The sequence below is a fragment of the Polypterus senegalus genome, chromosome 6, assembly GCF_016835505.1.
Source record: "Polypterus senegalus isolate Bchr_013 chromosome 6, ASM1683550v1, whole genome shotgun sequence".
Taxonomy (NCBI): Eukaryota; Metazoa; Chordata; class Cladistia; order Polypteriformes; family Polypteridae; genus Polypterus; species Polypterus senegalus.
In genome coordinates, this window is record NC_053159.1 from 18,810,004 (window position 1) to 18,872,484 (window position 62,481).

Consider the following 62,481-nt stretch of genomic DNA (forward strand, 5'->3'; position numbering starts at 1 on the left):
TACATTAATAATTTGGAGCATTGTGTAAATGTTGTATATAAAGCTTATAGTTTTTTTATCATATTATAAAACAACGGTAGTTCACTTTTGCATACAAATGTACCAACATATAGTTTTCCTCACATTTATGCCAGTGCTTCCATTCCAGTCATGTTACTGTTGTTATTTGGCTGACACCTTTTATCCAAGAAGACTTTTCAACTTTTGAGAGTTACAACCATGGGTGTCATATGGGATTGGGTGGTTTGGTTTGAGTATTGATTACCCTGAGCCCACATTTATGTCCACAGCCTGGAATTAAAAGTTTGTTTTTGAGGGGAAGGGACCCCACAGAGACTGCTTATGTACAGTTGTGCTTGAAAGTTGGTGAACCCTTTAGAATCTTCTATATTTCTACATAAATATGACCTAAAACAACATCAGATTTTCACTCAAGTCATAAAAGTACATAAAGAGAAATCACTTAAACAAATGAGACAAAAATATTATACTTGGTCATTTATTTATGGAGGAAAATGATTGAATATTACATATTTGTGAGTGGCAAAAGTATGTGAACCTCTAGGATTAGCAGTTAGTTCGAAGGTGAAATTCGAGTCCGGTGTTTTCAATCAATGGGATGACAATCAGGTGTGAGTGGGCACCCTGTGTTATTTAAAGAACAGGATCTATCAAAGTCTGCTCTTCACAACATGTTTGTGGAAGTGTATCATGGCACGAACAAAGGAGATTTCTGAGGACCTCAAAAAAAGAGTTGTTGATGCTCATCAGGCTGGAAAAGGTTACAAAAGCATCTCTAAAGAGTTTGGACTCCACCAATCCACAGTCAGACAGATTGTGTACAAATGGAGGAAATTCAAGACCATTCTTACCCTCCCCAGGAGTGGTCGACCATCAAAGATCAGTCCAAGAGCAAGGCGTGTAATAGTCGGCAAGGTCACAAAGGACCCCAGGGTAACTTCTAAGCTACTGAAGGCCTCTCTCACATTGGCTAATGTTCATGTTCATGAGTCCACCATCAGGAGAACACTGAACAACAATGGTGTGCATGGCAGGGTTGCAAGGAGAAAGCCACTGCTGTCCACAAAAAACATAGCTGCTCGTCTGCAGTTTGCTAAAGATAACGTGGACAAACCAGAAAGCTATTGGAAGAATGTTTTGTGGATGGATGAGACCAAAATAGAACTTTTTGGTTTAAATGAAATGCGTTATGTTTGGAGAAAGGAAAACGCTGCATCCCAGCATAAGAACCTTATCCCATCTGTGAATCATGTTGGTGGTAGTGTCATCGTTTGGGCCTGTTTTGCTACATCTGGGCCAGGATGGCTTGCCTTCTTTGATGGAACAATGAATTCTGAATTATATCAGAGAATTCTAAAGGAAAATGTCAGGACATCTGTCCATGAACTGAATCTGAAGAGAAGGTGGGTCATGCAGCAAGACAACCACCCTAAGCACACAAGTCGTTCTACCAAAGAATGGTTAAAGAAGAATAAAGTTAATGTTTTGGAATGGCCAAGTCAAAGTCCTGACCTTAATCCAATCGAAATGTTGTGGAAAGACCCGAAGTGAGCATTTAATGTGAGGAAACCCACCAACATCCCAGAGTTGAAGCTGCTCTGTACAGAGGAATGGGCTGAAATACCTCCAAGCTGGTGTGCAGGAATGATCAGAAGTTACCGGAATCTTTTACTTGCAGTTATTACTGTAAAGGGGGGGAGGGGTCACACCAGATACTGGAAGCAAAGGTTCACATACTTTTGCCACTCACAAATATGTAATATTCGGTCATTTTCCTTAATAAATAAATGACCAAGTATAATATTTTTGTCTCATTTGTTTAACTGGTTTCTCTTTATTTACTTTTAGGACTTGAGTGAAAATTTGATGATGTTTCAGGTCATATTTATACAGAAATATAGAAAATTCTAAAGGGTTCACAAACTTTCAAGCACAACTGTATAGGGCCCAGAGTTCTGTGCTACATCCCTGTATACAACGGGTAACATTTCTGTTGTTTTTCCAGTTGGGACACAGGCAGGTGAAGTGACAGGCTCAAGGTCACACAGTGTCAATCAGTTTTAATATGCCAATTCCAAAACACTTAACCTAATGTACTGTATGTAGCAAGGTTTAACAGAAGAAAGTGAAATTTACCTTTGTTTTTCAGTCATTACTTAAGGTCTTTGTAATTCTAGATTTTGAATTATGTTACATTTTAAATACATTATTTTGCACATCTAGTGGATTTTTTTTTCTTTGCACGCCCCATCAGATATGGCCTCGTACCACAGGTTAAAGATGATGGTACAGTAAAGCTGATTGTCTGAGTCAGTTTAGTGCACCATTCTCTTGTGTTGCCCCAGTGCTTTTCATGCCCACAACCTTAAGCCTTTCAGCCCTGACAGCCTATTACTAGTGCATAGATGCAGCCATTTTTGTAAAGCACAGTTACGTTTGCAGCCATTGAATCCAGGCGTTCTATGATTAGCGCAGACTGGAGTGAGGTGGTAGTTGCTTTGGGTGCTGCCTGGTGGCATACAGTCCGAAAACACGAAAGTGAAACTAGACACTTCTGTGCACTACTTAGGAAGTAGCTCCACTTTCAGTTTTATTTCTTCAAGAAGATGGAAGTATTTGGCAGCTATTGTATAATAATAGTGATTTTTTTTTTTCATTTTTGAGCTTCCTAGACACCCCAGAGTGGAGTGGTGGCTCTGAGGCTAGGGATCTGCACTGGCAATCGGAAGGTTGGCGGTCTGAATCCTGTAAATGCCAAAAGGGACTCTGCTCCGTTGGGCCCTTAACCTGCAATCGCTCCATCCTGGGTATGATGTTAATCTGCATCAAGCCCTGCATGTGGGCCCTCCAACCTGCAGAGAAAAACTTGGGGGTTGGTGGCAGAATTGGCACTCCAGCCACCATAAAAACGTCACACTAGTTCCACTCCATCTGAACTAGTGTGGTGCTGAGGTGTCACCCGTTGCATGGATGCACTCGTGTCCTAATTTGGATCCTGAGTTTGTTGTGTGGTGGGTGCAGCAATGCGCCACATCAGTGTGTGCTCCTAACCTCTCTCTCTAGACACCCCAAAGGTAGCATAAAATAATCTCACAAAATAATTTTTCCCATAAGAACAAAAAAATCCAGGGCTGAAAGGGTTAAAACTGGGTTCAGTTTGGGCTGGATGATTTGGCAAAAATATATCTCGATATTTTTAGACATTTTGCTAATATCTCCTGTTAAATAGGCATTATCTCAGAAATGGTTTGTAAACAGTCTTTATTTAATATACCCTGGTGTTCAAAGCCTATATATATATATTTATTTATTTATTTAAAAAAAACACAAATGCAGGTGTGGTTAAAAGTAGGTTTACAATTGGGAGTATGCAAAACACAGTTTATTCTTGTATTATTATTTAATTATTGTATGATTTATTTGTATAATTTGTCTTCCTCTTGTTATTATTTCATAGCCTTACTTAAGATTTACCTTTTACTTAATGATAGCTGGTAATTTAACCAGCGACCAATGAAAATGGGTACTTAAAACAAAACTGGAAGAAAGAGAGAATGACAGAAATTGGCTGAAGAATTTGATACACCTCCTCCACTAAGTAGGCAATTTATAGAATACATGATAAATTTGATGAAACTGTGTCCATCTTAATGCTCCAAAGAGTAGTCAACCAGTATGTGCTACCACCTAGGAAAATGAAATGTTAGTGAGTCAGACAATTACGCAAGAACTCCAGAAAATCAAAATAAAGAGCTTCTGTTGAATTAGCCGTTTCCCAAAGATCTTTGAGTCGTCTAATACTTTTTCAAACCTAAACATTGTATCGGCCAAGATTGCTTCATGGCTTGTTAGAGGAGGATTCGGATTGCCGTTTACAAATCTGTGAAGTGGTTCCGAGTGAAGAAAGTTGAGGCAGTGGCATTATTGACATAATTACATGGTCTGACGAAGCTCAATTTAAGCCTTCAGGTGCTGTACAGGGTGGTCCAGATCTAATTATGCAGATCCAGATCATCTGGATGACTTTGATTTATGCAAGGACGATTCCAGTTCCGCGTGAAGACGATTCTTCATGTCGTCAGTTCACACACTTCTCGATGGTCTGGGATTTTTCTATGTAATAATAAACTTAATGAGTTACAGCGTAATGAAAATTGCATAATTAGATCTGGACCACCCTATAATTCTGCACAATTGTGTGTACTATTCAACAGAAAATCTGCATGTAACAATTCAGCTGGGGTGGGTCTTTTGTGTATAGGAGTACTTGGACCCATTTTTTTTTTTCCATACAACTGTTATACATGACCTGTATCTTAACATGCTGAGACACAGTTTTACCACAGTATCAGCTTGATAATGACGACGTCTTTCAGCAGGACGGAGCTCCTCCAGAACAGGCCGTAGCAGTGCGTGAGTTTCTTGATGAACACTTACCTAACAGGTGGATAAGTCGATGAGGGCCAGTGGAATGGCCAGCACAATCAGCAGACCTCATCCCAATGGACTTCTTTTGGGGTGTTGTCAAAGAGAAAGTCTTTTCACAAAAACCACGTACTGTGGATGATACAATTCGCTACACAACAGAAGCACGTCAAGAAATCGGTGACAATAAAGAACTCTGTGCCAAAGTGTGCTTGAGTGTAGCAAGTAGAATACAAGAATGTGTAAATAATGAAAGCCGGCAATTTGAATACTTAAAAGATTGTATCAGTGCACTGTGCCATTCTTTTGAGTTAGTTATTGTAATAATCATAACCTGCAGGTCTTTTTCCATACAGACAACTGTAGACCTACTTTTGCCCACCCCTTTAATAGGCTAATGGCTCCAGAGCAAAACATGCCATATTTATATTTTTGCAACACCTAGGGTCAGACGCCATCTACATGACCAGTCAAATGTTTGGACATGCCTAGAAATTTGTTTTTGACATAAATTGATACCTTTTTTAAATAAGATACAATTTAATTGATTACAAATAAAACCAAGAAATGGTGCTTCTTGTTGCTATTACTACTTAAAATGACTGATGTTCAATTTATTTATTCACACAGGACTATGTAGCTCATTTTCAACACTCCTTCGATCAGTCCCAATGATCAACTCCATTAGCTTATCTTTAATTAGTCATGAATAAATGGTAATTGGTTATTAGAGAAACTTGTGTAAATTTCATTAGCCTCACTGAAACCTGTTATTCTGATCACTTGAGTTGCAAGGTCCTGGCATTCCAAAAGTTCAGTTTTTGGGTTTAACAAAGACCAAATGAAATGGCTTTTTCAAGGAACATGTCAGTCTATCGATTATTGAATGAAGTTTATTCCCTGTAACAGATGGCCAAGAAACTGAAGATTTCATACAAATGTGTGTCTATTATCATTATCTTGAGAAAAAAGGGAAAACAATCTTAAACAGGATTTAAAAAAAAAAAAAAAAATTAAGAAGATAAGAACATCAGAGACTATAGTTTGAGAAAGGGCCACCTTACAGATTCTCAGTTGGCTTATTCATTAAAAATGTGCCAATTACCAGTGTCCTCTGCAACAGAAAAGATGATTCTGCAGTGCTGACCTTCGATGCAAAACTTCAAAGAAAAACATTTATTTGAACTGGCATACAAAACCAAACTGGTGGCATACAAAACCAAAGGGTTAAAATGGGCAAAACGTAGTCATTGGATGGATAAAGACTGGGAAAGTGTATTATGGTGTTGGTATTTTTGAACTAGGCATATCCAATTTTAAGAATCCTGAGAGCAACTATCAGTCATAGACAAAATGGCAATGCACATCAGGGCATATTTGAAAAGGTCATGTGTTTGATGAACTGTTAAACATAGACAGTTTCACATGGAAGATGCTCTAGTCTCAATCAGATAATAAGTAAGGAATGTATCCTGAATAACGTATGTGCACTTTTATCAGTCTACCAAGGCTCTCAATTGGCTGCATGTGAAAAACAGAGTAACTGAAGAATCGGTCCTTTCATTTTTTTTTTTTTTTAATAAAAAGCTTTTTTTTTATATAATACACAAAATGGATGCAGAAGTCACTCAGTCATAAGGATGACCACAATAAAAAAAAAAAAAAATTTAAAAAACAAAATAAAATCAAGTAACAGCTGGAGAAAAACAGGCTCCATAATGTAACAAACACTTTCTGCCCCCCTGACACAAACTGTTGTATCTTTTTTTCACCAACAGGAAAGTTTTTGTTGGGATAAAATGATTATGGCACTGTGAAATCTGCTGCCGTGTACAATCAAATACTGATCAGAGTCCTAAAAAAAAACAAAAATCATCGAACTGTGTTCAGACATTTGTGATTTTTTTTTCCTTTGGAAGGGAAGCACACTGCCAATGAAATGCTGCCTGTCTTTAAGAGGTAGATAAGAAACCTTCACATTGTATATTCTCACACACATATACTAAGGCTTGAAGACGACAGCAGCAACTACAATCTATTTTGTATTGATCTTAAAACAAATCACCTGCAGTCGAGGAAAGACACAGCTGTAGTGGCAGATATCTCACAGTTAGAGGAACACTGTCCACTTGACAACATTCCACAGGGCGTCATGTGGCAGACTATACTTAGATCACAGTCATTAAAAAAATTCACCCAAGTGTGGTGGTGGTGGTTGGTTTGGGTCCTGCTCACAGGAGTAAATCGGTGTAGGCATATTGTCCATCCAAACACATTTAGATTGGGACAAAGTTGCAAGCTGATTAGTCCACACTCTACTAAAACTGAACGTGCCAGGTTGTTTCTTTCCTCACAATCAGTCAGGCTGGAGCAAGCGGTTTCGGGTCTCCAAGATGAAATCTTTCATTTTCGAGATCCTTTTAACACTAGTCAGGCTGATCTGCAGACGCTCTGAAATATTCATATTGGTGACTCCATTTTCAATCATTTCCAACGCTTGCAGCTTTATTTCCATTGATAATTTTGACCTACGTTTTGGAGCTGGAGGACTGTAGGCATCACTGCAAATAAAACAAAAAAGAGATGTTTAGAAAACAAGTCCATACAAATTACAAGTCCAGCATTGAAATACAACTGATTTGTTCTCTAAAATGCCCAGCATTTAAAATTCTTTCCATCAGAATTAACATTGCAGCAGATGGAGAGCACTGCTTCTACAATATCTTTGACTGAAACATTTTATGGAGAGCCAACAGCGGCATGTAGTACCTCAAGCAAAATTCCTACCAAAAATATAAAAATATATATAAAATAAAGAGTTTTTAGACATCATTGCACCTAAATACCCAAAACACAATGGCTATTAATAATAAAGGAGGTACATATGGCATTGAGTACAACATTCAAGATTATAAAAAGCAAGCATTTAAATAGATGAAAAGGTTTTCTTTCACACTGATACCTACTAAAAACAACTGCACAAAAAAAAATGGAATTACATATCCAAGGGGTTTTGCGATGCACAGCCCTGGAGTCAGTTTTGTTTTGTTTCGTACCCCAAAATGTCAGCCATCACAAGTTTAGAGTTTATAACCCGTAGCATTGTAAAGTTACACTGTTTATTGGAAAGTGTCCCTTTTGGAAATATGGTGTGCCCATTTAGCACAAATAACCTCCTGCATTTAAATAGTATAATCTGAAAAAGTATAGAATGCATAACCCTGGGGATAATTTTGTTTTATGCCAAAACATTTCAGCATTCACTGTAAAAAATGGTTTACTTGGTATAACCATGGCAAGGTGATACTTTTCGGCACAAAGTTTTCAGAAACAATTGTATATACAAGAAAAACAAAAGCAATACACTGCTTTAATGGCAAAAATATAAAAAACACACTAAAAAAACAGCAATTTGGAATAATGTACATATAATCATGTACTCTGTCAAACCTTTTTTTCTTAATATTTAAGGAATCACAAGACACAGAGGAGCACATTTTGCGCAGTATACTGGAGTCTTCAGGCTGCAATAAACACGTCTTTCCTGCCTTCTGCTGCAGTTGCCTTATAAAATGATGGGGTCAGTCAAGCTCAAACAATTCTTTCATCAGTTGCTCATTGAAAGTTGTAGCTACTGTTTGGCCTTTGCTTGCTCTTTGTGCAGTACAAAACTTTTATATATATATATATATATATATATATATATATATATATATATATGTCCAGAAAGTGGAAGGGGGTAAAAAAAAGTCTCAAGCCAAGCTTTACTTTAGCACAGTATGTTGTAATATGCAAATCAGTGCATCTGAAAGACCATCTAGTCTTTGACAGCTGCTGCAAATTGCGATCTGATCATCTTTTATTCTTTGGGAAGCGGGGTCACCAGCATAAGATTTGTGGATTTTAGAACACGTAATAACTTCACAAGTGTCCATCTATTTTATAAGCTGTAGCAGCTTATCCCTGATTAATATGGTGTCTCCATTTCAGTTTTTGGGGGAAGATAATTTTGTTTCGATAGTGAGTTGCACACGAATCTGTTTTGAACTTAAGCTCGACACTGAACAGTAATGGACTTTAGCAGAAGTTGCAGTTCTACATTCTGTAACCAGTTCCCAGTATGAAAAAGTCCAATAGTGACAGACCTCAGTATGTGGGTCTCCGGAAATGCAGGTCTGACATTGTGGTCAGCAGCACAGGAGCACCGCAGGGGACTGTACTTTCTCCGGTCCCGTTCAGCCTATATACATCAGACTTCCAATACAACTCAGAGTTCTGCCACGTGCAAAAGTTTGCAGACGACACGGCTATCGTGGGCTACATCAGAAGTAGGCAGGAGTAGTAGTATAGGAACCTAATCAAGGACTTTGTTAAATGGTATGACTCAAACCACCTACAACTGTACACCAGCAAGACCAAGGAACCGGTGGTGGATTTTAGGAGGCCCAGGCCCCTCATGGACCCCGTGATCATCAGAGGTGACTGTGTGCAGATCTATAAACACCTGAGAGTGCAGCTGGATGATAAATTGGACTGGACTGCCAATACTGATGCTCTGTGTAAGAGAGGACAGAGCCGACTATACTTCCTTAGAAGGCTGGCGTCCTTCAACATCTGCAATAAGATGCTGCAGATGTTGTATCAGACAGTTGCGGCGAGTGCCCTCTTTTATGCAGTGGTGTGCTGGGGAGGCAGCATAAAGAAGGACGACCCCTCACACCTGGACAAACTGGTGAGGAAGGCAGGCTCTATTGTAGGCACGGAGCTGGACAGTTTAACATCCATGGCATAGCGATGGGTGCTGAGCAGGCTCCTGGCAATCATGGAGAATCCACTGAACAGGATCATCTCCAGACAGAGGAGCAGTTTCAGCGACAGTCTGCTGTCACCATCCTGCTCCACTGACAGACTGAGGAGACCCCACACTATGCGACTCTTCAATTCCACCCTGGGGGGGGTAAGCATTAACATTATACAAAGTTATTGCCTGTTATACCTGCATTGTTATTACTCTTTAATTTAATATTGTTTTTGATCAGTATGCTGCTGCTGAAGTGTGTGAATGTCCCCTTGGGATTAATAAAGTATCTATCTATCTATTACTGAATCACAACTCCATCCTCTGCCTGGTGGACGGGCCCGATTACCTTTATAAAACAAAAAAAGGTTCCAATAGCCACAAAAAGCATCTACAATTACAAATCCCCATTTTATGGGTTCATCCTTCATGGACTGCTTTATACCAATGAAGGCCTTTAAGGTAACCTTTCTTTTCATTGACTGAAATCTCTCTTCCTGTTTAGAAGTAGGTTTTGTGTTATGTCTAATGGTGCTGCCAGCAGCAGAACTAAATAACAGCTGGAAAAGCTACAGTGCAGATTGTGACTGGAGGGGTGAAGTTACCTCCATCTCAGGTTGACATTCCCTCATCCAATAACTTGCTATAAGAAAAAAAGTACAGCATCACATTAGGCCAGTAATTTAGACAAGAACAGAATGTTAGTCAACACTGAGGGCATATAAACATTTTGCTGAAGCAGGTGGTCTAGTTTCTTTAAAGAAGCTCAGTGTATTATGGCTTTTATTGTTGTTTATTCTTTGCACTTCACATCTTGAAGAAATTAAACACATCAAACATGCAGTGGCCATCTTGGCAGTCCTGGGTACAAGGCAGGAAAGAGCCTGGCCCTAGTCAACCACTCACAAAGCGTTCAGTCAACACAACCAGCATGTCTTTAGGATGTACCCAGAAAACTAAAATTAGCAGGCAGCACCTGGACGCCATAATCAAACCCATGAGTGGCACATCGCACTGCTTTAAAGTTATACTGCTTTACACAAACTGTCCTTTTTAAAAGTATACAACCCGTGTACATCCAATAATAATAACAAAACATTTACAAGTATAACACCGAGTCCCTTCAGCAAAAGTTGAGTCAAATGCGGGCAACACTTTCAAGATCCCCATATTCAGTATAATTGCTGTTTCGCAACTTTTCACTTCCTTCCTTAACCAGAAGTTTTCTTTTTGTTTAAGACAGTTTTTCCCTAAAATAACCACACTAAAGTCGTCTTCCTCTTTGAATGAATGCCATCAGTCCTCTCGATGCTGTGCTCTCACAAACACTTGGCACATAATGTGTGCTGCTGTGCTTTCACACATGTAAGTTATACACATGGCGAAGACACCCGGACAACCACACATCATCGGAAAGGTCTCAACGTACACACAAAGCCAAAACTATTGGTACCCTAACACTACTTTAAAGAACTTTTCAGTGAAATAAACTGAAAGTAACAAAAGTAATGGGAACCTACCACTCTTTATATTATATTTCAGTTAGCAGACACTTTGTTTTTGATTTAAAACTTAACATATTATTTAAAAAAAAAATAAATAAAACAAATGAAAATGATATGGATATAATTATTGGGACCCCAACCTAATATTTTGATTGAAGTTATTGCCTACGTTTTTTTTTTTACATATCCAAGTTTTATGTTGTTAGTGGAAAGTAATAAATTGCAGCATTTCACATCATGCGTCCCCTTTTCATCTAAAACATTTCCAGAAACCTCTCAAAATAGGTGTCAAGGTTTATAAACTATTATACTTGAAATCCTGAATCATACAAAAACTTCAAACGCACCTGTCCCCCTAATACACTCCCTAACACTACCCATGGATATACCCCCCCACCACCAAACTTGGGTAAAACAATTCATATTGTTTGCTCCTCATACTTCAACTCTTGACTGGAGAAATGTGTCCTTACAGGATGCCCTCATTCTTTTTTGTGCCAGTCCCTGAAACAGTTTTCGTTGGCCACATTACACTTTGCACAAAGAAAATCGGCGTCTTTCCTTGACAATTCACACACTTTCTTCTGGCTTGTGTCACATTTGGTCCATAGTATGCTACCATGCAAGTCAGACGTGGGTTTGCAAGGCTTTTGCGGCTTTCTTGCATCACATAGTTCCTCCATCAGCTGTTCACGAAAATCCTTTTGTGCAAGTGGGTTTTTTTTGCTGTGATTTCAACAGTTCCTTGTGTAAAACGAAAGCATTGTCAATAGCAATGTCTACAAAATGGTGAAAAGGTTTCTTGTACCAATTTTGCATTTTTCAAAGGAAGTTGTAGGAGCTTCTTGGTGCTTCCGAGTGCTCTATTGCACCCATGTGTTTATTAAAGTCCAACACTGCATCTGGAGTGGGTATGTCCTTTCTATACCACACACCTTGGCTGACCTTCACTCTTCTCTTCACTGTATACCCTGAAAAGGCTTTGTGAATGGAGGAACACATGGCTACCTCATGAGTGTCCATCCACTTCACAAACAGCAGCCGGTCTTTCCTCATCCACCGGATGGTTCCTCTTTCTGCACTCTTTGAAAGGTCATTCACTTTTGTTTGTGGAAAACCCTTTGTTTCGGACCTGATTGTGCCACATGCGCCAGTGTGTTTCTGCAACAAAGCCTTGAATAAAGCTAGACTTGTATAAAGATGATTAACATACAAGTAGTAACCCATTCTAAGCAGTTGAAAGTCCATCAGTGACATCACAGCTTGGTAACTCGGAACATTGTCTGACAATATCCTTTTTTCTTCATAAACAAAGAAATTCCATATATAACCCGTGATAGAATCTGAGAGTACCAACCGTTTACAGCCCCATTTCATTGGTTTGCACTTCACAAATTGCTTCAACCCATTATGTGCTTTGGTTGCACCCATTCTTTGGGCAATGGAGAGGTGTCTGTCTGGCTGGTAGAGAGCTTTACATGATGACATAAGGGTATCATACAGAGGTCTTACTTTGAAAAGGTAGGCAGTTTGCTTCTTCATTTGGTTTTTCTCCTCATCATCTGGGTCACAGACATACAGAGACCATGAAACTGCAAGAAATCTGTCTCGGGACATTATTGAAGATGGAACTGAAAAGTTGTAGCCACGCTTTGTGCTCCAGTAATCTGTCAAATATTTTGCTTTCACTAGGCCCATGTAAATGATCAAAGCAAGGTAGCCATAAAATTCCTGTATAGCAAGTGGAGTCCATTTATTTGTTGCAAATTTGTTAGTATTGTCAACAATGGTGTTTATAGTACTGCAGCAAAAAAAAAAAAAACAGCTGAAACAACTGGAGTGGAGAATAGCTCTGTGACATGTCTAACTGTGGCCCCGGAGGATGCTTGGGTACAAAGTTTTCCTCAGGTGGAACGTCACAATCTTCATCTGATATGCAGTGCCACATTTCCTCATCATGGGGTTGACCAGCAATACTTTGCAGCTGTTTTATGGTCTTACTACTTCTGGTTAGATGTGAAGATCTCACAGGTAAGCTGGTCCTTTTTGTTTTTGATATGAAATGTGAAAGCACTTGACATGAGGATGATAGCCCACCCCCCCCATAGTAGACGCAGGAGACGGCGGTTTGTCAATCTTTTTCTGGAGAGGCCCCCAGTCTTCATCAGAAGTTTCTCTGTGGAATTATCAAGATTACAAACAGGTTTATAAAAAGGGTCTATGATCTGCCAATAAAACAATTAAGGTTTTTGGCCATCAGACTAAACACCATTTTTGAACACTTTACATTTTTGAAAACATACCATCCATGCCGTGAAGCAGTGTGACATTTTTGAAGCATGCCCTGGGAAGGCTTGCGTGGGGAAAATGACCACAGCGAAACACTGGGAGGAACACGGATGGCAGTGTACAAATAAAAACTGCACTTCAAGAGATTTGTTCTCCAGCAAGACAGCACCACCAAGCACAAGCCAAAGCGATCAAAGAATGGCTTAAAAAGAATAATGTTAATGGCCTGAAATGGCCAAGTCACAGTCCAGACTTCAATCCAATGGAAAATGTGGGGCTAGGTTTTAAAAATGCTGTTCACTCACAATCAAATGATACCCGACAGAGCTTGAGAATGGAGGACAAAAATGGCAGAGTGCAGATGTACAAAGCTGATAGAGAAATAGGGAGACCTGAGCACACCAATTCAAGGCTCCCATGGCTGACAAAGGTATATCTATACTTATGTAGTGAATTATTTTGTGTTTTACATTTGTAATTTATTTAGACCACTTTACAGAGACCTGTTTTCACTTTGACAGTAATGTCAAATGAGGACCAACGGCTAAATTTCCCACACCTCCCCCCGGATGATGCTCCGCAGTGTGGATCGCAAAGACATGCAAAAGGCAAAATATGGTCATGAGAAGAGGAAAAAAAAAAAAAAGCGCTTAAGACCCACTTATGTATAACAATAAAATGTGAAAACTTACACAGGGTTGAACACTTTTTATAGTAACTACAGATGACCCCCGAAATTTACAGGGGTTACATTCGTAGAGCACTGACGAATTGTGAAAAACCGTGAATTTTGGATCTGGTCAAAAATATGCTTATTTTTATAGTTTAAACCCTAAATATGCCACCCAAAAAACTTTAAATTTCATTTCAAACTCAGCTTAATACATTATCCAAAAAAAAAAAAAAAAAAAATGTAAAGGTAAAACTGTATTACTGTACTGCTATGTCTCCCTCAGTGCTAGAATGTAAAATAAATGTTACCCCAATATGTACTGTGATTTATGCAAGCGCATTTTCTTTGGTATAAAGTAGGGTAAATACAAAATTTAATTTAATAAAAATACAGTAAAATGTATGGGTACTCACCAATAATGAATGATATTGATTGAAGATGATGACGACGATGATGAATTAGCTGTGCAGTAAGATGAAGAAATGCAATGAAGATATTGACTGCACAGCAATGCAGAGGATTTACAGCTCCTTGGGTGGCACTGCTTCTTCAGTCACTTCAGGAAGAGTTGTATCTTCTGACGGGTCTTCTGGTGGGGTTTCGTGCTGGCTTTTCTTGATAGGTTTGAGGAACATTGTGATGCGAAGTTGTGGTCATTGTTTCTTCGTGGTGACAAGGAGGGTTTTTTTATGTGTGAATGGCAGCATCGATGCCATTATTAACTTTGACAGCATGAACCATATAGGGATCCCATGCTTCAATCATCCCTTGCAACTCCTTCGCTGTCCTAATAATCTGGGGCAGACGTTCCAATGGCAGGCCCCGCTCCTCCTCCTCCTCTTGCTCAGAATCTGTTGCTTCCTCCTCCTCTTCACTGGCAGACTTCGTTAACTCCAGCAAATCCTCATCCGTCAGGGGTTCAGAGTGGGCACCGATGAGGTTGTTGATCTCATCTTGAGGGGATGTCGTCAAAACCTTCTCCACCAAGTATCTTTGCCAGTCTCAGGGTCTTGTCGACAGCCTCATGCTGTATTTCTTCAGGTGACAAGCCCTTGTAGTCATGGACACACTGGCCACAGCTTCTTCCTGCATGCGTTGAGGGTTTCCTTTTTCACCTCCTTAAGAGCAGCTTGGATGACTGACAGGCGATCGTAAAGTTATGCCAGTAATCCTTTAAATGTAAAATTCTCATCCGTGTCCAGTACATCCACAAGGTGTTGGTTAGAATTCCGGGTATAAAGAACATTGATGGCACGGATCATGCCTTGGTCCATAGGTTGGATGAGGAAGGTGGTGTTGGCAGGGAGGAACTCAGTCTGAACTCCCTCGTGACCACCAGCAATATCCATAATGAGAAGCACCTTGAAGTCCATACCTAAGTCGTGGAGGTATTCTTTAGCTTGAGGGATGAAGCACTGGTGAAAGCAGTTTGAAGTTAGGATTTTGGTTATCCAGGCCTTAGGGTTGTGCATCAAGTGGACAGGCAGCAGGTTTTTATTTTTGTTTTTGAGGGCCCTAGGTTCGCTGATTTGTAGATGAGGCCTGGTTTCATCATGTAACCAGCAGAATTGCCACACATAATAAACGTCACTCTGTCCTTCTATGCCTTAAACCCTGGAGCTTTGGCTTTGTCCTTCACGATGTAAGTTCTAAATGGCATCTTTCCCTTCGGCTTGTATCTCTTCTCAGATGCTGCCTCTCCGCGTAGAGAAATACTTTTAATATTGAATCGTTTCTGAAAACGATCAAACCATCCCTTACTGGCTAGAAAATCTGTAGGCTCCGGTGCTGTTGATGGTCCTGGTTCCAGTACTTCGGTACCTTCTGCAGTGTCTCCTGTAGCGAACTGCTGGTATAATTTCCGTGCTTTCTCACGGATGATGTTACTGTCCAAGAGGATGTTCTTCTTTCTGCAGTCTGTGATCCACATTGCCAAAACAGATTCCATCCTGACAATATTCTTATTTCTTACAGTCGTTACCTTTTTGGCACTATCACAGAAACTTACTGATACGGCACTCCTGATCGCTGCCTCATTCTTCTTTATGTAGCGTACGGTGCTTTCGTTGATACCATAATGGCGCGCTACTGCAGCATAACGTTTTAGTTCCCGTAGCATATCCAGTAGTTGAACCTTTTCCTGGAGTGTCTTAAAGTTCTTCTTGCGCTTAGGTTCATTGCCAGAACCCTTAGAAGGTGCAGGGCATTTGGGCGGCATCTTAGGGCTTTAAGAAGAACAAAATGAAAAACTCGAGAACACTCAGCCGGAGATGCGACACAGGGCAGCAGCAAGGAGAAATGAATAACGCTCTCGGATTGGCTAATTTCACCATCCCAAGCCGTGCTTTCCTCTACAGTTGCTTTGTGTTCTCTCTACAGTACAATACTGCCACGAAAAAAGCCATACACAAAAAAAAAAAAAAATGCGGAGGATGTTTGCGGTTTCTGCTAACAATTACTAGCTAGGTTCTAGGGAAAAATCCATGAATGACTGAGGTCGCAAACTCTGAACTGTGACTTTGCGGGGGTCTACTGTATATAAAGAGCTGTTACGAGGGACTTTCAAAAAAGTTTCCACACTTTTTTTTTTAACTTATTTATTAGAATTGCAAAAACAAATGACATCACTGGTCTACCTAGTCACCTTCTTTGCGATGCAATTTTCCCAGCATCCTACTAACTTTCTAATGCCATCAACAAAAAATGTTTTTGTTTGTGCACATAGCCACTGATGCACCGCTGCTTTCACATAAGGGTTCTTTCTTCATTCCTTGTGGTCGTGGCTGTAGCTGCACATCCGGAGCGCTATACATCCATCACACTAGTATGGCCATTTTCGAACATTTCAGTCCACTCATAGATGACTCTACGAGAGAGAACTTAATCCCCATACTGAGCATACATGCAGAGATGAATTTGTGCTCCCGGCTCACCACCTGCCCACACAAAGTGTATGAGAGAACGCTGTTCCTCTTTGGTGCCATTTATACGTTTTGCAGCCATCTTCACCACATGGTGACAAACTCTTATACTAAACTGCAAGGGCAGTCGGCTTGCCAGACAGAACTAGTCACATGCCACTCTCAGATACGACCAATGACTACTCCTCCTGCCTTCACCATTCCCAGCGAAAATATAAAAGTGCGGAAACTTTTTGAACGTCCCTCATATCATCATTATCTTCATTAAATAATTCAAAAAGATGATTTGGGGCCTGACTAAGGCAATTCAAAGCACTATATACTCAAAATTATAATTCCAACACTATTTTTCCACTATCCAAAAAAAATATACAGGTAAATAATGTCATAAAAGCCTATTTTAAAAATCACAAAATGAAGTTGAGTGTTTAGTATAAACCATTGCCTCTTTAACACCTCATGAAAAGACCTTTACCTGTGCAATGCCTTGCGCTTGGTGTCCGATATCGCGTAGGGAAGTAACCTTCCGGAATCTTCTGACATGGAATCCTCAAAATAATTTTCCTATGGATAAAATGATAAATACAAAATTTTTACATCAGTGGCTTGGGCGTTACTGTGCCAAGACAGACTGATCTCAATTAGCCTTAACTGTCACAACAGGAGGGCCATTGATTTCCCCAGCCCCACATAACTATTTTAATGAAACTCATATTTTGTACAGTGACAGGAGGGACAGATCCAGGGTTACCAGTGTAAGTAATCAATGGCTGTACTGAACAGCTTACAACAACAGGCAAGAGATCATGGCACTGAAGAGGGGAGCCCTATAGCATGTAGATTAGCAATATACTGCGTACAAATGAAAATAACAATCATCTACATAAGCCTACACAAGTGCAGGTGGTAATAACAAGGGAGAAGTTAGTTAAAGACTATAATTAGGTCAGTCATTGCAATAATGAGTTTGAGCACGTCACTCTGATATTGCCACAACAAATACATCTCACAATCATCAGAATGTGCTTTGCTCTCCTCCCTACAGATTACATATTCATCAGGCCTCTTACTGTTGTTCCGTACCAGCTTACGTTTGATCGATCCTTTATCCAACTCCAATTCAGTTTCAGAGTCATCCTCACTGATGCCTGTGAATAAAGGAGATAAACGTCAGCTTATTATAAAAAAAACTGAAAATCTCAACCCATCAAAAGCTGACGTCAGGATAGAGATGGGAGAGTTTGGCATTACTTATTGAGACACATGCAACAAAGGGATGAAGAAAAAAAAAATCTACTGGAGTATAAATATTACATAGATAAAAATTTACTAGAATAAAATTATCTGACACGGAAGATACTAAAAGTAAAAAAGTAGGCTCACAAAAACCACTACTTTCGTAAAAGTACAATTTACTTTAGGAGAGAAATCACTACCCAAATTAGGTAAATATCCTCAAATACCCATTCTGTGCATTGAAAAGCATAAGAAAAATATACATAATAAAATCAGTTTTACTGATCAAAAGGTACATTAAAGAAATACTCCAGTCAAAAATGGCATTTGTTACTTATCCTATTTTTTGTAGCAACTGTCGAGAAAAATGAAGAGAATGGAGATACACTTTCTGATAGAATGGGCGTCTATGGAAACTTACACTGGACAACAGCTAACAATATCAAAAACGTTCATGAAAAAACAAACAAAAAAAAAAATCTCACTTTTCTTGTGTCATACAACTCGCAAGTCAAGTCATCCAGGCATATATGCGCCACAAGCAAAAATGTGTGCATTTTCTGCTTAAATACTTGTGGAAAATCAGAGCTATGCATGCTGAAGAAATGTGTTCACATGAGATTTAGCTCTCAGTTCATTGGTTAAGAGTTCTGACTCCATAGGTTTGTGGAATGCACTTTACACTGCATAATAAGGCCGTTTTGTATTACGTCCGAGACTGAACATCTATGACCAGGGATGATATACAGTGCCGTCTCATATATATATATATATATATATATATATATATATATATATATATATATATATATATATATATATATATATATATATATATAAAGAGAATGTTCCACCGTTGTCTTCTGCAGCAGAAACAAGCTCACTGCATATTAGATTTAAGGTGGGATCCTCTACAGCAGGGGTCTCCAACTCCAGTCCTGGAGAGCTACTGTGGCTGCAGGTTTTCATTCTAACTCTTTTCCTAATTAGTGACCAGTTTTTGCTGCTAATGAACTATTCCCCTTTAATTTTAATGACTTTTCTTAAGACTCTGACCACTGAATTGATTCTTTTTTCCTTAAACGGCACCTAAACATAAATTTGATGTCAAGTGAGCCAACAGATGACCAACTAAGTTGGCATTCCAAACTCCAACCAACTTCACTTCAATCAGTTTCTTAATTTGAAACCAATTCTCGTTGCTAATTAAACCCCTTACTTAACTTCATGGTACTCATTCTGCCATGGCAGACATTTGCAAAACTGTTGATTTTCTTTTTTAAGTGCGCTGGCTGTCAAAATGTTTTGTGGACCTGAGCAGATCAACATTACTGAGGCCTTCACCTTTCTTTATTTTCAGTTATTGTGTGATGGACGCAGGTTGTTGTTTATGTGTTGGCACATTGTGTGTTTTAATATTGTTTGGTTGCTAATTAAGGAAAAAAGAAATAATTAAGGGGCCCGAGGCTTAAGTTGTGCATCAATTAAAATTAAGGCAAAGAGTTAAATTAGCAGCAAAATCTGCTCACTAATTAAGAAAAGGGTTAGAATGAAAACCTGCAGCCACAGTAGCTCTCCAGGACTGGAGTTGGAGACCCCTGCACTACATTGTATACTCAGTTTTTGGTCAATACATTGAACTGTCACAATACGATATACTGAGATGCATCCACTTACTGTACCAGAGAAAATTGCACTGCTATTGTGTCATGCACCAAAATATTTTGTGCTCCCATATCATAGCCCAAGACGCCTAAAATGTGTGCATTGATTTTACTTGAAATGTTCACTGTGAATTCTGGGTTTTTTTTAGAGACAGCCAATCTGTACTTTATAACAACCTGCTTTGAAAAATGTAACGAAGCAGCACTGTTACTAAATCATGCACTTTTTAAACAATGACAGTATATAAATTTACGAATACTTTCAAGTCTAGATAACCCTACACAATCTACTCAAGTACAGGACCAAAAGTAAATGTAACTCATTACTTTCCACCTCTGCAAGAAAGTAGTGTGTTTTTTTTGTTATGTCCATGTACAAACATTAAATGCAGTTTGTGTATTAATACTTTCAAAATCTTGAAAATATTTTAGGTTTTCAAGAGACTTTTTAAAAAAAAAAAAAATAATAATAATAATAAAGTAGTAAGTTGCTTCTATGGCTGCTGTCCTCATAGTTCTCCATTCCTCAGTCTGCAACATATTTCATTTCTTTGTTACAGAGATGATACTCAGTTGTACCTTCCACTGAAACAGATCAAATCCTCTTATATCTTTATTGGAATGTCTGGGAGACATTCTGGAAAATATCATAACATTTTCTTAGTTTAAATGACAAAAAAAAAAAAAAAAAAGATTGTATATTTTGGACCATCTGATCTTAATTGTGTTTCAGTGAGTAATCCTGGCCCTTTGACACTACACGGTAAACCCTTTTGCAAAAAATTGTGGTGTGATTTTTGAGAATACCCTTAAATCTGATAAACAAATGAACTCCATTGTTAAAGCCTGTTTCTATCAGCTAAATTATTAAGTATTAGCTAAAGTCAAGCCATTTCTTTTTGTAGATGATTTTGAAAAACTAATTCATGCATTTGTCTCTTCTCAGCTTTACTACTACAACTCATTTTACATTGGCGTTAAGCAGTCATCCCTTGCTCGTCTTCAGATTGTCCAGAATGCTGCTGCCAGGCTTCTAAGAGGCACACGAAAACGGAAGCATAACACACTAATATTAGCTTCTCTTAACCGGCTCCTGTTTGCCACAGGATTGAGTTTTAAAATTTTCCTGTTTGTTTTTAAGCCCCCATTTCTCTCGATGATCTCTTACACCATTTTTTCTCTCCTTCATGGTCACTGAGGTCCTCTGACTAGAAGTTATTGGACATGCAGAGTTCTGGACTTAAGCTTGAGGTGACCATGCTTTTACAGTACCTTTATACAGAAACTTTGGTTACTTGTAAATTTCACTTGAAAGCCTCTCTTTTTCCCTTAAGCTTTTTAAACATTGTATTTTATTTATACCATTACCTATACTATTTATTCAGTTTTGGTGTATTTATTTGATCTATATATGTATGGAAGCTGGACAGCACTTTGATCAATTTCTTTGGTTTTAAAGGTGCTATATAAATAAAACTGACTTGACAGCGTCTTTAGAACAGGTTCTGTCAACATTATAGAATCTGTTATAAAGTCACAGACTGTGTAGGATCATACTATGGCTTTCCTCCCACTTCCTGAAGATACTAATGTTAGATTAACTGGTGATTCTAACATGGCTCCCAAGTGTAGCTCCTATCTTGTTCTTTCCACTGCATTTTCTCTCTTGTAGCTGCTGGGATGAGCTTCCTCCATTTCAGCCTTGCTATAATTCATCCCCATCCTCTGAATGACTCCAAAGACAGGGGTTGTAATGAGGCTGAAATGGTGAAAGCCTGTGGTGAAGCCATTTACCTGCTGGAGGTTTAAAGCCCCTCAAAAAAAAACAGCAGGAGCATTTCATTAAAAGTTTGTATTGTCAACAATATCGAAAAATGATTTCAGCCTAGCCAGAGTGTAAGGTTTTTCTAACATTTCTTGTCTGTTATGTATATTTGGCATACTTCAAATGCATAATTAAAGTGGGTGGACTGCATAACCTCTTACAACTACGTGAGGATATATATCTTTTAGTTAATAATATATTCACCTCTCCCCATTTTCAACGATGGATCTTTTCGTACAGATTGTCCTTTCCGCTCCTGTTTAGCACTCCGTGTCCTCATTTTGTGCCCGTTTCCAACTACACTATCTAAGTTATGACCTGAAATAAAAGCAAAGAACAGATGTTGAAATAGGACATTAAACATGTAGGTTGTTGAGCAGATTTGTGCAGAGTACAGACAAATCGAGGACTGACATTTTTGGCAAGAGGTACACGACTGGATCTTTTATTTCTCTGCAGGTTACACTTTGTGATCAGTACTCATCGTTACTATTAGTGATGAGTGAAGCTTCGAGTTTAGCGAAACCATAGAAATGTTAGGGAACTTTGTGAGATGCACTGAAGTCAAAGGGGACAGTGAAACAACTAGTTTTGAGTGGATAATACTGGTGTCCTTGAGGGTAGAAAAATATTAAACATCAGAACAATAGAATGTCTTGCAGGCACTGGCAACAGGAACAGGAAAGCAGGAATTAACTGAGGCTCAGCCTTTAAAGACACAAATACATTAACACATTTCAACTTTTCTTCTACATACGCATTTTGTGTTTGAATGTTTTTGGCTACTTTTTAGCATTCAAGTATTAAATCCATACCAAAACATAAATTTCATCTGGTATAGCCGTTGATCTAGCATACCCCTCACTACCAGGATCAGCGTTGTATCCTTGGGAGCTGACCCATCCAACATGGATTGCAACAGCTCAGTCATGTCACACTGGCTTTCTATACACCATGGGGTCCTGGGAACAAAAAAAATGTGTCTAAGCTGGCTGCACGGCCAATTTTTAGGAAAATATTTGGTAAACAAGGACACCGGTGACCCAGCAAATCTGCTCTGAAAAACGTTTTGGTGAATTTCACTGATTAACGCAAATTATCATTTCCCCCTCCTTTAGAATAGACGGGGGGTTTGGGCGGGGAGTCCACCACAAGTCTGGTGCTAGTATTAAAATTTTTCTTAAGTAAGTTTCCTATGAATTATTATTATTTTATTATTTTTTAATTTTTTTCTCCAGCCTTTGGAGTTTTTTTTTTGTTTTTTCTGTCCACCCTGGCCATCGGACCTTACTCTTATTCTATGTTAATTAATGTTGACTTCTGTTTATTTTTTATTGTGTCTTCTATTTTTCTATTCATTTTGTAAAGCACTTTGAGCTACACTTTTTTGTATGAATATGTGCTATATAAATGTTGATTGATTGATTGATTGATTGATTGAAGGACCAGACTTCCAGATATCAAAAAAATTATGCAATAGAGAGATAAGAGAAACCCACCAAAAATAAACTTCATAAACTATAGGTTCTTCAATATTTACTCTCCAGTAAAACAGGTTTGTAGGGCAATTCTGTCACACCCTGGATTGTGTTGTACAGTATTCCAAGGTTGATGTGCTTACATGTTCTCCCAAGGTACACACCGATTTCCTTCAGAAAGTCAAGTTTCTTCCCACAGTCTAAAAACCATGTTAGGACTAATTGATGATGCCAGCCTGTTGTGAATGAGCGAGTGTTCAGGGCTACAGCCAGGCAATGCGCTGGCTTGTCATCGAATGTGTTTTTACCGTGTCTTGCATATTGCCGTTCTTGACAGGTAGTTTTAGATGGACGAGTATAGATTTGAATGGAATGTTTAGTGCCATCCAGGAGTTCTTTTCAAGCACTGTATACAAATCTGCTTTCAGCTCAGATATAAATAAAAAAAAAAAAAACATTTTACAATTTTATTAGTTACTACTGGATATGTAATGCAAATGTTGAATTTTAAAATGCATTCTGTTCCCCAACACTTTTTCACATTTAAGGATGCAATGACAGCAGTACAAAGCAATAAAATAACCTTATTTCTCCCAGGTGGCAAAATGTGTGCACAAGAGGTTGGACATTAGGACTTTCAAATTAGCCAAAAATAAGATGTTAATTATTCATACTAAAAATAAATATATACCCAAAAATATTCAAACAAAGATTAAAAGCTCTTGGTCCCATATGCCCAGTAGTACTATATGTGATTTTTTGGATATTCATTAGTAGTGTTTTTACTTTTTTTTCTTGTAACGCATGCACTATTGTTTAAAAGATAAAAGGCGAAAACTGTAGCTTTAATGAGCGTGACACTTGGGGGGGGGGAAACGCTTCTTCACAAATATGGGATTCTCTGCGAGCACAAAGTGATGTGAACAAAGACAATGTGGAACAGGGCACACTTTGCACTACCTGTCTATACACAAAAAACACAAACTGACTGCTGAAAAACAAACACAATCATTATTCAATTTTTGTCTCAGCTATGAGAAATCTGCTATTTTCCAATTGTTTAATGAAAAAGTAAACCTGCTTTTTAATGTTGTGATGGGTACCAAGCAGTAAGGTTCAAGAGTGAACCAAAACACACTACTTTTAGGATGTCTAAAATGTATTTAAAAACCTGTCCTTCGTTTTACTGCAGATCAAGATGAAAAATCTGCCCCAAAATGCATGTTCAAGTCGCAGAAGACTACTAATGAGGATACAAGCTACTATGGCACGTACTGAAAGTGATGTGTAAAAACTAATCTGAAAAATACAATACACTGTATAGCATATGTCTGGAGTGGCACAATACCAAAATTACTGTTGTTTTACATTTGAATTGTAGTTTTTGCCTTCAATAATACATTTGAATTTGATCAAATGTCCTTATTAAAATACGACATGCCTAGTGAATGTGAAGGATTTGAGACACAATAGGTATATTTGTATAGACAAAGTTTTCACCTGGAACATAATCATCATCATTTTCATCATCTATAAATGTATCATCTGCGTCATCAACATCTTCCTCCTCGTCGGTGTCGTCGTCATCGTCATCATCATCATCGTCATCGTCGTCGTCATCCTCATCCTCTTGCTCTCCTTCTCCCACTTCTTCCTCTTCTGTATTATCATCATCACTACCAAGCAGTTCTACTTCCATCTCTCCATCCGGGTGGTCCCATGATTCCTGTTTAACCAGGAGTCCAGGTGGTGGCTGTGCAACAAACGTTGGAGTCATCACTTCGGCTGGCTTTGTTGTCTCACTTTTTTTATTTGTTGTGGGTAAAGGGGCAGCTGGAATATTCCGAGGCACAGGACTGCTTCGCTGTACTTCTTTCACCTGTGAATTAACTACATATACAAAAAAACTACTGTGAACACAGTGGCTATTGGACAATAATTACTTCTCCAAAACACACTATTTGTTCTCCGAGAAAGTTTGAACTTCAAAGAACTTGGGGATGCTTCTTTACCACTTCAAAAAACGAAGAAATTCAGTCTACATTCCCCCTCAGTAATAAACCAAACCTATGTTTTGCCTTTAAACAAACAATTTAAATGTAAGAAACCTAAATTAAGAGTATGTGTAAATCTCTTCCCAAAACTTCTGCTATGTGACTAATATAACGTATTATAATGAAGTGTAATACTGTTGTAAGATTTCAATATGGAAAAATTACACTGGGACGATTTCCTTCTATTACACAAGGACACGTCGAGAGGAAAGGGTGGAAGATAGATATACTACACACACACCGCTTAGAATTAAGGCCAAAAAGTTCTATCTTGGTCTCATCAGACCAGAGAATCTTATTTCTCACCATCTCAGAGTCCTGCAGGTGTCTTTTAGCAAACTCCATGCGGGTTGTCATGTGTCTTGCCTCTCCTCAGTGTGTGGAGACAACCAGGCACTGCTCATCACTTGTCCAATACAGTCCCCACAGTGAAGCATGGCGGTGGCAGCATCATGCTGTGGGGGTGTTTTTCAGCTGCAGGGACAGGACGACTGGTTGCAATCGAGGGAAAGATGAATGCGGCCAAGTACAGGGATATCCTGGACAAAAACCTTCTCCAGAGTGCTAAGGACCTCAGACTGGGCCGAAGGTTTACCTTCCAACAAGACAATGACCCTAAGCACACAGCTAAAATAACGAAGGGGTGGCTTCACAACAACTCTGTGACTGTTCTTGAATGGCCCAGCCACAGCCCTGACTTAAACTCAATGGAGCATCTCTGGAGAGACCTACAAATGGCTGTCCACCAACGTTTACCATCCAACCTGACAGAACTGGAGAGGATCTGCAAGGAGGAATGGCAGAGTACACTGAATAATCAAAGGCTGTAAGTACTTTAGCATCAAACCCACTACTTAGTAAATAATGAATTAAACAATTAGAACACCTAAAATTGTAGAATCAAAATCAAGATGAAAATATTGATGAAAAAGAAAAAAAATATATGTTTAAATATTTTTAAAAGAATTGTAATTTTTTTTTTTTTTTTAACTAAACTTAGTTTTCTAATTTCTATATTGCTCCCAAAACACAGAACTTGGGAAATAACACATCACTTAATTAGCTCAGGAGTCCAAGTAAAAACAGAAGCTGGTTGGAACAAAAACCTGCAGGCACTCGGGGGGCCACAGGACCGAGGTTGGGAAAAACGGATTTACTGGAATGTGAACTTGTAATGGTAACCAGCATGGACTGAATTGTGTGCAAACTGGATTAACCCTGTGAGCAAATAACTCTTTGGCAATGGTGCAGAACACACAGCACTTAATAACATAAATATACAACAACTCTTTAACAAAACCCCGTAATAAACAATAAAACAAACGCCATACCTGGCTGCTTAATTTGATTATCTTTAACTGAGGAGGGTCTGAACACTTTGCAGGACATCACAATTTCTTCCATTTGCAAAAAACTAGCAACAACCTGTACACACGCCACATTTTCAGCAGTCAGGTCCAGCTTGGATGTATACATGAAGTCTAGAACAACGCCGAGGCCTGCAAAAAGAGGACAGTGTGAAATATTCAAATATAAAGAACTTAAAGAAACCAACTATGAAAATAAATCTAAACAAACCATGTCAAATCCCAAAGAAAAGAAAACAGTCACGTCACAGTTCCACTACATAAAAATGGACTTTTTATAACTATAACTGCAATTGTTTTTAGTGTGCCTCTTGACATGTTTATAACCCTGCTACTCTATGTGTATCTTGAACAAAGGAAACATCTGCATCCTGTTTCCCACATGTTGCTGATTTAGAAATGGGGGGGGGAGTAACTTTGGTAGGAAATGACACATATTTACAATAACAGTGTTGTTATGGCAATTATGCACAAGCAAACTTTTTAGAAAATATTTTATTTTGGCTATTACCAGGTCTCTGGTTACTAGGGATGTACATAAAAAACTACTGAAATATTTTGCTGATTTGATGATTATGGTGAATACCTTAAAATAACAGCAAGCCAAAAAGAATAGTTGAAAATATCAGATGCTAAAAAAGTTGAAGGAGGTTATCATCAGGGACAGTTTTTTTAAACATTCGTCTGTAAACAAACTTCAAGCTCAGAAATACAAAGTGGGGTGTAAATGCAGAATGGGAATCCAAAAGAAAAGCGGTTAGAAGTGCAGGACTATAAGCAACATGCGGAGTAGTGGTGTAGCCCCTTTTAAAATCGGCAGCAGACAGCAAATCAAATCGGACAGTTTTAAATCAGACATAAAAGTAAAATTTCAATTTGCAGCGAGTATACATTTTTAGGCCTTCTCGAGTACAGGGTATACACACTGGTGAAATAAGAGTCAATTTGTTCTTTTATCTGCATTTTGCACTCTTAGCTTCCATTGTTCAGTAGACTCGTTTCTGCTGTGTGAAAACATTTTCAGTCCACTCTATTCCTTGACGTTTTCAGGTTCTTGTTATAAAACATCACAGTGGATTTAATTTGGCTTTACTCGACAATGATCAGCAGAAAGAGACTCTTTAATATTAAACTGATCACATACGTGTTCAGCCCCTCACGTTAGCAGCCTGGAACCTGTGCACAGGTTTGACTCCCCATCAACTTTGCACATCTTGACGCTGCCACGCTTCCCCAGTCTGCTTTGTTAAACTGCTGAGGCGGCATTGGGATATGTGAGTGAACAGAAGTTTTTCAAGTTCAGCCACAAACTCTCAAACTTTATAGAGATCTGGACTCTGACTGGGCTGCTACAAGACATAAATATTGTTTGTAAGCCATTCCGCTTGGGGTCTTCTTGTTGGAAAAGAAATCCTTTGCCATGGTGCAGGTTTCCTGGGACACTGAATGTAGCAAAATATGGAAAACCTGATGCATTTTACCCTCACAGGACTTCCAGGGCCTGCTGAAGAGATGTATCCCCACTACATGATGTTGCACCACCGAGCGATGAGGCGTTTTTTTTTTTTTCTTTGTAAAATATGGAATTTGTCTTTGATGGCTCAATCTTGGTCTCATCAGACCATAAAACGGGGGTTTTGAACTCCAGGCCCGGAGGGCCGCAGTGGCTGCAGGTTTTCATTCTGACCCTTTTCCTAATCAGTTTTCACTGCTAATCAGCTTCTTTTCCCTTCATTTTAATAGCCCTGTTTTGATGGATTCAGTCCTCTGAATTTATTCTTTTCTTCATTAAATGACAGCCAAACAGAAATGAGATGTGAAACGAGCCAGCAGATGACCAGCTAAACTGGGATTTCAAACTCCAACCAATCTCTTAATGAGAAACTAATTCTTGTTGTTAAGTAAGCCCGTCATTTAATTCCATGGCTTGTTGTTGCTCTCATTCTGCTACAGCAGACATTTCCAAAACCGTCAAACCATCAAAATGTTTTGGTGACCTGAGAGATCAGGCTTTAGTTTCAGATATTGAGTGATGGGCACAGGTTAGCTGGTCATCTGGCGGCTTGTCTTGTGCCTCATTATTGTTTGGCTGCTAATTAAGGAAAATGGATCATCTAAGGGAGTCACACCATTTAAAACTAAGGCAAATGAAGTTAATTAGCAGCTAAAACTGGTTACTAATGAAGAAGATGGTTAGAATGAAAACCTGCAGCCACTGCGGCCCTCCAGGACTGGAGTTCGCACCTGTGCCATAAAACCTTCTTCCATGGGACTTCAGTTTCTCTGGTGTGCCTTCCGGTTAACTCTGTCTGGGATGTCCCACGCGCTTGTCGTCTTTACCACAATCTCATAAAGCTGCGACTGTTGAAGCACCCGGGCACAGCTGCTCTATGCACAGTCTTTCCACTCGTAGTCACAGTAGCCTGTAACTCCTTCAGAGTTTTCATTTTGAAAATAAACTATTCAAGTGGCATTTTTTTTTTCCTTTTCTCACTATATCAGTAGCATCTTACTAGTATTTTACATACTGTATATAACATATGTAATTTTTTTTTTGTATAAAGCACTTGAGCTATATTCAAAGTATAAAATGTGCTACCTTATCATCATCATTATTTATTGTTATATAAAAGGATATGCAGGCAGCACAAGAACTACCAAGGATGGCCAGCTTGTCAGTTAGGAATTGAGGCTCAGTGAAGCAGGGATACTTAGGGTTGCCAGTAGAAGTGCCTATGGGAATGAACTTGGATTGTCAGAAATCATTTGACCTCGAAAGAGACATTTTATGCCAAATGAACATTGAGCTTGGAATAAGGAGGAGAATTGAGGTGAATGCTCGACTGGAAATGTGTTAGTGCTGCCAGGAATTGGTTAGACAGCTGGAAAGAGACTGAGAAAAGAGCTTGACAGTGTTCTAGGTGTGTAAGGAGCTGCACTTGATGGTGGTAAAACAATTCCCCCTAATAGTCAGAGAATAAAACTTGTAATATACGATAGCAATTGTTTTGGATTCAGTTTCATTTAAAACTTGCAATTGTGGTAATAAAACAACCACTTTTTACATACCATGTCTTTGGTACTATTTGATTCCGAGGAGGCTGACACACACACACACACACACACACACAAACAATTCTGTATTTCCTAATCAAGGACTTCTACTCAATTTATTATCTGCAGTTAAAATCAAGCCAGAATTCTTATCATTCTCCAACTATATACGGCTTTCTAAATTATAAAACGGGCACAGAAAGAAACATTTTGAACACTTGCACAATGAAATGAACTAAATTAATTTGAAGAGTGCTACACAGTACAAGGGTGATGTCCCGTGTTAGCCATTATGGATGTAGTGAAAGGTCAAGGAAAATGACACCTTTAATTGGCTAACTAAAAAGATTACAACATGCAAGCTTTTGAGGCAATGCAGGCTTCTTCTTCAGGCAAGAGTGCTACACAGAAAAAATAAGCTTGTGAAAATCTAAGTTGCCGAACCAAACTAACTGTGAAAATGTAGAAAGAGTATCATGGATGGTAACTAAAGTAACCCTAACCCTAAACCTGACTGCAACGAGGACTGATCATTGATGTTAGGTAGCATGCCTAGAGGGGGCTGGCCGGTCTCATGGCCTCGGTACCCCTGCAGATTTTATTTTTTCTCCAGCCGTCTGGAGTTTTTTTGTCCTCCCTGGCCATCGGACTTTAATTTTATTCTATGTTTATGAGTGTTGTCTTATTTTAATTCTTACTTTGTCTTTTTTCCCCCCTCTTTCTTCATCATGTAAAGCACTCTGAGCTACATTATTTGTATAAAATGTGCTATAGAAATAAAGGTGGTTGTTGTTGTTAAAGTCATGCTTACCTGTTGCACTGCTGATGTCTAAGTCGACGACTTCCTTGTGGTCCAAAAACAGCATTCTAAAATACTGACTACATGCTGCCAATACTGCCTTATGGGCTTTGAAGACAATGCCATCCACCACAAAAGTGCAATCGCACAGCTGCCCATTCTGCCTTTGCTTGTTAAACTGCTGAAGGACTTTTTCACTATGTAGTGGAAACTTCATTGTTGGAAGAATAGAAACCTGCTGGAAAATAGAAAAGAAAGATTGTTATAAAGAGCACGGAGTGATCCAATGCTTAACTGAACTTGGCAACATTAAAAGCTAAAACACGTCACACTTTTTTTTTTTTTTTTTAAAAGGGACAGGAATTGCTAGGGACATCAGAGATGTTATTGAGACACGTTTGTCACGATGCGATAATACTGCGAGTGAAAGTTTTTCAAAATATTAAATACTGTGAGTGCACTTTATCACCCTTTTTTATTGGATTAAAGATGAAGTCATTCCTCCAACAACAAAAAAACCCATGGGTACAAATGTACTGACTCATTACACCTAAAAAAAAAAAAAAGAGAATTGACTATTTTCTTATTATTTGTGGAAGCAGAACACTGATACTTCAACTGAAAACACTCCCAATATTGTGCATAACATATACAGACGAATATTTGACGTCTAACCTTAGCTCTGGGTGATGGCTTGTCAGATATAGAGTTGGTTTTATACAACACTGCTTACAAATGGCATAGCAATGTCTTTCTTTCTTGTAACAATGTAAATGCCAACATTTGCAAGTTAAGCCTCACAATGAACGACCAACCAACCAACCAATTAATAAATAAATAAAAAGTCAAATTAAGCTTTTTGCTACTCTGGTAATGAAAACCGATTTTTTCTTCAGTATTGAAGTTTAACATTTTAACCCTTCTGTACATATTGGACTTTAAGGAAACACTTTTGCATACTTCGGGTCTTTAGAGACCTGGCATTAATATAGATCTAAAAATCAAGCCACAACACACACACACACACACACACATAGCTGTGTAAACGTTTATTGAATACCTCTTCACTGCACAATGTACAGTAAGTCTTTTTAAACTAATTTCTATTATTTTAATATATCCTACAAAACCTAAACAACAAATTACGCTGCTATATTGTGCTACTCAGGGCAATAATCCAAGCCCAGTTACATTTTTGTAATCATTGCAACATGGCTCCTGGCACCCACTGCGGCAGTCCAGTGATACTGGAGATACGCATGTCCAGTACCTCCATGTTTTTTGTTTGCTTATGCTTCCAATAAGCCGTTTCAGGCGACATGGCTTATGTCATTTCACTCTATGCAGCTCCATCAGCTGCTTGCCCCTTCACCTTCCTCCTGCTCCTAGTCTGAGCTCTGCCCCTCTACAATTTCCTGCCCACAACATTCTTGATCCGATGGCATCACAAGTGTCTCATTCCGTTTTTCATCGTTTGTCTCCCCGCTGCCTTATTCCTAGTCACTCCCTGACACTTCACCTGCAATCAATGACAGAACTCTTTCAAATGCTCGCGATGCTGATAAACATTGAGGTTCTTTTCTTAGCTCTTGCCTCTCTAAACTCATAAATACCAACATAAAAAGTAACAACACAGAAACGTAATTATAATGAAAATATATAGATGCAAGGAAGTCCTGAAATAAGCATGTTTTTTTAAAATACGCATGTAAAAATACTGCTAAATGGATACGCAAAATAAGGTTCAGTTCTGCTAGTGTGCTGTTTGATTAAAGGGAATGTAAGGTGCCATTGTAATATTGGTTGTCTTGTTGTAGCTGTTGCTATTTACAGTAAAAAAAAAAAAATCCAAATTAAGGAAAAATAAAATGGTGAAAACCGAAAATCAAAGAAAAATAAAACGGATTTTTTTTCAAAAATAAAACTTGATTCCATAGGGCCCTACATACATTCAGTTTTGCCAGGATAATAACAACGCATGTACTTTTACTTAAATAAAATAAATATTGTATTAAGGTACTTTAAAAATGAATCTGACTAAAAGTGCATGTTACTTTTAATGTATTTCCCCTAACACTTAGTGACTGCCCAAGCATCTGCCCCAGGAAATTGATCTTTGTGGATGTTTCAACGTTTTTCTACCTGTGGCTGTTTAAAGCGTGTGCGACACTAACAGGCTAACAGAATGCCATAGATATGTGCAGACTACGGAAACCTTAATTTTAAACCTGTTATGCGTTTGCATGGCTAAATAATCAGGTTACTCGTGGAGAAATCTGCCTGTGTTAATCTGGTTTCTGAGAAACCAATACCCTTCTTCTCTAACCAGAATGAAGGTTTACATGGCATTTTACAGACTGGGTTTCTGTGAATAACCAGATTAAAGTGCCCGTGAACACACTAATTTAGCGTGTGTTATTAAACGTATTAAAACTTAAATTAGGTTTCCTACATAAATTTCAAAATTTTTAAAACTACTTGAAAGCTATAATAAAAGGGCGAGCCCTTTGACCCCCCATTTGTCCTTTCCCAATTTTTTTTTTAAAAATTTTTTTTGGGAAGTTTTTAAATAAAAAAAATTTTTTTGAAATAATTTAAACAAAAAATTTTAAAAAAAAAATTTTTAAAAAAGAAAAATTTTTTTTTTTTTTTTTTTTCTTATGGTAAAGGGCAAATTAGTAGAGGATAGAGCCAAATCAATATGGGGGAATATTCTGACGCTCATTTTCTTTTTTACAATCAATCTATCCATCCATCCATTTTCCAACCCGCTGAATCCGAATACAGGGTCAATCTATTTGCTCATATTTTTCTTTGTCTTTCAGCTTTTCTTTTGTTGATGTTTACTTGTTGAGCTGACCGTTCTTCCAGGAGATGTTGCTTATATACGATTTGAGGGTCTGTGTCTTTTGTCCTACTTGACGTGTTCTTTTTTTTCGGGTGGCATGTTGTTAGTAGATAGTTAGTTAGTAAACATGCGCGGGCAGTACGTGTGGCTGCGACTACCCAATCAGCACTCTACCCAGCAATGCTGTCCTTTATTTGCTTATCATGCACGACTACGGCAATTCACCGTGTGCTCAGCTTCCAGTGTGTGTGCGTCCACGATGCCATTCGTGCGTGTCGCACCGAGCCTCACGCATGCGCACTTCACCAAAAGACACACATACAAACGAACACCTGGACGCACACAGGGGTTTTACTAAAAAGGATTCAGATATTTTGCCTGTAGTGTTTGTGGATTTCACTTACACCAAACATCGAAACTTTTAATTCCCGCGGATACGCCTCTTCATTGGGAAGAAACACTTCTTTTCCCTGATGGCAACACGATCTACAAGTCTCCGACTTAAACTTTAAAGCCGAATAATATCTACATACTTCTGTCATATCACCCATGTCCATATATTCAATCTCTTTTCGCTATTTCGTTATTTCACAGAGTAATAATTTCTGTTTGTTAGCACTAATGCAATGTTTACTACCATTTTTTTTTGAGACTTTCAAATTTTAGTACTTTCATATCTCAAACCTGCCCTGCATATATATCACGCCAATGTATTTGAACCTCTTTACGACCTTCTACTTTGTCTTCTACTCTTTGTATTTTATTTCCAACCTGGCTTGGACCTGTTAAGTTTTCAATTCCACTTGGTCCACTTGGGCTGATTATTACTTTCCTTATTTTCAGAATTTGAACTTAGATTACTGTATTATTGTTCTTTTTTGAATTCTTTTCTCTTCAACACTTTTGGGCCTCTTTTTGACGCACTGCCCTTTCTTCTTCGCTTAGTTGTTGATGTGTCATCTAGAACGTATAAAATTATTGTCCAGAAAAGGACTACAAAGTAAACGAAAAGATTGTATGTCTAAAAATACTGTCTAGAAAAGGTTCTTTAAAAGGATGAAACTAAGGACTTTTCATAAATAACTTTAAATAAGGAAAATGTAAAAATGTATAAGACCTTAGAGCACAAGAACTGTGTCTGACAAAAGCATTCACACGAATGAGAGGTGAGAGGACCGTAGGCATGTTTGAGAATAGTTGAGAGGAGCGCGAGACTTGAAAAAATCTCTAGGCAAAAAGTCTTGTCTGAAGATCTCCTTTTATAATAGATATGAAAAGCACTATATAATAATCTACTGTACTGGTAATCATCTAGTACAAGACTTCAAGATTTCCACACATATCAGCAATTTTACCAGCATTAAATCTGTAAATATTGAACAATTCTGTTGATATGCTCACACTATTGTCAGTATAGGCACTTTATGGAATTCTAAGAGAGCCGAGTCTACAAGATGAGTGGCTGGACTAAAGCATGCAGTGACAAAACAGCACAGAAATGAGGGCGAGACTTGTGCACTGCTCCTGCAGGGTCACTTGGCCTCTTGATGCAGCTATCCTACTTTTAAATCTCCAAGAATATCCTTCTTCTTCTTTTTAAGACCTCGGCTGTGGCTGGCCCATGGTTTCTGCTTTTCTCCTTTTGGCCCTTAAACTGTTCCTCTTTTATGGATGCTTCCATTTAACATTGGCTCTCATGCAGATTTGTCGTTAACACTAGAATTACTAGAGCCTATGAAAAAACTTGTAGATCCGTCCCACCTTAAAACGCTTCGCACCTCTCTGTCAGCGTCTTTTGTCCTTTAAATGTGTTGATAAACAGCAAGCAGTCTGCTTTCACATCCCCCACCACCACACAGTTTCCTCAGCTCAAGTCTGTTTATACAACTCTAAGCAACTGACACACAGGTAGAGTGAGAAGTCAAGCAAAAATCACACCTTTTATAAATACTATATCGTTATTTGGAACACATGCATTTTGTGTATGTTCTGCATCTACAATGATCTATGTAAAACACATCGTTAAAAAAAGAAACATTTTTCATGTTTTAGTAATAATTGACAAAATGTAGATATGAAGTTTCAAAGAAACACTTTCACAAAGGATACAAATATTACAGAACAAGTGTGTTTTCATTCAAAAATATAACTGTAGAAAAACCAACACGTATTGGGGTGCGACATTGACACGCATTTACTATGACTGCTTTGGTGATGCAACGGTATCAACTGTTGACTGGAAATCAAAACTTCACGGGATCGATCCCCGATGAGTCCGTTTTGAGAAGTGAGCTGCTCATATTCTTACTATTTTAGAATAAAACCCATACAATTGATTCCAGTTTGTAACAGCCGGTGTAAATGTATGATACTTGTAAAGGTTATTATTTTTTTTTTTTAATTCAGTTTCATTCTCTCAGTTGCGTTCACGATCCTACTCTACCCCCACCCCCCCATCTGACACGGCTGTTTTCACATAAAGACGCACTATACTTGTGACTTTAGGCTGTAGGAAGTAACTAAATCCAAATAAATAACATTCAATCTATCTATCTCTGTGGAAGCGACACTGTAAATCTGGTTTTGACTTTTTTTTTTTTAAAAAAACTGCAGCAAGGAAAGGAAGGTTAAAAAATAATGTAGTGACAAGCAGATAAAGGATATTTAATTTAACTAGTCGGGCCTTTTTTTAGATGAATGGGATTGACTGAAACACATTGAATTAAAGTGCGATAACAGCTCTCAGTATCTGCTTCGACCCTTACCTGTTTTTCTCTTCTGTGAATGCTTGCACTTTAAGAATTTTTTGCCTTTTCTTCAAACATGGGAGGCTTGTGCATATGACAAAGTCATATTAACATTTAATTCCTTCCTTTTAATAGCTCTGACTGCACAGAAATAAGAGATGTCTACAATTCAATATTGACTAGACTGGAATGCAAATTAGAGATATGCAATGTACTTCAAGTGAGCATTATGGCCAAAAATAAATATCAGAATGATAAAATTTGGAGAATAACGGTAATTACTGCATTATAAATGAAATAATGTTGAGCCACAATGTGATGCCATGCTCTAAAAGCAGTGATTATGTAGCAATTGTAATCATGACTATTGCTTGACATCTTTATAGCTTTACATATTAGTGAGAGAATTAATCCCCGTTTTGTATCACACTTTTGTTTATTGGTTGGTATTGAGTGTGTGACTTGAATATTCATATTGTACCGTTACAATTTGAGTCTCTAGCAATTGCATTGGTGACTGTTACTATAAATACAGGACTGTGGAATGTAAATAACAGTACTAAAATATTTTGCTCCATGCAAGTAAGAGACCATAATAGTGTCGTGCCTAATGAAAAAAATATCACAATTTTCTAAAAGCAATAACTTTACTTTCTCAAATAATAGTCAAAAATGTGTTAAAGGAACATTTCATTCAAAAATATCTATCCATCCATCCATTTTCTAACCCACTGATTCCGAATACAGGGTCACGGGGGGCTGCTGGAGCCAATCCCAGCCAACACAGGGCACAAGGCAGGAACCAATCCTGGGCAGGGTGCCAACCCACCACAGCAAAAATATATATATTTTTATTTATTTGTTGTGACATAGAAAAATGTCTGTTCTCATGTTTGCATGGAGAAAAAATATAATAAGTTTGACAGAATGGGCGTCTATGGAGACCAGTACCGTACCATAGAATGGTAAACGATATCAAAAAAAGCCCATAAAGATCATCTCACATTTACTGTCCTGCATAATCCACATCAATTATCCAGTCATATGCTCACAACATGCAAAATACATGCATTTTTTTGCTTACATATTGTTAAATATACTCTTCCAAAACCAGCATTGGTCATCATAGATGCCTATGACATTGATAATCCTTTTTCTTTTAACCTCCAATAAAGACATTAACAAGTCATCACGACAAAACACACAGGGGTAAGCAACACATAAAAAATAAAAATAAAAAAACCGAGTGGAATATTCCATTGATGGTAAAATCCTACGGAGAAACACACTAGGATTTACAACGCCAATTAAAACAGCTTCATCAAGGACAGAATGCAAACAAAATTTTAAAGTGAAACTCTGAACTCTTGACAGAGACAACATTTTAGAAATAGTGCAAGAAAAAAATAAAACAATCTCAGATCCGCTGCAATGCACAAGGCACCAGAAATTAATGAAAGGGAAGATATAATTGTGGCAGCAGATTAAGAGGAAGAATATGGATAACCACAACACACAAAGGTGATTCAGCATGCAAGTTTAAAAACCACGATGGATCATTACGCTTTAGCAAAAGGAGGGAATGACATTGTAGTTAGATTTCCAATAGGGAACCGATTCCTTAACACCATACCCTACACAGACAAGGAACAAGCATTGTGTTTGCCATCCTAAGAAATGAATCACCATACTATACTGTGTACGGGTCCATATATCTCACAGCTCAAAAAAAAAAAAAAGAGGAATTTTTACATAGCTTACAAAGAGATTCACAAAGATAAAGTTATACAATATGAGGAATTATTACAATTGATGAGGTGGGCGTGTGGTTCTTTCTGAAACTAACAGGTTGCATGGTAAGAAGCCATCATATATGAAATCTTGACGAGCACTTAAAAGGCAAGGGAAGCCCAATCTTGATAAATAGCTCCAATCATCCTTTTTCTATGCCAACTGATCAAAACTGAAAGTCACTGGGATCGGGAGCCAGTCTCCAAAGCATTGCTGGAAAAAATCAGGCACAAACCCATATTCACTCACTTCGGACAAATCCATGAGATGGAAAATTAACCAACTTGGTATATGGGTGGAAAACCCATGCAGGGGGATTGTGGAAAATGCACGCAGACTGCGACTTAGTGATAGGCAATGGGTGAGGTGTGGTGTGTACTGATTAAGGCTTTGCGCTTCAGATCCTTAAGTTGTGGGTTCAAATCCCGCCACTGACACCACGTGGCCATAAGCAACTCCCTTCTCCTGTTTGTTACCCAATTGGAAAAAACAAAGTACTGTAATCAAATACATCTCAGATGTTGCAAGTCGCCCTGGATAAGGTCTCAGCCAAGTAATAATAGTAATAATAAACTGAACCTAATCGCAGGGATCTATGAGCCCGCAGTGCTACTCAGTACGTGTTTGGTTATGTCTGAAATCCTTTTCCCCCACTGTTAAATTTTCCCTATGAGGGTCATTTTTAACGAACGTTACCTTAAAACGCCTTTAATTTGTACAATTTAAACGTAAACCTCAACTGCAGTATCATTCATTTTTCGAACCGGCACATTCTCAAAAAATAACATCACAATTTACTCTTTACTCGCCTGTTCATTTGGTATATCCAGATTTTAATGTCAGCTCATCGTGCTCAATATAAATGGCGCAAAGTAAACTTTACAATGGAATGCACCTCACAATGGGGTTACCCTTACCTTTCTTATTTTTATAACACATTCAGACTGATTAAAAGCAATCACACCGAAGTTCCCTTGGTGAGGAATCTCATTTAACTGACCGCACGTGCCTCATTAAACATGGATCTGTTACTGTTGCAGAGTATGCGATTTCGGCCATTTTTCATGCAAAAAGACGCGACACGCTCCAGCAATTTAATAATCAAAACAAAAATGGCCTAGATGCAAACCTGTCCGCTAGAAACAAATATTTGCTGTTCACGATTGGTGCACCCTTCTCCATAGACACAATATGGCGATCAAATTAATGACGACCTTCGAACATGGGGGTGTCTATTAACCCTGAATTGTGCGTCTTGCTCAAACATTGCTAGCTACAAGCATCAATAGATGCACCCCCGTAAACAATGTATTGGACTCAATCCCACACAGGAATAAACCCTGGACCTCCCTGCACGTGATGGCGGCGAGCAGAACATCTGAGAAACTCCCCACCTTTCCCCTGCACGTGCCCATGCTTGGCACGAAACAAAACACAAATACCGCACATACCTTCCAGCAGGCCTCGAACTAGTAAGCACTCCAGACGGGCAAAAAAAGCACATTAAGCAGGAGTCCTGATCATCTCTTTCTGTCCCAACATCACATAACTCGCGAGTCGTTTTCGTACGAATGAGGCGCCCAAGTTTCTTGTGTTTGTGTTTTTTCGACCACAACCTTGCTATTGGACACACATTTACGTCAATCAACTCGGTCGTCGATTTAACTAACCAATAAGATTTACGGAAACTTGTTTCCGCCCACAGAGTGAAACTTTCAGGTAAAACACTGTGTTGCTGTATGTGAGATTCCCCGAGTAATTTGGTGTCGCTTTTGATTTGGCATACGCGTAGCCTACGTGATAAATGCCTGATCTGTATTAGCCTGAGCAAATCTAGACTTTTTAATTTAACGCATGCTCAGTTACAAACGGCGTCTTCTCGGCAAAGTGCACGCGCGTTTGCATTTCTGATGCATTTAAACACGAAGAGTATCAATCACTGATTTTTTTATTAATGTAACAAGAATTATGACAATATTGGCAAATACCAGCATATAATAAGATTTTCACTCTGCAACTCAGACTGATAAAAATATAACATACAGTAAAACTATTTGACATGTTAATAAAATAAAAATTGTAATAAATGACGAGCGCCAGTCACCACTAATATTGTTCCGAGAAACCAAATTAGTACGTAAGAACGTAAGATATTTAACATATGAGAGGATACCATTTTGTCAATCAAGCTTGTTTGATTAGCTAATGGCTAAGATTATATATATATAATCTTATATATATGTCTGATCACAATCTGATATTTTAGTGGTTACCCACCAGGTAACGCTTGTGCTTGGTCGGCCAGTCAACAAAAAACTGATCATAGGCATATTATATAGTACCTGCCAAATAATACAAAGAGTGCAAGACACATAGGATCTTGTGTGGGGTCACGTTCATCTCGCACAACGACTTAATCGCATCTAATAAACAGTAACCTCACTAACCAAATTAAGTTTCATGCAATCCTGTAACGTAACGACTGTTCACGACCAATTATTGCATCATCTGATTGACAAGCAGTGATAAAATATCCATTCCTGTCTTCATGTACAACAAAACAAATAAATGCAAAATGGCAGCTTTAAATGAAAGACTAAAAAATCGCAGTTTGTTTCAATGAATTTGCACAAGGGTGGGTGAAATGGCGAAAAAATGGTGTGTTGTGTCGCCTGACTTTAATGGCAGCACGCGGCTATACACGAGAAAAATCTGTCCAAGTTGGCTAGTAGCCAATGAAGAATTCTATCATGATTAGAAAAAGAAAAAAAAAACTAAGGCTGCGGAATACAAACAACTGGCACAATTGCCAGACCACCAAAGAATGTCTATGCTTAAAGCAGAAGTAGGAGAGAAAATTGACGAAATACGAAATTTATGTAATATGAATGATCTCTCTATTATATTAAAAAGTTTTCTGTCGAGTCCTCGTTATTTAGCCTTGACCACGCCCCTCCATACAGCTCGTCCAATCGTTACTCCTACTGCGCACACCGTCTCTCCGTCCCACTCGGTGACACTCGGTGCTAACTTGCAGTTCAACGCAGCCGGTTATAATGGTAAGGCAGAAAAGAAATTATCTATTTAAGAACGTTGACTTTTAGAAAAAAAGCGGCAAGAGCTGATAGTGAACGTCGAAAAAAAGAAAATGAACAAAAAGAGTTGCATATAATAAAAATCAGGAACAAAAAGAATCATCCAATAAACAAAAAAGAGAAAAATATCCTGAACAAAATGCTAATAGAAATGCAAAAAATAAACGTTTATAGAATGTAAGTTATAGGATAAAGTAATTCCTAATATTGTTTTTGACTAGGTGTTTCTTACTTTTTATTATGTTTTATTTTCTTACTTCTTTTACTTTTTTAGTTTTTACTATGTCTTATTATTCATTGGTATTTAAAATAAACAGTTGTAGTGAAAAACTCAAGTAACTGATTTTCTACCTATAATAACTAAGGACCAAACCGTCTTCCTCCCTCGCCCTGCATAACTCTTCTAGGTACCATCACTTTAAATACAATAGCTAAGCCGTAAGATAGTGGGCGCTCACTGCCTGCCACCTGGGGTTGGCAAGCGAAGTGAGCAGGGCGGTGGAGCCATCTATCTAGTTATTATTATTATTATTATTATTATTTTGTTAATTTTTATCATTAATTATTAAAATTCAGATTACTGCTGCCTCGCACTTAGGAAACCTGGGTTCCCTTCCCAGGTCCTCCCTGTGTGGAGTTTGCATGTTCTCCCCGTGTCTGCGTGGGTTTCCTCCCACAGTCGAAAGACATGCAGGTTAGGTGCATTGGTGTTCCTAAATTGTCCCTAGTGTGTGCTTGGTGTGTGGGTGGGTGTGTTCTGCGGTGGCCTGGCACCCTGCCCGGGGTTTGTTCCTGCCTTACGCCCTGTGCTGGCTGGGATTGGCTCCAGCAGACTCCCGTGACCCAGTGTTAGGATATAGCGGGTTGGACAATGACTGACTGACTGACAGATTACTGTATATTAAATGAATTGTGCTTTGCAAGAAGTGTGATAGAAAACGCTTGTGCTTGTCCTCCTTAGCCCACCTCTTCTCATTACAGGCAACCATGAGCTTATCTATAATGATGTGCCTAGCAAACTGACTGCCCCAGATCAGGTAGAAATAAGTATGTCCAGTACTTGAATAGAAATAATTAAATAATAACATTGGGGTCTCAATATGTTTCATTGCTATTTGTCAATGCCACTGTGGTCTTCCTCCGAACAACAACCAACTGGCCCCTCGCATTGTTGGTTTCATTTAGACCCTAAACGTATAGTTTGAACAGTTTCTTACTTCAGCGAGAGCCTAAGCAAGTTTGAAATACAGGAGAACATCCTTGTAGCATTTTTAAAGGGATCAACAGGGAAAAATAGCGTTAAATGCTAGAAAATGTCAAGGAGAATCATCAAGAATTTCTTAGGATTCCATTAGTACAGATCTAAATTTGCTGTGTTTACTTATTTTTTCGGTACATATTTTCATTGCAATTATTTTTTGAAATAATACTAATCATCCATGTCTCTTGGTTAATATTCAACAGTTTTTATGATATAACCTGACATTTGATTTGTCTTTATAATCGCTTCTGCACATTGCCTGCATCATGAAAATGTTGTGTCAACATAAGCACGTACGCATGGGAGGCAGCTAAAGGGCTCACAAATACTGGACCAGGGGGTGGCAGAGTGCACTGGTCCTTTCTCTTTTTCCTCCACAGACCGGCCACAGGAAATTCCGCCTGGGCTCAATTACGTCACTTCTGGTTCTGGGCTCAATGACATCACTTCCAGTTATGGGTCCGATGACATCACTTCCAGTTCTGGGCTCAATGACATCACTTCCAGTTCTCAGTCCGATGACAAATGTCCCATTAAATGTATGAAGCGAAAAACAAAACTCCAAATCATCCAGACATGCATTAAATCCATCAGCACAACACACATAGTCCTCGTCATACTCCTCATGATGTTCCAGTATGTGGTGAAACGGCTCCTTTAGGGCAACTCTTTTTTCGAATACTGCACTGACCAATCTCAATGCGTATTGCCACCATGTTGGTGTCACATGAGGAAGACGCTACTGGCAAATATCTTCCACTAGGTGCGTGTGCCGAGGAGATCTGCAGAAAAATGCAGCCAGGCCACTGAGGTGGGAAACAAAAGATGTTGCATTCTTTAAGCTTTGAGGCCCCTTGGGCCAATACTAAATTTAGTCAATGAGCATAGCAGTGTATGAATAATGCCATAGGTGCCTTCTCCTTAACTTTAACCTGCACCCCATTTAATCCAGATGACATGACTGCTGCACCATAAAAACACTGCACCACAACTTTATCCAGACATTTGTATTCCTCCAAGAAACGGACAATAAGAGCAGCAACGTCATTGGCTTGCCTGCTACTAGCACCATCTTCAAATCTATGAAACCGCTCCTCGACATCTGTGTCTGTCACATAACGTATGATGCTTATTTATATTTATAAAACATAAAACACAATCTAGTAGCTTCATTGTACCATGTGAATAGATAGCACATACCACACAATCTACGCAGCAGGGACGTGCAGTCAGGGGAGACAGGCGAGGTCATCATGAAAAGTAAAAAAACTAATAATGATAACATAAAATAAATTTCTCCACTGCTCTGTGCTATAAATTTGTTTTCTGTATGATTCCAATAGTTTTGATCATTTTTATAGTCAGAATCGCTGCATTTGCGCATTTCCTGATCAAGTACAGGGGGGAAACACGAGGTGTGCCAGCGACGAGCCTCACCTCACCTCGTACTGCACTCTCCCTCACACACTGCAGGGTTGATGCCTGCAATTGGTGCGTGTCTGTTGTTGTCTCTCTGTACCTTGCCAATGTAAGGTTTGCATACACGTTTGTTATACACTCTGACTTTCTACAGTCTGGCTAATATCTTTAATGAATATGTGTGACATATTTAGTCGAGCTGGTCGGACATAAAACCACCGTGAACAGGCACAAGGTGAGGCAGACAGTACGGTGCCGCCCTGAATGGGGCGCATGTCAGCCCAACAGGTGGTTGTTGCTGATGTTCTTCTACACTGAGGCTCTGGGCGCATTCAATAAGTTAGCGATATCAGGAGGACAAGTGGACTGCAGCAGTTATTATTTTATTTTTTGTTCCGACTGACTGCCAAAATGTAAGATTATACGGTATATCTAAGCTTAAAATTTTCTCAAAACTGGACTTTCAGTCAAAACAGGAAGTGATAAATAATGGAAGACCAACGTCAGAACTAAAAGATTTGCTTCAAACTAAAAGACAAAAGGCAACTCGCTCATTTCAAACCCTAAGTCCTACAAGAAACCGCTTTTACTGCTTTATGTGCCTTTTGTTCTCAAACTATGACAATGTCTGGACTAACACGGGATATTGTAACATGAAAAATTTACCAAGAAGCCTGCGGCCCTAATACGCTTCCGTAGTTTTGTGTAAAGACCTAGGGAAAAACGCAATAGCCTTATAAACGCTTTGTATTCAATACAAAACAAAAATATTTTCCTACTATCGTTCATACAGTACTATGAGAACGAAGACTAAAGCACTCCAGAGCCGAAAAAGAAGAGTCAGCGTTTAATTCTGTTCATTACAACGGGCCATTCCATGACTGGTCACCCTTCACGGATGAAAAACATTTTGTAACATATCGGACATAAAATAGTAACCTTCTATGGCGCTTGTCGTGCTGCTAAGCTGTGTGCATCAAAATTGCGTTTGGTAAAATTTGAACGTTGCATTTACATGCCTAAAAATCAAATTACTGACCGGTCGCTACAATTTTGATATAAATACCGTGGATGGCATTACATTTGTTGTGAAAAAACCTCAGTTAACAGCCCCTTATCAATCGTTATCACTTAAACTTAATCTGCTCAGTAGGGAGGAGTGCATTTCGCAGCAAAATTAATAACAATGCGCTTAACGAAGTGGATGGGTGTAGAATACAGAGAGAGAGACAGAGAGAGAGAGAAGAGAGCCCAACGCAGAAAACAACCACACATGCACTTTCTTTCTTTCTTTCTTTCGTTTCATCAGTGTCTTTGGTAAAAGATGCCCTCCGATTGCTGCGCAATGCCTATAATAAATCTTCTCGAGCTAAACACGTTCATTAAAGTGTCGCTTTATGCCCCGGCTCCTTAAATAATCTTTTTTTTCTACGTTATGAACACGCTGGCAGAGTCCTACCTGCGCTGTTATTTTTAAATAACATTAAGCACACGGGAGTAAGTAGCCAGAATACTAAGGAGCGGCGAATTTGTACCCGACTTCGCCCTCGTTCCCTTGTAATGAGTTTACCGCCGATGCGTGACTGCCCGTTGTAAGCGTAAAAGTCAGTGTCTTATGCATTTTCCAACGTTTTACCATAGATGGGTATACTTTTGTAAGCGATACGAAAACGCCAGGGTAGACGGAGTTCGTTTTAGTTTTTATCTACTCATTTTATGTCATGCTTTAAAAAAATCAGGCTCTAGTAAAAATAACTTTTATTTGATAAAAACATACAAGTTATTCTTAAAACGAAACAGCCTAATCATTTTGTATTATGATTTAGAAACACACGGGCAGTGTAATAGCATAGCAGCAAATATGATTTTGTTAATTAAAACAAGCATGCAAGACTGCAGGGAATGTTCAAGAAAGTAAATATCATGGCCTGTTTTTTAAGGGGGTGGGGTTCTCACACGCTCTCCTATTACACTGGGGGACTTTGGAGGAATAATCAACAATGAAATACAAAGTGTCATACAGAAGTGAACGCACATGGCCGATAATACTCCTTCATTTTCAATCATGCAGCACTACTACAGGTTCATAGCTGTGTGTTCATTTGTGCAGTACTGTATTCACTCTGTGTTTTTGGAGCACACGGGTCTGTTCCACTAACTCTGGCCTTACTGCACAATTTAAGGGAGGAGGTGACAACTGTAGAGCCTTCAATGGACAAGCTGAGCTCCCTGGAATGAGCGCCAGACTCTTCCTCCACCTCTACCACAATGGACAAGAATGGCTGGGGAATGACTCTGCAAAAGATTAACTTTTTACATACTGAAAGACAATAGAGGTTCACACCTCATTATCACGAGTATGGCACAGGTAGGGAAAGAAAAGCAGAGGCAGGGGGATGAATAGTTCTACACATTTACTGTATTTTTTTTTCCTAAGTTTAAAATCCTTTAAATGCTACATACAGTAAATTGGATTATGCGGCAAATAAAATATCATTCCAAAGCAATATGAATACATCCTAGCAAAGTTGTATAGTTTGGAACGTGTAAGTATTTATATACAAATAATTGGGAAGACACTTTTAGTGTATTTAAATCACTTTAAAATCGTATTATTTACTGAGGCAAATCTTTTACTCAGAGTGGCTTTCTGCTCTTAATGTCTTTTAGTTCACAATATCTTCATACTAATTCAGGGTTATCAGTCTACAATCAGACGTAATACGCTTCATTAAATGGAGCTTTGATAAGGACATAAGATCACAATAAGTATATGTGCAAAAAACGATAAGAGAAAGTTTTTGAAAAAGTCAATTGTTTTAAATTCACTGTGCTCTCTTATTGATTTGAGAAATATATTTCAATTTGTTTGTAAGCATTATTCCTTCCTTTATTATGGGTAGTGACAAACTTTACTGCACATGTTCCATAAATCAGTGACCACCAGTGCAATATTCTATGCTGTGGTGTGCTGGGCTGACAATATCACATCAGGAGAGGCCCACCGATCACCAAACTGATAAAGAAGGTGGGTTCAGAAGTGGGACATGCTGTGGACCCCCTGGAGGCAGCAGAGAAGGAAGGAGTAAAAAAAACTGAGTGCCTTTATGAACAAAACCGCACATCCCCTCGCAGACACACCAGCATGAAGGTCAATTGATTGCTGAAACACTACTGGGGCCCCTTCATACTTTGGAAATACTCCTCTTACCTTTAGTTAAGTCACAAGGTGTATTCTTTTTTTTAATTTTTGTGTGCATTTGAAGGAGATTGTCAATTTTGTTATGATATTTCTATTATTCTTGAGCTTTTGTACAGCATCTATCTATCTATCTATCTATCTATCTATCTATCTATCTATCTATCTATCTATCTATCTATCTATCTATCTATCTATCTAGCTATTATATAGTTCCTTTCATCTATCTATCTATCTATCTATCTATCTATCTATCTATCTATCTATCTATCTATCTATCTATCTATCTATCTATCTATTATATAGTTCCTTTTATCTATCTATCTATCTATCTATCTATCTATCTATCTATCTATCTATCTATCTATCTATCTATCTATCTATTATATAGTTCCTTTTATCTATCTATCTATCTATCTATCTATCTATCTATCTATCTATCTATCTATTATATAGTTCCTTTTATCTATCTATCTATCTATCTATCTATCTATCTATCTATCTATCTATCTATCTATCTATCTATCTATCTATTATATAGTGCCTTTTATCTATCTATCTATCTATCTATCTATCTATCTATCTATCTATCTATCTATCTATCTATCTATCTATCTATCCATTATATAGTTCCATTTATCTATCTATCTATCTATCTATCTATCTATCTATCTATCTATCTATCTATCTATCTATCTATCTCAGTTTTTCTTGTACTGATTCCAAAGAATTCACTTAATCCACTTTTTCTCACATTGTGGAAAGAATACACTGTTTGTGTGATGTTATTTGTGATTCTGCTCACTGTAAAAGTGTTTTTTAAATCATCAGTTCTTTGATCTACCTGACCACCTTTTGATTTTCACCTTGCAACTGTATTCCATTTCCATCTTTTTCCAGCCTTGGTGTTAAATTATCACTGACCTTTTAATGTCACAAATAAGATGCAGTCAAATCTTCTTTCTACCACCAGTGTAGACTGTCAGACGTGTAGATGTGAATACATGTAAACAACTTCTCTTTAGAATAAATACTCTTCGTGGTTTCATTAACTATCAGCTGAATTACTGCATTTCTCTTCTCAGTGGTCTTAAAGCAAGTACAGTATTAACAGATTTCACTACAATTAAAAAGCTGCTACCAGAGGCCTAACATAATGGCTAAGCTGTATCTTTCTTGAGCTGGACTGAGTTTGATACTGAATCTCATCTTCAAAACGACATTTCTGATTAATGTTGATGTAAATTCACAAACCCCTCACTGTTCTAGAAAATTGTGATAGAGCTCTTGAGAAAGACCTCTTTAACTTTGTGACACTTAGTAAAATACCAAAATCTTCAATTAAAACTTAAATCTTAAATGTGCAAACAATGTTGATAGGTTTATGGGGTCAGTGTTGTCATGTGTACAGAATTCAGTGAAATTCCTGTTTATATAATTGTGAGTCAATTCCGATTCTAGGTATTCCAGGCCATTTGTTAGTTGTGTAATTTTGGTCGAATTATATACTGGCTTGAAGTAAAGTTCCATCATCATTGATGCCAATGTCTTCAATAACTCTGAGGTCCAGTTAAGAACGGCCGTCTTGGTTAAGGTGTGAACAACACAATGCCAAAAGCCTCTACTGGACGATGAGGACAAACTGGTATGGGATGACTGGTGGGGAGAGAAAAATAAAGACTCACACAGATTAAAATAACCTCTAGGTGCCTATGATTGTTGTCATATATATACATGAAATATACATTTTAAGTTTAGCTTAACACAATAAGACTCATTTAAAACTGACGATTAGGTTGTGTTCAGCACTCTCCCTTTGTATGTCTGTTTTTAGGACTCCTCCGTAGAAAAACTACATTAATTTCTATAATTTTAAATCATTCAAACCTGTATTCATTTTTATCATCCAAGTGACTTTTCCCTAGCTGGTATACTGATCCTAAACTGAGTGTACTACGTAAGCTTACTGCCAATTCTTGAATCTTTATAGACTATTTGCCAATTTTTCTGTGGTTTATTAATCATTTAAGTAATTTTATACTGTATTTGTATTCATCTATCCATTCAGCCATTTTATAAACTTGTTCTTTTTTATTGTATTATTTTGAAGCAGTTTGGAGCACTGATTGATTTTTTGATTTGATTTTTTTGTACACTCAGAGCTTTTTAAAATTACGAAGTAATAGGAGAAAAAACCTCCATGCCAGTTGCAGCATAACTAGCAGAACATGACTTGCTGTCTACGCTAAATGGCTAATATTTCTTACTTCAGTTCTGTTTAAGTTTTAATGAGCAGTGTTCAGACTATAATGTCATATCTTGTCCATCCATCCATCCATTATCCAACCTGCTATACCTAACCACAGGGTCACAGGGGTCTGCTGGAGCCAATCCCAGCCAACACAGGGCGCAAGGCAGGAAACAAACCCCGGGCAGGGCGCCAGCCCACCGCAGTCATATCTTGTCTTCCTTCCAAATTAAAAAAAAAATAAATTTAAAAGAATAAAAAGGCAAGCAACATACTGCATATATAATATATACAGTAATCCCTCGCTATATCGCGCTTCGACTTTCGCGGCTTCACTACATCGCAGATATTATATGTAAGCATATCTAAATATATAACCCGGAGTTTCCGCTGCTTCTCGGGTTTCTGTGGACAATACTTGGTTTGCCCAGTTGATTTCATACAAGGGACGCTATTGGTGGATGGCTGAGAAGCTACCCAATCAGAGCACGCAGTTAAATTCCTGTGTGCCGATTGGCTCAGCCACGGAGCGCCGAATTCAATTGCGCTGCGTTAACCAGGAAGTCTCGTCTCGCTCATTCAACATCAACGTGTTTCGCTGTGTAAAGAGATTTTTGTGCTCTTGTGTGTTTATCTTTGTGCTTAGTCAAGCCCTTCATTATGGCTCCAAAACGATCTGTCTATCGTAATGGCTGTAACATATGTGATATCGGAGACGCTCGATATCATTAAAATAATATTTAGGTTTTACTGTATATAAATAGTGTGTTACATACGTAATTTCAACAAATCGTACCTGATATCTAAGAGAATACAAAGGGTTTATGCTGTATAACTGTGCGGGAAATGTTTATAAGAGTGTGGGAGAGTTTATAAGGGCTTAAAATATATAAAAATAACCATATGAACATATGGTTTTTACTTTGCGGATTTTCACCTTTCACGTGGGGATCTGGAACGTAACCCCCGTGATAAAGGGGGGATAACTGTATATATATATATATATATATATATATATATATATATATATATATATATATATATATATCTATATATATATATATATATATATTTGCAGCTGGAGATCCACAAAGGGAGAAAATAAATCAATTATCATAAAGTAGTTTTTATTCCTGCGCTTTCAACCCCTACCAGGGGTCTTCATCAGTGGATAATGCTTTGACTTACAAGAATCAAAGGCAATATTTAGCAAAAAATTACGTGGTTGGTGGTGGCTAGGTCTGTGTGATCGGTTGGTTATTGGAAGTAAAGTCTTGTTTATTAAGAATAAGTTCTTCTTAAGTTTGCATATGCTGGATTTATGTCCAAGTGTCTGTTGATGGCGTTCTCATTTGATAACCAGGATTCAGCCAGCTCTCTGGCACTTTTATTATTGGCTTTAAATTTTACTTGTACATCGTCCCAATTAAATGTCGCAGATTGTTCGTGGGTTTGTGTGCTATTCTGACACCTGACTTGGCCAGGATGCGCGCTGTACCTTCAGACACATTGTGGTGATAAGGGAGTGAGTGCCCGGTGGGGTGGGGGTTCTGATTCAAGTCAATTGTTTGTTGAGTTTTTTTGGCGTCTTCTGTGTAGGCTTCGATTAATGAATGTTTTTGAGTATCCGTTTGAAGTGAAAAGGTGGAAGAGATAGCGTCTCTCTGTCAATTTTGTTTCCTTCGTTTTACAATGGGTGTGGATTCTTCTGACTAGAGTTTTAACACAGCTCCGTTTATGAGATATCGGGTGGTTGCTGGAGAAGTGTAATATCTTGTCTGCGTAGCATTCTTTACGGTAAACACTAGTGGTCAGGGTGGCGTCATTATTTCTTTCAATGTAGATGTCCAGGAAGCTGATGTGTCGGTTAATTTCTTTCTCTATTGTGAATTGGATTGCCGGGAATATTGAGTTGATGTGGTTGTAGAATTCATTCAGCTGATCATTTTTTATTATGACGAATGTGTCGTCCACATACCGTATCCAAATTTTGGGTGTGAACTGAGATAGAGCCACGTTTTCAAATCGCTGCATTACCAGTTCTGCTAGAAGTCCTGATAACGGCGATCCCATTGGCATGCCTTCTTTCTGAGTGTAGTATATATATATATATATATATATATATATATATATATATATATATATATATATATATATATATATATATACTAGCCATCCGCCGCAGCTTCGCCCGCATATTAGTGAAACGGACAGCGAGGAGGGACCCGGCCCAGCTCTCTACTCCTGACGTCACGCTTTCCCCTCCTCTCGGACAGCAGCCTCTGTCTTGGATTAATGCGAATATATCGCTCCTGCAAGCGAAATGTGATTCTTAATGCAATGAGAGAATACGCAAAATCAACCAGAATGTTCATGCAAATTATGGAAAAAAACCCGATCGGAATCCTTTAAGTAGTTCTCTCGTGAAAGTGGACAGACATACGAACGGGTCTAAAAAAACTATACGAAATTTAGCGCTTGGATCACAAAATATTTAAAACTGTTTCTTAACGAGCACCTATGGGCCAAAGGTAACCTACATTCCAAATTTCAAGTCCTAAGTCCTCATGGTTTGGGAGATTTCGTGATGAGTGAGTCAGTGGTATTTGGCTTTTATATACTCAGCAAAAAGAGAAACGTTCCCTTTTCCAGGACTGTGTATTTCAACAATAATGTTTTAAAATCCAAATAACTTTACAGATTATTATTGTAAAGGGTTTAAACAATGTTTTCCATGCATGTTCAATTAACCATAATCAATTAATTAACATGCACCTGTGGAATGGTCGTTAAGACCTCAACAGCTTACAGAAAGTAGGCATTTAAGGTCACAGTTCTAAAAACGCAGGACACTAGAGAGACTTGTCTACCGACTGTGAAAAACACCCAAAGAAAGATGCCCAGGGTCCCTGCTCATCTGCGTGAACGTGCATTAGGCATGCTGCAGGGTGGCATGAGGACTGCTGATGTGGCTAGGGCAATAAATTGCCATGTCCGCACTGTGAGACGCCTAAGACAGCGCTACAGGGAGACAGGAAGGACAGCTGATCATCCTCACAGTGGAAGACCACGTGTAACAACGCCTGCACAGGATTGGTACATCCAAATATCACACCTGCGTGACAGGTACAGGATGGCCACAACAACTGCCCGAGTCACACCAGGAACACACAATCCCTCCATCAGTGCTCAGACTGTCCGCAATAGGCTGAGAGAGGCTGGACTGAGGGCTTGTAGGCCTGTTGTAAGGCAGGTCCTTACCAGACATCACCAGCAACAACGCCGCCTATGGGCACAAACCCACCTTCGCTGGACCAGACAGGAGTGGCAAAAAGTGCTCTTCACTGATGAGTCACGGTTTTGTCTCACCAGGGGTGATGGACGGATTTGTGTTTATCGTCGAAGGAATGAGCGTTACACCGAGGCCTGTACCCTGGAGCGGGATCGATGGCTAGGGCCATTTCCCCCAGAAATGTCCAAAAACTTGCAGGTGCCTTGGTGGAAGAGTGGGGTAACATCTCACAGCAAGAACTGACAAAGAGCTGAGAGCTCAGGAACTGTGTCTGACAAAAGCATTCACGTGAATGAGGGTTGAGAGGACCGTGTGTGTGGTTCAATGTCGTTAAGAAGAGGCGTGGTTAAGGCGTGACTTAAAAAAAATCTCATGGCCAAAGTCTCATCTCGCGGGACTTCTTGTCACGTCAAAGGATTTTTTTATGTAATAGAAAGAAATCCATTTCACTTATACATCACAACATACAAAACACAAAAATATTCCTTTTTTAAATCCTCTGGTCCTCCCATCGTCACTTTTAAAACAAACACAACTGACGTCATATCAGAGCCCATTCCAAAATATCATGTAACAAAAAAAAATCAAATCTTTTATATTCCCATATTCTTCACTATTTCTGTTGCATACACTGAAAGGTAAGTAGAAATCTTTTTCTGCATCAGGATAGTAAAATCTGGAAATTAATAACAACAGTTCCAGTTTTACAGTTTATGGGATCTTTCAAATGATCTGTGTATATATTTAACAAAGTATAATAATGAGAAGAAAGGCTTCACTAAAACACACCTATATTCTGAGATAATGCATTCTAAACAGTGCTTATTAACCTCAGTTATTAAAATATTTTTACTTTAGAACCTCCTGACTTAACACTCATCAGAACCATCTGCATATACAGTATATTCAACAAAGCATAATAATGGGAAGAAAGGCTTTACTAAATTTTAAAACTGTATGACCTTGAAGAAGTGTCGTCAGCTGTGAGAGTTTTAGGCATTTGCAGTGAGTGAAAGTTCACTTGGGTAGACTCTGTCCTCTGGACTGCCTTTTGTGACCAAGCATAGCATGATGGGAATTTGAATGCTAAATTGTGCAAATATTGTAGGAAATTAAATTAAAAACATATAATGGAACTGTTGTATGGTAGACACACTAATATGGGGGTAGTTAAAGGAAGCAGTGTGTGTTCTTACTGTGGGATGGGTGGTCTGTGTGGCGCGACCTATTTGATACCACTCTGAAGTGGAGAGTTCATACTGCAAAGCTATGTGTGCGAGAAACATGCAAAACCTGATCCCGGGGGTCGAGGAACAATTTTCTAAGGTTTCAGTTTTTTTTGTTGCTAAGTATTTAACATGTTTAACAAGTGGATGATGTATTGACCCCGATTATATAACCGGGATATGAAAACTGGTAAATGTTTATAATAAACACAGACTGTAGCTTCTCTAATGTGTTATGGAAACAAATATAACGTCACTGTTGTGTTCAAAACAAAAGCAAATGTGACATCTTATTGGTTAAATCAGGAGCAGCAAGCTGTTTACTTTCACAAGCATTTGTTTAATCTGGGATGATTTTTGGACCATCACTTCATGTTACATTGCTCTCGTAGTTGTGATTTGAATATATTGTAGCTATGTCTCCTAACTACCTCTCCTTAAAAACTGCTGTAATTTACTGTACGCCTGATAAAAGTAGCAGTTCGGTATTTCTAAATGAATTCTCTTTACACCGAAAGGCAGAGAGATTTAAACTCGTCTTCTTTGGCTGCCAGAGTTAAGAGTACATTTTATGGTTTACTGTTGACATTTAACTTAACTCGGGTTGATGATTCTTAAACTGATGTTAAAGGCTTTTTTATTGTGATAAATACATTTTATTTACACAGTATGAAATACAACTCATTCCCATTTTAAAGCCTTTGTCGTTCCCATCATCAAAAACAAAACCCTCACTCAATATGACGCCCTGCACTACATCTTCCTCCATCAACATCCATCCATCCTCCTCTATCATTGTCTCATCTGCCCAATAAATAAGGTCCACCGATTCTGGCAACCTTCTTGTGCCTCAAACTAACCTGTGTTTAAAAAGTGCGAGAGCCTTCAGCTCTTTTGGAACCACCACTTTAAATGAACCAGCTGACTCAAATCATTCTTTTAAAAAACGATTTAAAACTCATTTGTTTAGGACAGCATTTAACTTACCCTCACATTCTGAGCCACCTTTCACTTTACCCTCTCCATCCAGGTGCTCAGGATGAATTGCATTTGTATCACAAATTATATTATTTGTTCAGTATTTTCTTGTAGTATTTTATATTTTTATTCTGGTTTATTGTCTCTAATTCTAATGCTTTTTGTTTCCTGCTTTTTTCTTTATTTAGAATTTTATATGGAAAGCATTTGTGTATAATGTTGTATATGCCCTGTTGTTCATTCTGAATTTGTATTAAGTGCTTTGAGCATGGGAAAGAGGCCATATAAATAAAATATATTATCATTATTATTATTAACAACAACAACAATAAGATTATTATTAATAATAATAATAATAGTTCCAATTTTAAATTATATAGGAGAAAGTAGGGTGAAATGACACCTTTTATTGGCTAACTAAGTAGATTACAAATGCAAGCTTTCGTGGCAGCTAAGGCCCCTTCATCAATGACCTTGCCAGTGGAAGACTGGATGGTGTTAATGGTTGTAGATACTCTACGAGATATTGTAAGTTGATGTTTTCATCTTCCGCACGATCACCACTAACTGTTTCAGCATAGTCTACTGATACGCATTTAACCGATTTGCCACATAACCGATCGACAATTTTCACATTTGACTTCATCGTTTCTCAGTGCTAGGATTGCCCGTATACTCATTTCTTCTGTTGATAACCCTTCAGGATGAAATTCTCCAAGAAGATTTGGACATACGGAAGATAGCATAAACATTTATAAGAGCTGAGAGTGCAGGAACTGTGTCTGTTTCAACATAATATATTTATATGCATTTAACCAATTTGTTGTGTAACCGTTTGACATTTTTGGACGCATTTAACCAATTTACCGTGTAACCGTTTGACATTTTTGGACACATTTAACCGATTTGACACATAACCGATCGGGAATTTTCACATTTGACTTCATCGTTTCTCAGTGCTAGGATTGCCTGTACAGTATACTCATTTCTTCTGTTGATAACCCTTCAGGATGAAATTCTTCAAGAAGATTTGGACATACGGAAGATAGCATAAACATTTATAAGAGCTGAGAGTGCAGGAACTGTGTCTGTTTCAACATAATATATTTATATGCATTTAACCAATTTGCCGTGTAACCGTTCGACATTTTTGGACACATTTAACCAATTTGCCGTGTAACCGTTCGACATTTTTGGACACATTTAACCAATTTGTTGTGTAACCGTTTGACATTTTTGGACGCATTTAACCAATTTACCGTGTAACCGTTTGACATTTTTGGACACATTTAACCGATTTGACACATAACCGATCGGGAATTTTCACATTTGACTTCATCGTTTCTCAGTGCTAGGATTGCCTGTACAGTATACTCATTTCTTCTGTTGATAACCCTTCAGGATGAAATTCTTCAAGAAGATTTGGACATACGGAGGAAAGCGTAAAAATTTATAAGAGCTGAGAGTGCAGGAACTGTGTCTGTTTTAACATAATATATTTATATGCATTTAACCAATTTGCCATGTAACCGTTTGACATTTTTGGACACATTTAACCAATTTGCCGTGTAACCGTTCGACATTTTTGGACACATTTAACCGATTTGCCACATAACCGATCGACAATTTTCACATTTGACTTCATCGTTTCTCAGTGCTAGGATTGCCCGTATACTCATTTCTTCTGTTGATAAACCGTCAGGATGAAATTCTTCAAGATGATTTGGACATACGGAGGAAAGCGTAAAAATTTAAGAGCTGAGAGTGCAGGAACTGTGTCTGACAAAAGCATTCACACGAATGAGAGGTGAGAGGAACCGGAAATGGTTGAGAGGTGGGCAGGACCCCCTCTACCAACTTGAAAAAATCTCTTGGCAATAGTCTCGTCTCATCTCAAGATTTTCTTTTATATTAGAGAGGTGTTGTACTTCGCGAGGCAACTTTGTATTTTTTCCCATTGGACATGAAAAATGTAATGTGAATTTTGACTGGCAGCGTAACCGGTTAGTTCACCTACATGCTGGTTCCACAGTCACCATTTGTGTCACACGGTTGGAAATACAGCGGTCATTTATATATACAGTATACTTGCATCTACTTAATTTCTTTTTTTTGATCGGGAGGATATTAGCATATATTTTTATACATGTTTGTTGCTGGGTATAACTCAACAAAGTGTATTTAAATGAAAAAGTCTTCATAATTATTGTATTGTATTCAATAACACTGTAATAGGCCTAATATAAGGCACGCAAAATTGAAAAAAGTAAACTCCTGGCTCATTTATTCTCACTCCTTATTGACTGAAATGGTGAACTATGAACATGAATGGATTCATTTTAATCTGTGCGAACTGAATCTGTGCGATCTTGTGAGGTGTGAACTTACACAACACTGGTAACCATCATTGGCTGTGTCGGAAAGTTGTCACTCAATTACTAAATTGGACACGCCGAGTGATTTTCAGACATGTGGACTGATGTGGTCTTGCAATGAAATCAGCAATTGCATTCGGTAAGATTGACCTAACCCTACGACGAGACGTCACCTAACCTAATCTTGTAACAAAATAGAACAGAACATGTCAAATTTTTATTTATATTTAAACAAAACAAAAAAAAAAAATTGAAGCTAAATGATGAACTGAAAAATGTCTGTTATGGATATGACCGCCTAGCCATCCTACTTATATAAACACTTCCTATATAAAAAATGAAATAAAAGGTGTTACTGTTGGTTGCAGGAAACCAACCTTTACTAAAGATAACCTTTTGGAGTAAAGTAGTTGGGTTGGGCTCTGGAAACCGAGTGCCATTGTTTCCCAACATCTGATTTCTTTTAAAGATTAATGTGTTTGTGTACAATTTAGTGTAACAATACACCATTACGAGTCTCACCCACACAAAGTGACCTTTAGGATAAACAGACAAAGACCTTCCTCCTCGCAGCTTGTTACTTTGTGCTCAAATTCTGGCCCAGCCTGGCTTGCCTCCATGTGTGTTTATGGTTTAAACTGCGAGACGAGTCTACCAGCCACATTGTGTTGTTGCGAGCTGAGGCCGCTTTCTTCCACCCTCAAGCCCGTGAGCCATTGTGGGTATATATATATATATATACAGTATATGCTGTGAAGGAACAAAGAGTTGAGTGAGTCAGAGAGTCAGAGGACGAGGGGATAAGCGTTTAACAGGTGAGAAGACTTGGAGATTGGCTGCTGGGGTTATATGGAGCAGAAAGTAAAAGGTCAGACATGACAGTGGAAAGAACGCAGGGCCACCCGTGAGAGTGACCTGCCAGGACCATTAGGGGGGCACGTCGTTTTGTTGTGTTCATTTTGGAGGGTATTATTCCAATATGTGTGATGCAACTCCATGATGCCTGCTGCAAACCCCAAGATAGCCATTCTCTGTGTTGAGTGTTTTGGCTTTTTATTTTTTCTCTTTTTTCATTAAATCTTATTGGCTATTTATTATTTTTTTTACTTTATTTTATCTTCATATTATTTATTTAAATTGTGGTTGCAGACGTTTTATATAAAGAGTTTATATAGAGAGTATTTTATTTTGTTATGCAACTATTCTATGACTATAAATGATCTTTTTTTCTGCAGAGCGTCAAAAGGTGTCGCATTCCTGGTAACTGAACTGTGAGCCAGCGCAGTCCAAAATGGAAAAGAAAACCGAGAGGCCGAATAAACGGAAGACTTCAACTCCAGAGAGAGCAGGTATGTGAGAGAATGGGGGTCTCTAATGAGACACGACTTACCTGCCTGCATTCTGAACAGCAACATCGGCAGAGTAGCAAGAAGAAATAGTCAAGATTTATTTGAAGATCTGCTGAAAATGAAAATTGAAGAATAAGGATGACAATAATAGTAATAATAATAATAATAATAATAATAATAATAATTGGCCCAGACACGATGTGGTGTCTTGAATGTTCTTGATGTTTCTGGATAGGCGCGTCTCCCAGGGCTTCAGGTTTTTCAGTTTTGGTGACTTTTGATGGGCGCCGTGTCTGACGGAGTGTGCGAGTGTGCAAGTGTGCATACGTGTGCTCTGTGATCGACTGCACTCTTGTGTTGGATTGTCTATCTGTAGTTCAGCTAAAGCTGCTAGGACTGGCTCCAGAGCCCTGAGATCCTGTGTTGCATTAAGTTGTTTCAGTAATTAATAGACAGAAAATAAGACTAGTGATATTACTAACACTAATTCTACTACTACTGCCGTGTAGGGGGTCACAGTGGACTTGTCACTATCTATATCCAGGTGGAGTACAGACGTCATTAAAGCACAATGTGTGGAGTACAAGTCAATGGAGGTTATGCCAGGCTAGTTCTAAACACATGATGGACGCATGTTATCTCTTATCTAATGCAGCAGGTGCTGTGTTTGAATCTGCCTTAGAAAATTCAGTTCTGGGATGGATATTGGTGAAGGTGATTACTTAAAGTGAATCTAAAAACTTGTCTTTTTAGAAAGATATTTTGTTAAAGTATAAATAGATTTTCTTGTTTTATTATTTTTATTTTTACTTTGTAGCACTTTGAGATTTCTAAAATATGAAGTGCAATATAAATAAAATTTATTATTATTATTTTTTATTAAATTTATTATTCCAGCCATTGTTTTAGCTGAGGTACTGTAGTATTGTAAACTGGACAGATGGCAAGGGAACAGTAAACTCGCAAACAAAATTGTTAGACTAAAAGTCTGCTTTATTAGAATCTCCGTGTAATCTGATCACTGATTCATACTTCTTTAACAGGATGGCAACTGCCCGTCTCTCCCATTGTGAAGGCTGCTGCCTACTCTACCAACAGTCCTCCAGGCTACAGACCTACTGGACACCCTCGTACGGGGCACATCAAGGCCTGTCCACCAGTATTGACCTATTTGGTCATCGGAGGTGGTCCCCCGCAGCTGATGAACGTTGGATACAGTGGACGAGCCCCACTCTGGAAATCACAAAGCAAGGATCCAAAACTCTGTAACGTCCATCAGTCCTCCAGTTCAACAACTCATCTTCGACAAAGTTACCGAAAAGTGACCGGCCTTTGGAGACGAGCGGTTATAAAGTTAAAGAAGGCATTTAAGGCCATACTGCCTCGAGGGAAATGGGAGATGCCTTAGGCAGGTTGGGCTGCCTTCTCTATCTATCTATCTATCTATCTATCTATCTATCTGTCTATCTATCTATCTATCTATCTATCTATCTATCTATCATATGATGCCTTTTTATAGCACCTTTTTCTCTGTCTTCCTGTCTCTAATTGTCAAGTGCAAATAGTACAATGAAATGTGTTCTTGCATGTCTTCTCATTTGACAAAATTACAACGCACTCAAACAAAAAAGAGAAAGAAAGATACATACTTATATATTTATATATATAGTTATATGCAATGTGTATAGTATTATTTATTTACCCACAGTTTTGTGTGTAACAATACAGTATACATATTCTTAGGGTATATAGTGCCTTTTGCATTTATCAATATTATCTAGCACCTTTCATGTCAGTCTGTCTGTTTGTGAATTTCCCCTTGGGATTGATAAAGTATCTATCTATCTATCTATCTATCTATCTATCTATCTATCTATCTATCTATCTATTATATAGTGCCTTTCCTATCTATCTATCTATCTATCTATCTATCTATCTATCTATCTATCTATCTATCTATCTATCTATCTATCTATCTATCTATCTATCTATCTATCTGTCTGTATATTTATCTAGTATATGGTGCTAGTAACTTTGAAAATGGTAAGATATTGCATGTACATATACTTCATAGTACCTATCAATGCACTCAGAGATTATATAATACTTTTCCTATCTATTATGCAGTGCCTTGTTATAAGGCAACTTTCTTTCTGTCTTCCGCTCTAGTCATTTGGGGTAAGTAAGGTTTATTGTCATATGCAAATAGTACATTAAAATTTGTACTTGCATGTCTTCTTAGTTCATAAAATAATAAACTGTAAAATTAGAAAGAAAGAAAGTATACTTAGCATGCAACATATATAGCTATATATTTGCAGCTGGAGATCCACAAAGGGAGAAAAATGAATCACGTATCATTAAGTAATTTTTATTCCTGAGCTTCCAAACCCGGCCAGTGGTCTTCATCAGAGGATAATGCTTAGACTTACAAAAATCAAAGGCAATATATAGAATAAAATTACGTGGTTGAAGGTGGCTAAGTCAGTGTGGTCAGAATATTGAGTGTAAAGTCTTGTTTATTATGAATATGTTCTTCTTAAGTTTGCATATGCTGGATTTATGTCCAAGTGTATCTCATTTGATAACCAGGATTCGGCCAGCTCTGTGGCAGTTTTCGTACTGGCCTTGAATTTTACTTGTTGTTCCAGTTAAATGTATGTCCCTATGTCCTGTTCATTTAGTGTGCGTATAGATCAATGATCGTGAGTCCTTTCTTCTGACGGCGTTGCGATGTTCCAGTGGACGTGTTGCGATTCTCTATTCAGAAGAATCCACACCCATTGTAATACGAAGGAAACAAAAATGACAGAGAGACGCTATCTCTTCTACCTTTTCACTTCAAACGGATACTCAAAAACATTCATTAATCGAAGCCTACACAGAAGACGCCAAAACAACTCAACAAACAATTGACTTGAATCAGAACCCCCACCCCACCGGGCACTCACTCCCTTATCACCACAATGTGTCTGAAGGTACAGCGCGCATCCTGGCCAAGTCAGGTGTCAGAATAGCACACAAACCCACGAACAATCTGCACACGGTCTTCTTTAACGCTAAAAACAAGAGATCGACAGCAGAAACACGAAACGCAGTGTACAGCATTCCATGCAGTTCGTGCTCAGCGGTATACATTGGACAAACTTCAAAAAGAATCGCAACACGTATACAGGAACACCGCAACGCCGTCAGAAGAAAGGACTCACTATCATGGATCTATACACATACTAAATCAACAGGACATACATTTAATTGTGACGATGTACAAGTAAAATTTAAAGCCAATAATAAAAGTGCCAGAGAGCTGGCTGAATCCTGGTTATCAAATGAGAACGCCATCAACAGACACTTGGACAAAAATCCAGCATATGCAAACTTAAAAAGAACATATTCATAATAAACAAGACTTTACACCCAATACCCTGACCACACTGACTTAGCCACCTCCAACCACTTAAATGTTTCTATATATTGCCTTTGATTCTTGTAAGTCTAAGCATTTTCCTCTGATGAAGACCCCTGGCAGGGGTTGAAAGCCCAGGAAGAAAAATTACTTTATGATACGTGATTCATTTTTTCTCCCTTTGTAGATCTCCAGCTGCAAATATGCAAGCCGTATCACAGACCTTCTCTTCCATAGCTATATATGTACAGTTATATACAATATATAGGTTTGATATAATTATACGCACTGTTACAAAATATTAATTCTTAATGTATATAGTGCCTTTAAAATATTATATAGCACCTTTCACATCTATCCATGCAGCTCTGTAGTATATAGTGCTATTCATATCTAGAATTAAGTAGCTTTGTGAATGATAAGATATTCTCTTCAAACCTATATATGTACTGTATCACATAGTGCCTTTTCAATCTATGTACCTATACTGTACACAGATTATACAGTTCCTTTCTTATCTATCTATCTATCTATCTATCTATCTATCTATCTATCTATCTATCTATCTATCTCTTTTCTTAATTTCAGTGTAAAAATTGACCCCTACAGAGATGGTTGAAGGGTCCTTCCTACAGTGCAGGCCGACGCCTGATACTCCAGTGGTGCTACAACACTGCCCTCTGCTGCATGACTTCAGCACTACACAAAGAGATTTGAACATGCAGTGGTCCCAAGGGGCCCTATTTTCAACTGTAGTAGTGGGCCAATTCTTAATTTTGCTAACAGAGACACAGGATATTTTAAAACAGTTTAAGCAATAGCTGCTGGTCTTCCACATGTCATTCATAGACACAGAGAGTCATTAACAACTCACTAGATATCCAACTGCAAGGCTGTAATGTTATTGAAGGGAATCACGGAAACCATAACTGTGGTCTTAGATTAAAATCTTGACAAGACCTTTTAAATGAATGTGACTTTCAGTCCGTGTTGACTGAAGAGAGATTCACCACTAAACTGCTGGCCTCCTAGACGTTATGTAACATAACATTCTCAAACCTGCATAATCTGGTTTAGGGTTGGTGTGGGCAGGGGCTCCTTTGAAAATTAATAATGTAAATTAGCTATAACCTATACC

At 38.3% G+C, this 62,481-nt stretch overlaps 1 protein-coding gene across 4 annotated transcripts; it reads right to left on the minus strand.

Annotated features, from left to right (window-relative positions):
- Window positions 1-6,009: 6,009 nt before the first annotated feature.
- LOC120530827 (zinc finger and BTB domain-containing protein 17-like) lies at window positions 6,010-39,112 on the minus strand. Of its 4 annotated transcripts, none has more exons than XM_039755473.1 (9): window positions 38,947-39,112; window positions 30,122-30,344; window positions 26,221-26,388; window positions 24,336-24,725; window positions 21,562-21,675; window positions 17,716-17,780; window positions 17,108-17,196; window positions 14,125-15,936; window positions 6,922-7,007 (listed from the first exon to the last, which is right to left on the minus strand). In XM_039755473.1, the coding sequence occupies exons 2-8, from the start codon at window positions 30,324-30,326 to the stop codon at window positions 15,312-15,314; spliced, it is 1,656 nt and encodes a 551-aa protein (XP_039611407.1). In that variant the 5' UTR covers window positions 30,327-30,344; window positions 38,947-39,112; the 3' UTR covers window positions 6,922-7,007; window positions 14,125-15,311. The 4 variants fall into 4 exon arrangements, with proteins under 4 accessions (XP_039611409.1, XP_039611407.1, XP_039611406.1 ...); XM_039755472.1 differs by having other exon boundaries at window positions 30,122-30,347; XM_039755474.1 differs by lacking the exon at window positions 38,947-39,112 and adding an exon at window positions 38,625-38,726 and having other exon boundaries at window positions 30,122-30,347.
- Window positions 39,113-62,481: the final 23,369 nt, after the last annotated feature.

What these genes read in the sequence shown, in the direction of transcription:
- LOC120530827 (XM_039755473.1), bottom strand. Translation starts at nt 30,326, where the DNA reads ATGAAGTTTCCACTACATAGTGAAAAAGTCCTTCAGCAGTTTAACAAG. An exon ending in AGACATCAGCAGTGCAACAG is followed by an intron (nt 26,389 to 30,121) that starts GTAAGCATGACT and finishes CTCTTTTTGCAG; the next exon opens with GCCTCGGCGTTGTTCTAGAC. An exon ending in GATCGATCAAACGTAAGCTG is followed by an intron (nt 17,197 to 17,715) that starts GTACGGAACAAC and finishes TTTTATCCATAG; the next exon opens with GAAAATTATTTTGAGGATTC.